This window comes from Lygodium microphyllum, chromosome 28 (assembly GCF_053477565.2).
Source record: "Lygodium microphyllum isolate KBCC chromosome 28, Lygodium_microphyllum_v1.1.10, whole genome shotgun sequence".
NCBI lineage: Eukaryota > Viridiplantae > Streptophyta > Polypodiopsida > Schizaeales > Lygodiaceae > Lygodium > Lygodium microphyllum.
In genome coordinates this window covers 86,915,322-86,987,410 of record NC_141162.1, presented here as the reverse complement: position 1 = coordinate 86,987,410, position 72,089 = coordinate 86,915,322, and the positions used below count along the sequence as shown (strand labels likewise).

General features: G+C 40.8%; 2 protein-coding genes across 2 annotated transcripts; both read right to left on the bottom strand.

Annotated features, from left to right (window-relative positions):
* Positions 1-31,187: 31,187 nt before the first annotated feature.
* On the bottom strand, positions 31,188-40,254 carry LOC148011713 (pentatricopeptide repeat-containing protein At2g03380, mitochondrial-like). The gene is made up of 3 exons (XM_087670406.1): positions 40,095-40,254; positions 39,799-39,984; positions 31,188-32,014 (listed from the first exon to the last, which is right to left on the bottom strand). Exons 1-3 carry the CDS (start codon positions 40,252-40,254, stop codon positions 31,188-31,190), a joined length of 1,173 nt encoding a protein of 390 aa, XP_087526532.1.
* An 850-nt stretch (positions 40,255-41,104) lies between these two features.
* Positions 41,105-46,741, bottom strand: LOC148011712 (pentatricopeptide repeat-containing protein At2g03380, mitochondrial-like). Its single transcript, XM_087670403.1, has 2 exons — positions 46,444-46,741; positions 41,105-41,931 (listed from the first exon to the last, which is right to left on the bottom strand). Exons 1-2 carry the CDS (start codon positions 46,739-46,741, stop codon positions 41,105-41,107), a joined length of 1,125 nt encoding a protein of 374 aa, XP_087526529.1.
* Between the last annotated feature and the right edge of the window lie 25,348 nt (positions 46,742-72,089).

The window sequence follows — 72,089 nt, the reverse complement described above, 5'->3', positions numbered from 1 at the left end:
GAATACTTTAAAAAAATTTCCCATAATTCTAATAATAATCTCTTCGCAAGAGGGGATTTTTATGAGGAACGCAGGAGGAATCAGAAATATTACATTCTCTCCCCCTTGGAGAAATCGAGATGTCCTCATCTCGAGATAACCTAGGGATATCGATGGTTGAGAGTGCTTTCATCTATCCACGTGGCATCCTCCTTGGGATAATCTTTCCACTAGATGAGGCATTCTCTCAAGGTTCTGGATCTCAGTTGTCTCTCCCTAACATCTAAGATCCTGTCAGGCCTTAGTTCAAGGACCCTTGACTAGGCATTACAACTTGTTGGTCATCAAGTACATGGTTAGGATTAGGTACATACTTTTTTAATAGGCTGATGTGGAATACATTATGAACCTTTAAGTTCTCAGGGAGTTGCAGTTTATAAGCATTAGGTCCTAGGCACTTAAGGATCTTGTATGGTCCACAATACCTTGGACTTAGCTTTTTGCAATTCCCTAAGGATAGAGAACTCTTCTTTGGATGTAGGTGATGGAAGACCATGTCTCCTTCCTCGAAGATTCTATCTTGATGCTTCAAATCCGCGTATGCCTTCTATCTATCCTTGGCGGCTTGGATGTCCTGTCTTATTGACTTTATTTAGACATCCATCTATTCCAACATCTGCCTTGAAGCTTCAACCCTCAAGGTTGGATTTGAGAAGTTTAGGGGACTTCGACAGTCATGACCATATAATGCTTGAAAAGGGGTCATCTGAATGCTTTGTTGCTAAGAAGCATTATAGGCAAATTCAACCAAAGGCAAGTATTGAATCCACCTTTTTGGTTCACGACAGTAGTGTGCCCTAAGCATATCCTCGATGACTTGATTAACTCACTTTGTTTGGCCATCCGTTTGGGGATGGTAGGCGGTGCTAAAATAGAGTTGAGTCCCAATGGCTTCAAAGATAGCTCTCCAGAAGTGTGATGAGAAAAGAGAGTCACAATCACTAATGATTCTTCTGGGTAGCCCATGTAGCTTGAATATCTCCTCGATAAACAACCTTGCAATGTCTGAGGCTTTATAGTTTTTCTTTACTGGAATAAGGTGTGCAACCTTAGTAAGCATGTCAACCACAACCATGATGGAGTTGTATCCCCCCTGAACTTGGGGTAGGCCAACAACAAAGTCCATACTGATGAATTCCCATTTCATTTGGGGAATGCCAAGTGGTTGCAACTTACTTGGCATCTTGACATGTTTGGCTTTGATACGTTGACAAGACAAACACTCGGTGACATATTTGAGAATGTCACCTTTAAGCCTCTCCCAATGGTAGCTATTCCTAACTGCATTGAGAGTCTTAGCATAGCCAAGATGTCCTGAGAAAGGGGAATCATGAGCTTCCCACAATATCTTCTGCTTAAGCGACTGGCTTGCCAGTATACATACTCTCGTTCTATAGTAGACGAGTCCACTATTGATAGAGAATTCATGATACTTAGCTTGCAGCTTTTGGTCCTGATCCTTGATAGAGATCTCCCTTAGCATATTTTGATAGGCTAGATCATGGCATGCTTCCTCTCTAGCTAGCTTAAGTATTGGGTTGTTCGGCATGGATACCTTTGTGGCTAGAGATCTTGCTGTTGATGGGTTCTACAAGATTAGGGAATTAAGGAATGCCTTGCGACTAAGTGCATCAGCAACTACATTCCCCTTTCTCAGTCGGTACTTGATTTCAAAGTCATACTCCTCCAGTACTTCAATCCACCGACGTTGCCTCATGTTGAGCTCGTTCTGGGTAAAGATCCACTTGAGACTCTTATGATTAGTCACTAGAGTAAACTTGTTACCCAACAAGTACTGTCTCCAAAGCTTTAGAGCATGGATGACAACTAACAATTCCAGATCATGGGTAGCATAATTCTTCTTATGACTATTTAGTTTCCTTGAAGAGTAGGCTACAGGATGACCTTCTTGCATGAGGACACATCCTAAGGTAAGTGTGCTAACATTAGTTACTACCTCGAACTCCTTGCTGAGATCTGGAAGTTTTAGGATAGGTGCTGCTACCAAAATTTGCTTCAATCTATCAAAGCTAGATTGTTCAGTAGTTGACCATGCAATGGATGTTTGCTTCTTTAGTAAGTTTGTCAGAGGTGCTGCAATTAAAGCATAGTTTTTGTTGAAGACCCTATACCATCCTGTCAATCCAAGAAAACTACGTATTTCTTTGACAGTTGTTGGTATTGGCCATTCTAGCTCATCTCTGACCTTGGCTAGGTCCACTAAGATTTCTTCCGCTGATACGATAAATCCCAGATATTCAATCTGATGTTTGAAGAATGCACACTTCTTCACCTTAGCATAGAGATTATGTGCCCTCATTGTCTCAAGGACAATCCGAAGTTGGGACTCATGATCTTCCTTCTGTTTGGAATAGACTAAAGTCTTGTCGAAGAAGATGAGTATGAAGTCATCATGATATAGCCTAAAGATATCCTGCATTAACCTATTGAAGGTGGCAAGTGCATTTGTAAGCCCGAATGACATAACTAGGAACTCAAAGTGCCCATATCTTGTGTTGAAGACCGTCTTTGGGATATCTTCGTCCTTGATTCTTATCTGATAGTAACCAGACCTGAGGTCAATCTTGGAAAATATCTTCGCATCTTGGAGGCTATCAAGAAGCTCATCTATTCTAATAATAGGGTACTTGTTCTTGACAGTTGATTGATTTAAACCTCTATAATCAATACATAGTCGAAGCGATCCATCTTTCTTTTTCTGGAACAGTACTGGAGCTCCCCATGGTGAACTGCTAGGACGGATGTAGCCTTGATCTAGTAGTTGCCCCATGGAGTTTCTTCAGCTCAATTGCTTCTGGTATGGACATTCTATAAGGTCTCTTTGTAATTGGCACAGCTCCTGGTACTAGCTTGATCTCATGATCCACTTCTCTTTGAGGCGGGAGTTTTGTCAACTCCTCAGGAAATACATCCGCGTATTCCTTTAGCCATGAAGGTCCTTCACTAGACTCTTGCTTCTGATCTAACTTGTTAAGCTTAATCAAGTAGACATGTAGTCCTTTTCTGACTCCCTTTATAATTCGAGATGCTTTGGCCAGTTGAATTTTTGGCTTCCCAGCTTCCCCTTGAGTTGTGACCAATTCCCCTTTAGAGTTTTGGAAGGAAATTTGGCCCTTTCCACAATGAATGTGGACATCATTAGGTTTAAGCCAATCCATTTTGAGTAGACACTCATGGATACCTAAATTTATGACTCTGAATTTGATCGAAGTCGTCTTTCCTCCCAGAAAGAATTCCACCTTAGCAGTTTGCCTGGTAGAAGTAACCTCACGACCATTTGCCAATTCCACAAGAAAGATAGGTGCTTCTACTATGGCTATTCCTAATCTTTTTGCACAAACTAGTGAGATAAAGGAATGTGTACTGCCACAGTCAATCAAGGTCTTGAAACCTTTACCTTGGTAGTCTGACGGTGTATGAATCATCGAGAACTGGCGATTTGGGCCTTTCTTATGAAGAGCGGCATGGACTGTCGCCCTTTCAAACTCTGCTTCCATGGTCGGATCTTCTTCTTCTTTGCACATTTGCCTATTGGCAATGCAGATGGTTCTTCCTCTGCCTCAGGTAGAGGCTCCCTGACCATGGCCAATTCCTTGGAAATGTGCTTGGCGATGTCCTCCTCCAAGCTTGGGACGTTGCCTCTTGAAATGATCAGGCTCGTTGCACTGGAAACAATGGAGGTTTCGGCCATTGCTTTGAGTAGGGACAAAGTTGTTGACATTATTAGTCCTTGCTTTCTTTCTTTTTCCTTGATTTTGACCTTGAACTCTCTTTATTTGAGGCCTAAATGTTCCTATGTTCGGGTCATTATAAGACCAAGTTTTGTTACGTCTTGGTCTAGCCTGCACCTCCTGAATTATAGGCGCAGCTCGAATGAGAGCATCGTGAAGATCTGATGGACGCATAGATTCGAGAAGGGTATTTACTAGTGGATTTAAACCAGCACAAAATTTTGACACCTTTTGTGTCATGTCCATCTATGGCGCATACTTAAGAAGTGAGACAAATTTAGAGTAGTATGAGTCAAGAGTGAGTCCCAGCTGTTTTAGCTCGTAGAACTCATTCATTTTCTGCGTGCGATATGCAGGTGGTAAGTATCTTCCCTACATGGCTTTCTTCAGCTTCTCCCAGGTAACGGATCCTTCTGTGATCCCTTGATCTCTCCACCATTTCTTCCACCAAAGCCTGGCTTCACCGATGAGCTTTAGCTTGGCGAGCATAGCCTGGTTGGCGGGTGCAGTACCGGTTGCTTCAAAGTAATCCTCCATGGATTCAATCCAGATTTCAGCATTTGTTTGGACGGACTTGCCTCTCCCGTCAAATTCAGGCGGCTTAATCTGCTTGAGAAGAAACTTCTTCTCCTGGATTACAACGGTACTTGATGTAGGAGGCGAACTGGGATTCTGTACCTAGGGTTGTGCCTGGATAAAGGTTTCTTAACGTTATTACTCGTTAATCATTACGATTTATATTTCATCTCCATTTCTGCTATCAACCAAGTAATCTAACCACTTAACTTCTTACCAATTCTCATGCACAAACAGACATTGATAAAAAGAAGTCTTATTATATTTATATGGGCATAGCCCTTTCAGAATACAATATTTCTTGGGATGATAGGGCAACTATTTACATTTAGTTTGGGGAGAATAATGTTGTTTTACATTTATCTACGAGAACTAGATAATAGTATGGTTTCGAGTCATGGATCTTTAGGAATCAGTAAGTCATTGGAAGATCAGGGATCCTTTCCTTTGGAACCCATTTTTCTCATGGCGCCCCAACACCTTGATCCTATCGGCGGGGATTACACGAGTCACTTCCTCATATACATATGAGCTTAGCTCAACCCTCTGACCTCGAATATGTTCCATGCTTCATAATTCTGCAAGACAGCATTGAAAGTAAGGAAATGTTCGGAACATCAACATTTGCTTTACTTCATCTTATTAAGATTTCATAAAAAACAAATCCTTCATTGGTTGGCTCTGATACCAACTATAATGTGTCCACCTGTTATCATCAGGACACGTCTTAACAGTCCATCGGAAAGGATGTCTAGAAAGCTCCACCCGACACTCCCATGGAATGTTACAGGGTTTGCGATCTAGGGCTTTTTGTGTCTGCCACATAGCGGAAGTATTCCGGCCATTCCCACTTAGGACCGAACTGAATTAGGGTTTTTCCTATTAGTCATTTCCTAACTGCAATTAGAGTCGAACCCGAGCGAACTACTTTACATAGAAATGCCAGGTCCGAAGCGGATCCACGCTGCACTTGGTTCAAGGAGAATGGGAAACGAGAGGGATGGGAAGCTTAACCTTTCTGCCATAAGGCATAGTCCCATTCCGTTCCCCTAAAACAGCATAAATCGGGATCATTTATAACTTAGACTCTAGGTAAGTACTTTTTTTTCTATTCGTATCCTTTGAAACGACCTTCTCGCTGTCCATCATGATTGAGAAAAGTTCTCGGCCAATGGGGACCACCCATCCGTAGGACGGACCTATAGCCACATCCTCCATACTTTCCTCAGGTTATTTTAGTTATTTAATTACCTAACACATTTAGTTGTACATGTATCAACAATCAACTTCCTTAATTATCCCATTAGGCACTGGTTCCTTCACGTAATCATAGCACTTGACATAGAAAAGCAATGTCAAACAAGTTTCTTTTCAATAGGGTATCATATTTATCTTTGAGATACATAAAGTCCAGCCCGTAGGCTTATTCATAATCCGCCCAAAGGCTATCCAGCAATCCACAGGGATTACTAATCTAAGATTCCACCTGTACACTAGTATGTGGGCCTTGAGATCCAATCTCGAGTCACGTTGGCCTCTTGTGCAGGGTCCAGAAGGTGAGGGATTTACGGCCAGAGCCCCCTTTGGCACCCAATCCTCCTCCTGCTCCAAGTAGCGCTGAACGGAGGGACCTCTCGCGGCGTGTTCAATCCACCTTCCCGGTGCGGTTAACAACCCCTTGGTTAGGGTCAAGCAGGCAGTCGGGGGTAGCTGAAGCTGCCTCTCCCTTCAGGCCTTCAACCTGAAGCATTAGATATCTTTTCATCCTTTAATGCTTTGAGCAAACAAAGCAAAATAGCGCTCTTAAAACTGTTACAAGCACAATCATTTCCATTGGTCATTATTTGGCCAATTGCTAATGAGCGAATCCTTCTTTTCAAATGCATCCAGGACTCGATTCGAGATCAATTACGACTTGGGAAGATCCTCAAGGTTTTGTTTGTTAACCCTATATCCTTGGGTTAGGGTTGTACCCTATTAACCCAAATTAACCAAAACCTTAAGTGCTATTAGCAGTAAATATGTTATTTCAATTTATTTATTGTTATTTTACTTCCAAGCAAATATCTAATCCCTGTATCTTGGTCACTTTATCCAAGAAAGGTACTATATCAGGACAATTATTCATCCTCTTGCAAGATAAACTTGCGTAAGAATCTGCCAATCTCATTCTGAGGAATTGGCCATTCCGTTGTGATGAAATCACAAGATCATGCGACTCTGCAACTTTTTGCACAAGTGTTGCATCAAACTATGGGACTATTCTACCCCATCAACAGTGTCTTCTAATCACGATATCATGATTAGATATAACAATCCATTCCTGATTACATTAGGCGGACATTGTCGGTCCTAGGGTTTCGAGTTTCATCTTTTTAGCGAGAGATCCTTAGGGTAAAAACCCTAGATCTTTTCTCGCAAGTATGTCCTACTATCCCTACATTCCGTGAATGTGGGCAAGTATTTAAGGTATAGGAGTTTCAGCTTTGGCAATACGAGCGATTAGGTCACGTCCTCAATGTGTTAAATCCTAGTTAGTTCTTTGGAATATGTTACATTGAAGTAACCCTTCCTAATTAATGAGTCTCTCGCGATTTTTAGGTGTTTAGGTTTAAACCAATTTAATAGGTCCAATCTTGAAGATAATTATGCTAGCATTTCCGTAAACACATGATTCAATGCCTACGTATAAGTTGATTTACAGGTTAAGATCAAAGCATAGGTTAAGTTATAGCATAATTCCAATTGATCATCCTATTATATGCAAACAGGATTCATGCTACTAAGCTTTAGGATTTTACGTTTAAACATGTAGCCTTTTTCTACTTTCTTTTCCAAATGGATTTTTGTCGTATGCTGAACTTACACACCCTTTCATTGATTTAAGTTTTTAGGCCACTTGCCTAGAGTTAAATCTTCTTCATGCAGCCCTAGCAATTTTCTACAGTTGCTAGCAACTTTCTATAACGAATCATTTCGAAGAAAATATATTCAATAATGTGATATGTGGTTTATTCCTTCCGCGTTGAAGTGTACTATCATAATTCTGTTTTGTAAAGATGGGCATTAATTAATCTAATTAATGCATAAAACCCACTTGCTAGACATGCATAGAAATCTTATGCTTGCTTTATTTTGTTCGTTTTATTCAAAAATACGAATGACCGAATCCCTCAATTGTGATCTATTAGCCAAAGTATTTTTCAAAAAAGAACATGCATCCTTATTCCTCAAATGATCCATGCATTACGACGTCAATCAAATTGAAGAAGAACCTGGACTTGTGGTGAAATCGCCACATGGATGTTAGGAGATGATCCTCCTGCGGTTGCTCCTTGTGCTTTCTTAGAAGCCATCGCGAATGTGGCCTTTCCGCCTTGGACACAGATTTATGATGTTGGCCGATCTTCTTCGAACGCGAACTCCCTTTGTGACCGCTTGCATCGTCTTTCGGAGTCGGCTTTAAAAGGCTATATAGGATTCCTCCTTAAACTTCTAGGAAGAAAAAGATTTACTTTTTGAAGGCAAAGGGAATTTTTAAAAGATCCCGGGTTATCAAGAACCCACTTGAGAGGGCAATAGGGGAGGCCCACGGGAAGGGGTTTAGCACCCGAGCTTTTGGGGGATTGTGGGAAAATCCAAGAGGGGAAAAAAAAAGCTTAATGAGCCTTTTTAAAGGCCTCAGATAGGACTCCACAGGAAAGGAGGTACTAACTAAACTTTAGCAGATTGAAAAAGGGGGCAAAAGGGTATAAAAGACCTTAAAAAATGATATTTTCGTGGAGGGGGGAGAAACCCACAAGAATGGGGTTTAAATCTTGGGAGGGGATAGTTTAGGATGCACTTGGTGGACAAAATGGGGGAAAAGGGGAGTATGAGAACCACAATAGGGGCTTTGGATTTCGAGGGGGGGGGGGGGGGAGGGGGGCGGGGTTTTATCAAGCCCACATGAACAAGGGCTAGGAGGAAGCCCACAAGGAAGAAATGGGGGGGGGGGTATAATATGAAAGGGGGATTAGGAAGCCCCCTTGGAAGCTTCAAGAAGCTTCCAGAGAGCTTTTGCCCACGTGGAGAGGCCACGTGGTGGGAGAGGAATTGACTAAGGGCTTGCAGGCGACAGCTGGCGGTTCGATGGCGGCAGGGCGATCCCCAATGGTGGCGGTGTTGTTGCAGCAGCTCTGAATCTCCTCCACAAGCTCCTTGCCGCTCTCAAGGAACCTTTCCACTAGCTCCGGCAGCTGCGACTCTCTCCTCCCCTTCAACATCGGCGGAGCTGCAGAATCCTCACAACCTCTCTCTCGACGGCAGTGTCAGCAACCTCACGGCCCCTTCCCTCCTACTCTCCTCCCACAGCTTATATAGATGAGGGGAGGGGATCCTCCCTCCCCCACGCGGCATCATGCATGCCTTCGCCCCCTTCATGGCATCCAATAGGGATGCTTAATCATCCCGCCTTCCCTCCCTCTCCCCCAGCACGACAGTGGGCTGGGGGAAGGAGGGAATAATTTAAAAAAATTTCCCATAATTCTAATAATAATCTCTTCCCAAGAGGGGATTTTTATGAGGAACGCGGGAGGAATCAAAAATATTACAGCTCGAATGATGTCCCTAACAACAGTGAAAAAAATCCCTAACAATAAGTCTTCTAATAGAGTAATATTACCAATTAAGTAGTCTAAAGAAGTTTCCATGGAGATAAATCTAGTAAATGAAAAACACATTGGCACCCACAAAGTTGAATGAAGGAATTTCCATGGTGTAACTCTACTCAGTGAGATAAGACTTATTGTAATCAAATGTTTAAGAAAGACAACTCAATGTTCTCAAATTGGAAGAATAGTCCCCATATCGCCTTACTACATGTTTGCATGTCATTCATTTGGGTAACTTGATTAGATGACTATTGAAGCTAAGATAGAGTTGTTGGTATATTTCCTTGTATACTAGTGGTAGTAAAGAAACTTGTTGGTATTGGATTATCGAAAGAGGCCAATGACTTTATGGTTCAACAAACTTGGAGGATGGGTAGATATTCAAAAACCTAAGTTATCCATTCAATGCCAATGTATAGTAACAAAACAAAGATCTAGCTAGTGTTTTAATTCAAGCTTAAAATGATATACAAGATGTGAAGATGGAGCAACATGCCTCTAGGTTCTCTGTGTAATATAGTTATCAACATGTCAACCCTAACCTCATTGATGGTAGTGGTGGTTAAATCTCTACATTCAGGGCAATACCTATTGGATCAATCAACTTGAGTAGCTTGTAATCCTATGAAAATGACCATGACATAACTACTACCAAGTGATAAATGCATATGTGAATGAATTCTGGACATAATATAGAATTGGGGCATTGTTCGGGGAATTGTGATGCAAAAAAGTTGGTATTGTATGGAACAATTATGACATTGATTAGTAGAAAAACTTAACAACAAATATAAACAATGTTAAACTTTGAGTTGTTTTGTTTGTTGGCATGCTTAAAGCGACTTACTTCCCTTTGGATTTACAAAGGAAAATCCATGTAAAGTGACTTACTTCTCTAGGCAAGCACAATCTCTTCCTTTGTGATGCCTAGATCATTCCTCTTTAATATGAAAATATGAGCCCTCAGTTGTATTCATTTTCCACATTATGTTAATCTCATTTCTCTAAATTTTCAAATTGTTCCTTTATCATAAATTTGTATTATATGTAAATTTCAGTTCTCTAGATTTTTAGATTATTCTTTTGCATTGGATATTATATCAATGTAAAATTGGTTTTGTAGATATGGAGCTCATTCTCTACTATTCCATCTCATGTGACTCGTGTATCATTTAGGAAACAAGTTACATTTTCTAGCTCTATAGAGGTAGAATGTGCACTAGTGCAGTTATGGCACATGCCATGGATGGGATACATATAGAGTATGTAATGGGTGGTAATGCTTGAAAAAGTGATGTTCAAAATAGTTATCACATCCATTGATTGTATGCAGGATACTTGCATTGAAGTCATGCCTACTAAGAATTTAATGCATGAAGGGTAGGACCAAGACAGATGTACTTGCTAAGAATATATTGCATGATGGGAGGGTTCATGGTAGAAAATGGATGTCCAATTATCAACATGTTATAGCCATTGATGATGTATGGGGAAGTTGCAGTAAAGGCATACCTGCTAAGAATTAATTGCATGATTGCTAGGACCATGGAAGTATTGCATGATTGTTAAGATGAAATTATAAAGCATCCCTTGTCATCACATAGTTTGGATGCTCCGGATGTTACCGGTTGTGATTTGGGTATGCATGTTGAGCAACCTAGTAATGAGGGCATAACTACTATGCAAAACACTAGTAGAATGGATTGTTTGGTTACCTTGATACAAAAATATTTAATTGAAAATATGGAAATTACTAACCTATATTAATGTCCACTCTTTTACATGAAGAAAACAAGCAAGATCTCTTCAAGTAGAATCACTTTTGGGAGGATGAGCAATCCATACTTTAAGTAGTAAAAGTGCAATCTACAATACCACAAAAGCTTAGTGCAATGAAAACATCCCCCAAATGTAACCAATAATTAAATCCTCTCTAATAATAATCGATTCCAAATTACCCAAAAATTTATTAAAGGAGTCCAAAAACTCATCCATATCTTTAGATGAATTCGTACTCATTGAAATTTTGTAATACATGAATACCTCTTCCATACTATACATGTGTGTGTGTGTATGTGTATAGAGAGTTTGAGAGAGAGAGAAAGAGGAAGGTGGAGGCAGAGTTGAGTGGGAATTCGATGATACAAATCAAGTAGAAAGAAATGAAGTGAATCTAACCGAGGTTTTAAAATGTGTGACACATAAGCAACAAACATGTCCTAAGTAGCTATTTTTATTTTTCTAGCATTGTTACAAGTGTCAAAGAAATACATAGCTCAAATGATGTCCATAGCAACATCAAAAGACATAAATTGACACTTTAATTCTTTGAATCAATAACACAAATTTTGTAATGTCTCTTGTTGGACAAAACATCTACTTTAGCAATCACTTTTGTCAATCATCAACTATTTTTCCATTGAATCAATTGCATTAGTGGGCCTATTGAATTCCACTTGTGAATTTAAATAGTTCAACAAACACATCTATAGTTGTGATTGCAACCATTTTCATTGTAATGACAAAGTAATATAAAAAATATTGAAGTTTTCTAATACAATGTGTAGATATGTCATGGTTATTACTGTATTATTGAAAGGGAACACACATTTGTGACATGATTCTCTGTGCCACCTTAGGGTGCTTTTAGCTAATAAGAAATTTAAAGGAGCCCCCTACCTAGTCCACTAACACTACAAGGATATAGGAGAATAGCGACAGGTAGTTGTGAGACGCATATTAGCAGCATCACCATGGGACACAAATGGCAATGAAAATAGCGATGATACTTAGAGAAAGAAAAAGTGGCCAAAACCCGAGCACTATGTTTTGCCACAAAAAGTGAAACAGAGAGTACAAGAGAGCATGTCTTTGGGAGGGAGAGGGTGAGGAAGAGAGAAATAGAGAGAAGGAGAGCTTGTAAGCGTTGTTTTCACCATTCGTGAAGAAGATGTAACGTGTCCAGCTGTTCCCTTTCAAGACACATCTTAGCAGTCCATGGGAAAGAGAGTCTAGAACGCTCTGCCCGGCACTCCCATGAAATGTTACGGGGTTTCCAATCTAGGACTTCCCACGTCTTCCACGTAGCGGAAGTATGCTGGCCGTTCCCACTTAAGACCGACCTGAATCAGGGTTTATCCTAATGGTCACTTTCCTAGACGATAGCTAGCATCGAACCCCAGGCGAACTACTTTACGCAGAAACGCCAGAGACGAAGCGGATTCATGCTGCACTTGGTTCAAGGAGAATGAGAAATGAGAGGGATGCAAGGCTTAACCTCTCTACCCATAAGGCATAGTCCCATTCCATTCCCCTAAAACAACATAAATCAGGATTCCAGTAACCTAAACCCTAGGTCAGCGCCCTTGCTGTTCATTTCCTTCGAGAAGAGCTCCTTATTGCTGTCCATTTTGATTGAGAAAAGTTCCCAACCAATCGGGACCACCCATCCATAGGACGGACCCATGGCCACATCCATCGCACTTTCCTCAGGGTTGCTTTAGTTGTCTAATTACCTAGCGCATTTAGTTGGATATACATCAAGCAGCTTCCTTAATTAGACAGTTAGACACTGGTTCCTTCACCTAATCTTAGCACTTGATATAGAAAAACAATGTCAAACAAGTTCCTCTTCAACAGGTTATCTTATTTATCATTGGAATACATCCATAAAGTCTAGCCCATAGGCTAATCCATAATCCGCCCGAAGGCTATCCAACAATCCACAGTGATTACTAATCCAAGATTCCGCGCATAGACTAGTATGCAGGCCTCGAGATCCAATCCCGAGTCATGTTGGCCTCTTATGCAGGGCCTAGGGGAAGGCAAGGGATCTACGGCAAGATCACCCCCTGCTTGCACCCAAGCGTCCTCCTGCTCCAAGTAGCACCCAACGGAGAGACCTCATGCGGCGGTTCGGTCCACATTCCCGGTGCGGCTAACAACCCCCTTGGTTAGGGTCAGGTAGACAGTCGGGGTTAATTGATGCTGCATCTCCCTTCAGGCCTTCAACTTGATGTTGAGATATCGAGCTCCACTCGTGATATGCCAGGGTGACCGTTGTGCATTTATATCACCGACTTGTCAGTTGCAGATGCGGTTGGTACACCATCCATGAATAATAGCTACATGATAGCTATCCTTATCGACTCTAGTTCATGGCTCAGTTAGTATGCCACCTTAGTTAGTTGAGTTTGGTTTGAGACCCATATATAGGGTTCTTCTATTTCTTTGTATGAGAGTTCTTTTTGGCTTACACAACTAAGAAGAGGAAAACTGTTTTCAGCCTCCACCCTTGTGTGTATTCCCCCATTGTGCAAGCAAGAAAGCTACAAGTGAGACTCCTTCCTTCTCTCCCACAATCTGGACATGGTATCAGAGCCTTGTTCGTGGTAAGGAGCTCAAGAAAGCAAGCCAAGCTCGCGGTGTTCTGGTAAGAGGAGCAGTGTTGCTTTCATTTTCTGTTTTGGGAGTAGATCTCTGCAGGTAGCACAGCTGGAAATTGCAAGAGTGCATTGTCTCAGGTTGAGACGCCTTTCGCGGTGAAGCAAGAGGGCAGTATATGCTGCGGGCAAGGGCTTTGGCCCTTGGCGACCCTGTTTTTTGATTTGAGGCCATTTCGGGGCGTGTTTTGGAGGCGGAAGTTTTCTGCACGCACTTAGGAAAAGGCCCAGTTTTATGCTGTGCAGCCACTGTTCTACAGGTCGGTGAAGAGTTACTGTAGAAATTGCATCAAATACCTGTGCGCAGAGACATTGGGAGTTACAGAATCATCCTTGTTGCCTGTTGATGCAAAATCGTCACTAGGAAGTGACTGTGTGGTTAAATACCACTTTCATCAGTTTTGCAGATTTGCCCTTGTGAGGTTGAAGCTGTGTTCTCTGCTGTGACATAATTTTTTGCAGTATTCTGTAATGGCGTCTGATTCTCTTTCACAGATTGTAACTGAAAAGCTTGACAAGAACAACTTCCAAGCATGAAAGTTTAGAATGACGAATTTCCTTATGGGAAAAGGATATTGGGAATTGGTTGCAGGAAATGAAGAAGAACCAGTTCTTCCTGATGTTCCCAATCAATAGCAAATGCAGGCATTCAAAGCATGGCATGAGAGAGCCAGGAAAGTTATGTACTGGCTGTCTATCAGTATTTCAGACTCTATGATTGTGCATATTCAGGATGCAAGTACGCCAAAGGAGGCATGGGATACTTTGTCAAAAATGTATAGCACAAATACACAAGCCAGGAAAATGCAGCTCAAGCAAGAGTTGCATAATGTGCAAAGAGAAAATATGAGCATCAATGACTACCATATGAAGGTGAAGAAGATTGCAGATGCACTTGCTTCCATTGGGTCGCCAGTGGAAGATGATGATTTAGTTTGTGTGACCTTGAATGGTCTAGGAAAGGATTATGCACAGTTCCGAACATCAATTTCCATCCGTGAAAGATTTCCTGATTTTGAGGAGTTGATTGCTATTCTAATTTCTGAGGAGCAGAGAAATGATGGTGTATCTTCTTCAGGAGAAACTTCAAAAGAAGCTGTCTTCTACTCAAATGCTGAAAGAGGTAGAGGCAGAGGTAGAGGAGGCCGATTTGGAGGCCGTGGTAGAAATCAGAATATGGAGCAAACTCAAGAAAACCAGTCTTATGGAGGAGGACGTGGTAACTCTAGAGGAAGGGGGAGCCAAAGAGGTCGTGGTGGATGGCAAAGAGGCCAAAATGCAAACAACAATGTTGAATGCTACTATTGTGGTAAAATGGGTCATATGGCTAAAGACTGCTATAAAAAGCAGAATGACATCATGAATGGAAAATTGCAACAAGGGAATTATGCATCTTCTAGTAGACAGGGTGATGACAGAAATGAGCATTTGTTTATGGTGCAGCACATGAACAATTCTGTGACAAGTGCAGAAGAAAGCAACGATGTATGGTATGTTGACTCAGGTGCATCAAACCACATGACAGGTCATGCAGAATGGATGGAGGATGCAAGGAAAATGGAAAAACCAGGATTTGTGGAGACTGGTGATGATACTGCACATCCTATTGTGGAGATTGGAAAAATTCCCTTGTCTATGTAGGATGGGAAAAAGAAATACATGTCCGATATATTTCATGTCCCGAATATCACCAAGAATCTGGTTTCTGTTGGTCAAATGGTTGAGCAGGGCTTGCAGGTCAGATTTAATCCTCATGGATGCTTTGTTGAGGATATGAAAAATAAAGGTCCCTTGATAGCAAAAGGAAAGAAGAAGGGAAGAATGTTTACGTTGGATGCAGACATGTCTGAATTGAGTGCAGCAATGTTTGCGCATGGGACCGGTGTAGTTGCAGATATTGATATCTGGCATAAACACATTGGTCATGTTAATGTACATCGACTTAAATCAATGCAGGCCCAAAATATTGTTGCAGGATTTCCTAGATTCAAGGTTGCAGAAATGCATAAGGTATGTGAAGCCTGTCAGTTTGGAAAACAAGCAAGGAAACCATTTCCTAGACATGTTCAAGAGAGTAAGAAGCCATTGGAATTAATCCACTCTGATGTGTAGACTACTAAAGCTGCATCTCTTGGAGGCTCTCATTATTTTGTCACTTTTATTGATGACTATAGCAGAAAAGTTTGGGTGTATTTTATGAAAAAGAAAAGTGAAGTTTTTGGGCATTTCAAAACTCTTAAAGCTATGGTTGAAAAAGAAACAGGCCTGCAAATAAAATGCCTAAGGTCAGATGGAGGGGGAGAGTACCTCTCAAATGAGTTTGCAAGGTTCTTGCAGGAGCATGGCATAAAGCAGCAATATTCATGCAATCATACCCCACAGCAAAACGGAATTGCAGAAAGAAAAAACAGGCATATTGGAGAGGTATCTCGTGCCATGCTCAATGAAAAAGACCTGCCAGATTTTTATTGGGCTGAAGCAGTTGCTACAGGAGTCTACATAATGAACAGGACTCCCACTGCAGCAATACATGGAATGACTCCAGAAGAGAGGTATACTGGTAGGAAACCAGATATTTCTCATTTGAAAATTTTTGGTTGCATTGCCTATGTACATGTGCCAGATGAGTTGAGATCCAAGTTGGATCCAAAAGCTGAGAAGTGCATCTTTATTGGTTACTCTTTGCAGCAAAAAGGGTATAGATGCTATAACCCTTCTACTCGTAAGTTTACAGTGAGCAGAGATGTTTTTGATGAGATGAGTAGCTGGTATAAACTAGTAAGTGTGATTGATGATATAGATGCACAAAATGGTAATGCTGCATAGAATTCACAGCAGCAGTCACAAAATATTAGTGGACCTGGAGCGTCCTCTAGCAGTGGTTCACATTCTTCGCCATGGACAGGCAGATTGAGATCAGGAGAATCTTCTCAAAGCAATGCAGATAGTGGTATGCAAGTATCACGAAAAGGAAAAGAGAAGGTTGATCAGCCCATGTTTGATGTGAATGCAGGTCACTCTTATGTGGATGGTGAATCCAGTGGCTCAGAACAGAGCATTGATGATGAGTTGGGTATTCCTTCTATTGTTACACCTGGAGTAAGGAAGACCAGGGATGTTTTGAGAGCACTTGGGAGTGAATCTACTTTGCGCAGGTCTATGAGAGCTAGGTATCCTGTGGATAGGCTGAAATATGATGGATTTACATCCATTCACTATGCATATATGGTTAAAGTGATACAGGAACCAGAACCCACTTCGTTTGAGCAAGCCATGGGAAAAGAAAAATGGGAGAAAGCCATGGATGAAGAAATGGATGCCTTGGAAGTAAATGCTACATGGGAATTGGTACCTTTGCCTAAAGGTAAGAATGCAATTGGCTGTAAGTGGGTTTATAAGGTGAAGCACAATGCAGATGGTTCTGTGAACAGATACAAGGAAAGATTAGTAGTCAAGGGGTATGCACAAACATATGGCATTGACTATGAAGAAACATTCAGTCCGGTTGCAAGGATGGCAACCATAAGAGCAGTCATTGCTATGGTTGCATCAAAGGGATGGTCTTTACATTAGATGGATGTAAAGAATGCCTTCTTGCATGGTGATTTGCAAGAAGAGGTCTATATGGAGCAGCCACCAGGTTATGTGCATGCTGTTCATCGTGAGTTTGTTTGTAGGTTGAAGAAAGCCTTGTATGGGTTGAAGCAAGCACCTAGAGCATGGTCTAACAAGATAGGACAGTATCTTGTCACTATTGGCTTTTAGATTTCCAAGGTAGATTTATCACTTTATGTGAGAAAAACAGAGAAAGGTATTATGCTGCTTGTCATTTATGTTGATGATTTGATTATGACAGGTGACAGTGATGAAGATATCCTTCATGTGAAAATGCTATTGAAGCAAAAGTTTGAGATGAAGGATTTGGGAGAGCTGCGTTATTTCTTGGGCATTGAGGTGATTAGATCACCAAGTGGGATACAGCTCTTGCAGAGGCAGTATGGATTGGACATGCTGTCCAAATATGGGATGACAGGCTGGAAGCCTATTTCAGTTCCTTTGGAGCAGAATGTGAAGCTGAGCGCAGATGCAGGTGAGCTTCTGGAAGACCCTACTATGTACAGACGCATAGTAGGAAGCTTGATTTATATGACTATTACCAGGCTAGATTTGAGCTATGCTGTTGGATTGGTAAGTCAGTTTATGTAGGCTCCAAGGAAACCGCATTTGGATGCGGCTAGATGCATAGTCAGGTATGTGAAGTCCACATTGCAGTATGGACTATTTTATGAGACTGGGGTTCAGATACAGTTGCATGGATACACTGATGTTGATTGGGCTGGTAGCATTTTTGATAGACGATCTACCAGTGGATATGTATTTTCTTTTGGGAGTGTTGTAGTCACTTGGAGCAGCAAGAAACAACCTACTGTTGCCTTGTCTAGCACAGAGGCTGAGTACAGGGGTGCAGCAATGGCTGCATGTGAGGTAGCTTGGTTGCATAAGCTACTTTATGATATGCATCAGCCTACAGATGGGCCAGTTGTCATTTATTGTGACAACATGAGTAGTATACACTTGGCAAATAACCCAGTCTATCATGCTAGAACAAAGCACATTGAGGTGCATTATCACTATGTGCGGGAGAGGGTTTAGTAGGTCTTATTGATCTAGTTTATGTCAGCACAGAGGATCAGGTAGCTGACATATTTACAAAGGCATTGGGCGTAGAGAAGCTGCGCAAGTTCAGAGACCTGCTTGGTGTGCAGGAATTGGGATTGAGCTCGAGGGGGAGTGTTGAGATATCGAGCTCCACTCGTGACATGCCAGGGTGACCGTTGTGCATTTATGTCACCGACTTGTCAGTTGCAGATGTGGTTGGTACACCGCCCATGAATAATAGCTACATGATAGCTATCCTTATCTACTCTAGTTCGTGGCTCAGTTAGTATGCCACCTTAGTTAGTTGAGTTTGGTTTGAGACCCATATATAGGGTTCTTCTATTTCTATGTACTAGAGTTCTTTTGGCTTACACAACTAAGAAGAGGAAAACTGTTTTCAGCCTCCACCCTTGTGTGTATTCCCCCATTGTGCAAGCAAGAAAGCTACAAGTGAGACTCCTTCCTTCTCTCCCACAATCTTGACACTTGAAGCATTAATTAACTTTTCATCTTTTAGTTCTTTGAGCAAACAATGCAAACAGTGCTCCTAAACTGTTACAAGTACAATCAATCCTGTGGTTGTTTATTTGGCCAATTGCTAAGGTGTAAATCCTTATCTCTGAATGCATCCAACATTTGATCCGGGATCAACTGTAACTTGGAAAGATCCCCAAGGGTCTATTTGTTCACCCTTTTGTCCTTGGTTTAGGGTCATACCTCATCAACCCAACTCAACCAACACCTTAGTTTTCATAAATTAACAGTAAGTCTTGGCGACCATGTAGCTCTAACTTGATTGATCCTTTGCTTCCAAGAAAATACTTAACATCCCTTAACTTGGCAATTTTCCCCAAGAAAGGTGATGTAACAGGATGACTACTCATCCACTTGCAAGTTAAACTTGTGCAAGAACCTGCCAACCTCATTTCAAGGATTGGCAAAACTCCCTTGTGATCAAACCACAAGGCCATGCGACGTTGCAAGTTGTTGCACAAGTGTCGCATCTATTCCATGGGATCATTTCACCCATTGAAAGGTGTTTCCTAGTCAAGGAATTATGTTTAGACAAGAAGCAGGGTTTAGGGCCGTGTCTTCTTACCCAACCTAATCCTAATTGCACTAGGCCGGTCCTAGGGATTCCAAACTCGACCCTAGATCATTGTTTGCATGGGTGTCCAATGGACCCAAACATTCCATGAATGTGGGTAGGACCTTTGGGTTTGAGGGTTTTGACTTGGCAACAAGTGTGAAACTAGGCTGAATCCTTAATGTGCTAAACCCTAGTTAGCACTTGGGGTATTTATTGTATTGACTGAACCATGCCTATACGAATCCCTTGCGGGTTAGGTGATTTAGATAATTCGATCTACTTGTCTTGCGACAAGAAAGAGCCTTTCCTAGAGATGATAAACTTGGTCTAAAGGAGAAAAATAGTTGCAAAATGTCACAATACACGTAAGCATGAGATTCATTGCTTCTACGTAACACTAGATTCGCAATAACCTTATCTTTTCTTGCTAAAAGTCAAAATGCATGATAATTTGTAGAATAACTTTCATAGGACCTACTAGGACTTACCTCAAAGAATCATGCCTACAAACTTTTTGTCTAGGCATTTGAGTTTCATGCTTTGATAAGCTGTGCAATCCTTTCTAAATGCCACTCGATGAATTGAAATTTATGCACGACGGTTGTGCAACATGCAACCCTTTCCTAACTACAATGTAGTTAATGAAGTTCATGCAAAGTGAATATTGTAGGACTAGTGTTGGCTTATTCCATTTTGCAAGCACGTGCCACATGCAAGTCCATAGAATCATTTTTGTGCTCTGCTATTTCTTTTTGGATAACATTCTACAGGTGTTAACGACTTTTCCTCATGAATCATTACAATGAAGATATTGCCTAAAATGCGACATACGCTTATTTCTTCCATGTCCAGTAAAAAATGCACATAACAATTTCATTCATTTTCCCTAAGTAATAGGTGTTTAGACTCATTACTTTGGAAATGCACCAAAATAGCAACATGCAGCTAATCTCCTAAAACGGAAAACTTTGGAAATGCAAACGATCCAATTTCATGATATGCACCAATCCTTATCTATCTTTCAAAGAGATAATTTATCGAATGTACTTTTATCACTATTACATGAAGTAACGATAATTGAGAAATTCATTATCCTATGCTAGGTGAATTAGAAACATGCATAAGTGCTTTAATGTATTTCTTTATGTGGAAAATAAATTCGTGAAACCTGGGTTTGTGGATCCGCGGTGATGTCCACGTGAATGTTAGGGGAAGAACCTCCCGCAGGCGTGCCTACTGACTTCTTGGGAGCCATCGTTGAGGACTTGAACTCCCCGGATTACCCTTGCTTCTATGTGTTTCCCAAATAGCCTCAAGATTTTCCTTCTCCCTTGTACCCAGGAGATTCCTTTATCCAAAAAGCGGATCTTTAAAAACCTGGGAGCTTGTGGGATTTGGGCCTTATGGGAAGGATTGTGGGAAGGAGCTTTATGAGCCGATTTTTGAAACCGGGGTGGCCATGCAAAAATAGTGCTTAAGGAAGCCCTCTTATGAAAGCTTCCAAGGAAGCTTCTATGCTTCAGAGCTTACGTGGAAGAGGGAGGGTTAAATGGCAGATTAACGTTGGGGGGGGGAGAGGGGGGAGAAAACTTATGACGGTTACGTTAGTGGAAATGGTGGCAGCCTGACGGACTGGGCAGGGCAGCGGCTACAGCGATAGCGTGGCGGTGGGTTTGTGGCGGGAGTGGAGTCTTCCCAGCATGGCAGCGTTCGTCAACCGACAGCCTATCGTCTGCTGCTCCCCTTTTCAATCCAAGGCTAAGGGGGGGTTTTTATAGCTTAAGGGGGGGGAGGGGAGAGGGAAGCCACCACGTAGCTAGTGCATGGCTCTCCCCCCATACACCTACTTCACCATATCACCTCCTTCTCCCATTCCCTTCCCTCCAGCCATGCATTGGCTGGGGAAATTACTAAAAATTTTTGCATTATTTTCATTATTATCCATTTTGCCCCCTTCAAAAATGGTGTTTTCCCGCGGTTATGCAATCTTGAACCCCCCGGGCTCAATATCACAATGCGGAGGCCTCATCTTTGCACATGCAGTTATGGATTAAGCTACCGATAATTACAATGTTGGAGATAACCTTGCACAGGTTTTATGCGGCGTGTGGGGAGTAAGGTTTATTAATATTTTCGAGGCGTGCAAGAATATTACATTCTCTCCCCTTTCGAGGAATCGAGATTTCCTCATTTCGAGAAGAACTGGGGGTATTGTTGGTTGAGAGTGCTTTCATCCATCCAAGTGGCATCCTCCTCAGGATAATCTTTCCACTGGACGAGGCATTCTCTCAAGGTTCTAGATCTCAATTGTCTCTCCCTAACATCTAAGATCCTTTCAGGCCGTAGCTCAAGGACTCCTTGGCTAGGCATTACAACTTGTTGATCATCAAGTACATGGCTAGGATTAGGTACATACTTCTTCAGTAGGTTGATGTGGAATACATTATGAACCTTTAGGTTCTCAGGGAGTTGCAGTCTATAAGCATTGGGTCCTAGGCACTTGAGGATCTTTTATGGTCCACAATACCTTGGACTTAGCTTCTTGCAATCTCCTAAGGATAGGGAACTCTTCTTTGGGCATATGCAAATTAAGACCATGTCTCCTTCCTCGAATTAGGTTCTATCTTGACCTTTAAAATCCGTGTATGCCTTCTGTCTATCCTTGGCGGATTGGATGTCCTGTCTTATTGACTTCATTTGGTCATCCATATCTTCCAGTATTTTCCTTGAAGCTTCAACCCTCAAGGTTGGATCCGAGAAGTTTAAAGGACTTCGACAGTCATGCCCATACAATGCTTGAAAAGGGGTCATCTGAATACTTTTTTGGTAAGAAGCATTGTAGACAAACTCAACCATTGGCAATTATTGAATCCACCTTTTTGGTTCACGGCAGCAATGTGCCCTTAGCATATCCTCGATGACTTGGTTGACTCGCTCCATTTGACCATCGGTTTGGGGATGGTAAGATGTACTAAAGTAGAGTTGAGTCCCAATGGCTTCAAAGATAGCTCTCCAAAAGTGTGATGTGAAGAGAGAATCACGATCACTAATGATTCTTCTGGGCAACCCATGTAGCTTGAATATCTCCTTGATGAACAACCTTGCAATGTCTGAGGCTCTATAGTTTGTCTTAACAGGAATAAGGTGTGCAACCTTAGTAAGCATATCAACCACAGCCATAATGGAGTTGTATCCTCCCTGAACTTGGGGTAGGCCAACAACAAAGTCCATACTGATGAATTCCCATTTCATTTGGGGAATGTCATGTGGTTGCAAATTTCCTAGCATTTTGACATGTTCAGCCTTAATACATTGACAAGAAAAACACTCAGTGACATATTTGAGAATGTCACCTTTAGGTGTCTCCCAATAGTAGCTCATTTTGACTGCATTGAGGGTCTTGGCATAGCCAGGTGAGAAAGGGGAATCATGAGCTTCCCAAATTATCTTTTGCTTGAGTGACTGATTTTTCGGTATACATTACCTCATTCTATAGTAGAAAATTCCACTATTGATAGAGAATTCTTGATACTTAGCCTATAGCTTCGGGTCTTGATCCTTGATAGGGATCTCCCTTAGCATCTTCTGATAGGTTGGATCATTGCATGCTTCTTCTCTAGCTAGCTCAAGTATTGGGTTGTTTGGCATGGACACCTTTGTCCCTAGAGATCTAGCTGTTGATGGATTTTGCAAGATTAGAGAATTAAGGAATGCCTTGCGGACTGAGTGCATCGACAACTACATTCTCCTTCCGAGGCCAGTATTTGATTTCAAAATCATACTTCTCCAACACTTCAATCCACCGACGTTGCCTCATGTTGAGTTTATTCTCGGTAAAGATCCACTTGAGACTTTAATGATCCATCACTAGGGTAAACTTGTTACCTAGCAAGTAGTGTCTCCAAATCTTGAGAGCATGGATGACAGCTAATAGCTCTAGATCATGGGTGGCATAATTCTTCTCGTGGCTCTTCAGTTTCCTTGAAGAGTATGCTACAAGATGACCTTCTTGCATAAGCACACATCCTAAGGCAAGCGTGCTAGCATCAGTTACTACTTCGAACTCTTTACTAAGGTCTGAGAGTTTCAGGATAGGTGCTGATACCAAACTTTGCTTTAGCCTATCAAAGCTATATTGTTTGGTAGTTGACCATACAATCGATGTTTGCTTCATTAGTAGATCCATTAGAGGTGCTGCAATCAAAGCATAGTCTTTGATAAAGATCCTATACCATCCTATCAATCGAGGAAAACTGCATATTTCTTTGACAGTTGTTGGTATTGGCCATTCTAGAACATCTCTGAATTTGACCGGATCCACTGAGATTCTTTCCGCTGACACGATGAATCCTAGATATTCAATCTGACATTTGAAGAATGTGCACTTCTTCATCTTGGCATAAAGCTTCTATGCCCTCATTGTCTCAAGGACAATCCGAAGCTGGGGTTCATGATCTTCTTCCTGTTTGGAATAGACTAAAGTATCGTCAAAGAAGACGAGTACAAAGTCATCAAGATATGGCCTAAAGATATCCTGTGTTAACCTGTTGAAGGTGGCAGGTGCATTCGTAAGCCCAAATGACATGACTAGGAACTCAAAGTGTCCATATCTTGTGTTGAAGGCCGTCTTTGGGATATCCTCTTCCTTGATCCTTATTTGATAGTATCAAGACCTGAGATCAATCTTGGAGAAGATCCTCGCACCTTGAAGATGTTCAAGAAGTTCATCTATTCTTGGAATAGGGTACTTGTTCTTAACAGTTGATTGATTCAACCCTCTGTAATTAATAGATAGTCAAAGCATTCCATCCTTCTTCTTCTGGAACAGCACTACAGCTCCCCATGGCAAACTGCTAGGATGGATGTAGCCCTGATCTAACAGTTGCTTGAGTTGCTCCTTCAGCTCAATTGTTTCCGGGATGGACATTCTATAAGGCCTCTTTGCAATTGGTGCAGCTCCCAGCACTAGTTTAATTTCATGATCAACTTCCCTTTCAGGTGGAAGTTCTGTCAGCTCCTTAGGACATACGTCTGCGTACTCCTTTAGCCATGAAGATTCTTCACTAGAATCCTCACTCTGATCTAGCTTATTAAGCTTAATCAAGTAGACAGGTAGTCCCTTTTTAACTCCCTTTATAATCCGAGATGCTTTGGCTAATTGAATTTTTGTCTTTGCAGCCTCTGCTTGAGTTGTGACCAATTCCCCTTCAGAGTTTCGAAAGGAAACTTGGCCCTTTCCACAATGAATGTGGGCGTCATTAGGTTTAAGCCAATCCATTTCGAGCAAACACTCATGGATACCTAGGTTCATGACTCTGAATCTGACCGAAGTCGACTTTCCTCCCAGAAAGTGTCTGAGGACTTTTTGAGGGATGGTTTGCCCTTGCAAGTCCTGTCGATACCTGTGAGCACCACACTTTGGGCATGTCTCCATACTCTCGTATTCATCTCGAAACAATATGCAGTCATTGATACATGCATGGATGTTATTGTAGTCCATGCCAAGCTTCCGTAAAACATGTCGCGCATCATCACGAGACTCAGGCATGGTGTTTGCAGGTGGCAATATATGATATTTCAATAACCTGAAAAAATCATAAAACACCTTGAAAAATCTATCCATGTTTGCAATAATACTGTTTAAAAAAAAAAACAATGAAGTCTGTGTGCAAGGTACCTGAATAACTCAGTCACACTTGTATCGCTCCAACCGTATTTTGCTTGCACACTTAAGAGTGCAAGCAATGTCTTCAACCGAGATACTCGGCACCCATCATATAATGGTATGGATGCTTCCTCTCTGAGCGGGTCAGATGTCTCAACATCCATGGGAATCAATGCATCGATCATTGCCTCCATCTCAGGCTCCAAGATTGTAGGCAAGTCGGGAAGGTTGTCTGTCTCCTCTGGCATTGACGGTATAGATGGGCCTTGCGAGTGGTCGATTGGCTCCTGCAATCCATCCATTGCACGTCCACGAACTCTTCTAATTGGCCGCAAAGGGTGCACTCCCCCTTGGGTCGAGACATCACCCCCCTGGATACAAAATTTACCAACAAGACCCAATCTTATTGTGTATGGTTTTCAATTAGCTTGAGAGTACAATGCATGAAAAATGCTAACTTCAAATTACCATTTGCTGAAAGTCTGCAATCGCCTGATCAATGATCTCAGATTGAAACTCGTCAAATCGTCGTACGTGTTCTATAGACAATCGGCGTTTTCGTCTAATTGCCAACTTGCATTGAGAGCAAGGACATGGGACACGCTGATTAAGATACGACTCGCGGTCTTGAACAATAGGACCTTCTTCGTTTGCCATCTTATCTACATTACAGCAAACAAGGCTTAAATGGATAGCTTTATGGAGATGTACGTCAAGTTGCAAGTTGACCATAAACCTTGCATTGTATATAGTAGTCGAGAGATTTTCCGATGTTATATCTCGGCCTTGTATCATGCTCAACGATTTGTTTGTCCCGGTAGATAATTTTTTGTTATATCTCGGCTTTGAGTATAAGTAATCCATTTTAAAATTAATGCGCGCCATCTATGAAATTTTATAACTATAGTAATAAAATTTATTTCAATCAATTCTACTCATAGTCATAAGACCTGAGAGAAATTATTCTATACTCAATTTAAGGGTTTCTTTTTCTATAACAATAATTTTGGGTTCATTTTGATGAAGTACGTGGCCGTATGCAAAGCACATTGCATACCATTATCAATACGTATATTATCTTAAATTTTCTTCCCTTCCCTCTCCCTCTCTTTCTCTCCCTCTCCCTCTCTTCCTCTGTTTCTCTCACCCTCACCCTCACCCTCTCCCTCTCCCTCTCGTTCTCTTTCTCTCCCTCTCTCATTTCCTCCCTCCCCCTCCCTCTCCCTCTCCCTCCCTCTTTCTCCCTCTCCCTCTCCCTCTCCCTCTCCCTCCCTCATTTCCTTCCCCTCCCCCTCCCTCTCCCTCTTCCTCTTCCTCTCCCTCTCTTTCTCTTTTTTTCCCTCTCCCTCTCTATCTCTCTTTCTCTCTCATTTCCTAAACAAGCAAAAAATAAAGTGATTTAAACATCCTCCAAGCAAAAGGGAGAGGGAGAGATACAATGCACTCTCCCTCTCTTTCTCTTTCTATCCCTCTCTCATTTCCTTTCCCTTCCTCTCCCTCTCACTCTCTTTCTCTCTCATTTCCTCTCCTAAACAAGTAAAAAATAAAGTGATTCAAACATTAAACAAGCAAAAGGGAGAGGGAGGGAGAGAGAGAATGCACTCTTCCTCCTTCTCCCTCTCTTTCTCTTTCTCTCCCTCTCCTATTTCCTCCCCCTCCCTCTCCCTCTCCCTATATTTCTCTTTCTCTTTCTTTCCCTCTCCCTCTCCCTCTCCCTCTCCCTCTCTCTTACTCTCTCATTTCCTCTCCTAAACAAGCAAAGAAGAAAGTAATTTAAACATTAAACAAGCAAAAGGGAGAGAGAGAGAATGCACTCTCCCTCTCTTTCTCTCCCTCTCTCTCCCTCTCCCTCTCCTTCTCTTTCATTTCCTCTCCTAAACAAACAAAAGAGAACGATTTAAACCTTCAACAAGTAAAAGAAAGAGAGAGGGAGACTCACCAATGAGATATGGCGAGCGTGGGCGGCTTCTCTTTGCAACGAGGGCTCCTCCTCTCCTTCACGAACAACGACGGTCGCGGCGGCGGCAGCGGCGGCAGCGGCGGAAAGTCTCTTCCTCCTCTTCTCCCACAAAGCCTTGGCTCTCTCCCTCGCTCTCTCCCTCGCTCTCGCTCTCAAAAGGCGAAGAAAACAAAATGAAAACGGCGCTCTAGTTTCGGCCGCGCTTTTTTTCCCTGCGGCGTCGCAATTGGCGTCGCTATATGCGTCGCTATATGCGTCGCTATTTGCGTCGCAAATTGCGACGCATATAGCGACGCCTATAGCGACACCGACATCCGCCGTTGCTAATCGGCGTCGCTATTGCCCCATTCCCTTGTAGTGTTGAAAAAGCACAAATGTTTGTAATAATAGTGTCAAAAAAAAAATGAAGCCTATGTGCAAGGTACCTAAATAACTCGGTCACACTCGTATCGCTCCACCCGTATTTTGCTCGCACACTTAAGAGTGCAAGCAGTGTCTTCAACGGAGATACTCGGCACCCATCATATAATGGTATGGATGCTTCCTCTCTAAGATCAGATGTCTTGACATCCATGGGAATCAATGCGTCGATCACTGCCTCCATCTCAGGCTCCAAGATTGTAGGTTGTCTGTCTCCTCTGGCATTGACGGTATAGATTGGCCTTGCGAGTGGTGGATTGGCTCCTGCACTCCATCCACCTCATGCCTACGAACTCTTCTAATTGGCCGCAAAGGGTGCACTCCCCCTTGGGACGAGACATCACCTCCCTGGATAGAAAATTTGCCAACAAGACCCAATCTTATTGTATATGGTTTTCAATTAGCTTGCGAGTACAATGCATGATTGATATTAACTTCAAATTACTGTTTGCTGAAAATACGCAATTGCCTGATCAATGATCTCAGATTGAAACTCGCCAAATCGTCATACATGTTCTATAGACAATCGGTGTTTTCGTCAAATTGCCAACGTGCATTGAGAGCAAGGACATGGGACACGCTGATTAAGATACGCCTCGCGATCTTGAACAATAAGACCTTCTTCGTTTTCCATCTTATCTACATTACAACAAATGAGGCTCAAATGGATAGCTTTATGGAGATGTATGTCAAGTTAAAAGTTGACCATAAGCTCTTGCTTGAGAGGTTTTAGCCTCTGCAAGAGATTGAGAAGCAAATTTTGTAAAACATTGAGGTTGATATTGATGCATCCATGGTGTTGAAATCTAAACTTCAAGATATAAGAAATGCTTTACTGATTGATATAAAGAATGCATTGGACATAGTAGTTGAGAGATTTATTGATGTTATATCTCGGCCATATACCATGCTCAAGGATTTGTTTGTCCCAGTAGATAATTATTCATTATTGTAAAAAAAAAAGGCATTGGTTCATAAGGTTCATGAGTCAAAGACTAAATGTTTGGACTTGACTAAAAGATTGGATAATGCCTTAGATGCTAAAAGGAAAAGTGATGAATATGCTACTTCATCATTGTAACAAAAAGATTGGTAACAAGGATGCTATGATTAATGAAGTTCTTCATGACGTGAATATAGAGTTGAAGGGGATGGAACACGATTCTTCTTTGGGATTTAGTGGTGATCAGTCAATTATTGAGGTGTCTTCTTGTGCAACCATTATGCACTAGAGGGCTTTGAGTATAAGTAATCCATTTATGAGCATCATTGAGGATCTCTTAGTCTAATAATAAATCAGTCTCAACAAAAAGCATCTTAGTAATGTGGTTTTTTGTCTTAGGTCCATGTATAAAAATTAATGCCATCTATGAAATTTATCAACTATAGTAATAAAATTTGTTTCAATCAATTCTACTCATAGTCATAACATTTGAAGAAAATATCCTACGCTCAATTTAAGGGATTCTTCTTCTATAGCAATACTTTTGGGTTCGTTTTGATGAAGTACCATAATGACCATTAGCTAGGGTATCATTTTCTTTTAGTCCTTTCGTTGACTAGTTGGCATGATTACTAATTTGTTATGCCTATAAATTTAATACAAAAACAATGAATTATGCATATCACAATTAGATCCCCTACTTGGACATTATGAAGGATATGACAAATTTAAAGCCATCTTAAAGAGTCACCAGTGTACGTTGTCGAAGGGTTTTCGAAAGCCAAGTCGCGACCACTGAGGACTTTGAATAATTTCAGGATAGAAGGATAGATCGTCAATAGTGGCGGCCTCCACAAAGAATCATATTTATATTTCTTCAGAATAGTTACAGCAGCAATAAAAGACGAGTACAGAAGATCCTCAGAGGTATATACAAGAGGTTTAGAAAACAGTTTTAGTACAAATCATAATAATGTCCAATACTATAAGGAATTTGAAGTCACAAATCTGTTCTTGGCATAGGAGAAAAACCAGCAAAATCACTCCTTAATACGAAACATCAATACTCGGTAAGTCTCCCCTCGGGTAACAATAATTTAGTACATAAGAATGGAAATCTTCAGTCATGAATGGACTGGAACCTTATTCTGTCATCCAACCACGATGAGATATCATTCAATATGATGGTCACATTGTCATCAGACTTCCCTTGCAGAAGAAAGTGCATCATCCCTTTATAAACTCGTATGATCTCTTTGTTTTTTGCACTGTCATACAGAGCCTGGTTTCTGCCACCATATTCCACCTTATTTACCGATTGTAGAGCACTTTCCCCTGTTCTCAAAGCTTCCGATGTTTGGAGCTGTGGTTCAGCTGAGACAACTATGTTGACAGTCTCCTGGATGACATACATTGCAGGTTTGGAAGGATCATGGAAGTAGAGCATGTGCTTTCCTCTTCTATGATTGTTTCAGATCGTCAAGTTGAATCTAGCAAACAAGTTGATGAAGGTAGACACACCATCATGCAAACCATTTTGGCAATTATTGTCTGTCGATGTTGGAATATAGACTCGATAGACTGGAGCGATGAGTGCAGATCGGGTGTGATGTCAACTCCAACAACGGAGAGTTCTTTGTTGGACGAAAAGAGGCGGAGGTGCTTTATCCTTTTAAGTATCATCGACTTTCATGAGATATATTGTATAGAGCTCCTGTGGAAGGTTGATCTCGTACTCGCTTCTTCTCATGCTCTTCTTAACCACAGCAGTGTCCATGCCTCCGAGCTCTTCCGTTCCAATAGTACTGTCCACGCCTTCAAGCTCTTCTGCCAGCTCTGTAACAGCCCGATAACACCATCTGCAGTCGCCTTATCAGTTATCACCATGCAGTCCTCCGGTCCGAATGAGGTGGGCTCGTCCAGTGGAAAGCACCTCCATGCTTTGCTTTTCTGTCAAGCTTGTTTTTTATTCCGTATGCTCTCAGATTTTTCAGATGGCAGTTTTTCATCATCACGAAGTAAATCTTCATCCTCAGGATCCATAGGCATCTTCATCTTTGGAGGGTTATAGACACTAATATCAAGCAGATCCAAAGGTATGCCCAGATCAGGATCCACGATAAGCCCTTTCAGCTTCATGTATAATTCTGTTTGGAACGGATCCTATCTGGTCACCACTACCATACACAGTATTCCAAGGTGCTCGTCCACCGTTCCCACAGTTTTGACGTTTTTCTCTTTGTGCGCCCTGCAATTCTACTATGTTCACCCACAACACCAGACTGAGATCTTAGGCTGTTAGAATGCCAATGTGAAGTCATGGAAACACCACTGTTTATTAAGGAAGTTTCTGTATATAGTCCAGATTGGGGTAATTCTATAATGCTTTGATCTGCTGTGCCATGATAGCTTGCAAAGATTGGAACTGGCCAATAACCTGAGTCTGTCTCTTCCTTACAAGGGTCCCCTCTTCCTCCCGCTTTTTTTCGCTTCTTCAATACCTATTCGGGCACACTTTTGCAGGAGCAGAGACCTCCTCATTTGTCGCACACGTCCAGGCTATTAAAGCCCCTCTTGAGCTATTCTGATGATCATCTGGTGTTGCTCCCCCTCTATTCCGCGCAGAGTATCGTCATCCTTACTTCCCCCCAAAGCACTTTTCAAAATACACAAAAGCTTCTCTTTTTCCCCTCAAAGCATGGCTCCTTTTCCCTTTACCAGAAAAAGCCCCTATCCACAGTGTAAGCTGCTGAAGTTGCCTGAGGTATCCCCCACAGACAACACAAAAGAGGCTAGCATGCCTGAGAAAAAATCTCACATACCAGCACAAATGACATGGCACACCATTTAGGTGGTGTAGACAGCAGTTGTGAGTCAATTCCAAGAACCTGCTGCTTTGTTCCATACAAACTCTTGCACACAAGGTATGCACATTTATGTTTGAACAAATGGTCACCTGGCTCCTTCCATAATTTTTCAACCTTCTCACCTAAATATAGTCTGCATCCTCTTCCCTATCAGCATCCGAGTATATATTAGACATACAGACATAAGCCACTGGATCCTTCTTATTCAATTGCAATGCATGTTCGAAGGCCTGCCTTCCGAGTTCCACATTGCCCCACTTCTGACAAGCACACAAAACAGTAAGCCACAACACAAGGTTAGCTGAATATGGCATCTTCTTTATAACTGCTACTGCCTCGCCTAATAGGCCTGCACGAACAAGGAGATCAACCATGCAAGTGAGGTGCTCCACCGTTGGAATGAGGCCATAGTCTTTGCTCATGCTTTCAAAGTAGATTTGTGCCTTACCCAGTTGACCTGTGTGACTGCATGCTTTAAGCACACTACTGAATGTTATCAAGTTTGGTTTTATGCCTTGTGCCCTCATTTTGTCGAATATATAAAATACATCTTCAGCCTTTCCAAGTTGTGCATATCCTGTGATTAGGGCACTCCAGCAGGTTACATCTTGCTCTGGAAGTGCATCAAACACATCTTGTGCTTTTGTCGGCAAGCCTAATTTCATATACATATCAATCAACGCAGAACCTACATAAATATCCTTTTTCAGAAATCCTTCCCTAACAACATCAGAATGTAATCCTTGGCCCCTGTCTACAGATCCTGAAATTCCACAAGCTTTCATGATGCATGTAAAGGTGAGTGCGTTTGGGGAAACACTGTCAAGTTGCATCTGCTCAAAGCTATTTATTGCTGCCTCAGCACATTCATGTTGTATATATCCTGCAATTAGGACATTCCATGTGCCTAGATCTCGATAAGGAAGCATATCAAACACTGCTTGTGCCTCTGCCAGCCAGCCACATTTAGCATACATATCAACTAATGCAATGCCCACATCCACATTTGTCTTCAATAGCCCTATCCTATCAATCTCAGCATGTATTTCTTGGCCCTTGTTTATAGCTCCAGCCATGCCACAAGCTTTTAAGGTGCAGACAAGTGTGATACTATCCAAAGAGATATCCTCCTCATGCATTTGTTTGAATAATTGTAATGTCTTGTCTCCTTGATCCTGTTCAACATAGACTGAAAGCAACCCTTCATACTCGCTACTATACTCATATGCAAAGAATAAATGTAATCACAACAACTAAGTGTGCATAAAGTATTAAATCGCACACACAACTTTCGGGTGGTTTTCACATCTCGAATGCGCAGCAATACGACATCCACCCCCTCTAATCCTGCGCATCCTCTAGATGGGCCAACTACCCATGATCATTATCATCAAGATCCACAAACAAATCAATCTCTTCGTTATGCATTTCTGGTAGATCAACAAGATTATCAGCCATATCATCTGTCTCTTCCATTGGAGTTTCTTGTCGTTGCTCTTCTCTTGAAAATTCTTCCAATGCATAATCCTCATCATCTCTTTTCTTGAAAATCTTGATTCTTTTTCCAGTAATAGGCACTCTAAGCACTGTCCCATCCAATTCAGTCAGCTCATATGTTGCATTATCAAAAACATGTCTAACTATGTATGGCCCAAACCATCTTTTCACCATCTTCCGAAGTGCAGTATGCTGATTTTCAAGGCTGCTATCAAAGACCAATACCCAATCTCCTTCTTCTATTGCTCTAGGCCGCAAGCGATGCTTGCTATCAAACCTGTCCTTGTTCCTTAGTCTAGCAACTTTCAACCTGTCAATAGCTAGCTGAATATCCTCAGGTCTCCTTTCCAACTGTCGAATCCAAAGAGCTAAGAGCTCTTCTCTCGTCAAATCCTCCTGCCAAGGTAAAACTGACCAAGTCAAAGCACAAGTCTCAATCGGCATAACAGGTTTCTGACCATACATCAACTCTGCAGGCATATATCTTGTGGTAACACTATGAGTCGTACGATCAGCCCATAAAGCAAATGGTAGAAGTCTTGGCCATTCTCCAATCCGTCCTCTGCATGCTTTGGCTAATGCTTTCACTATCAGCGGATGCCCTCTTTCACTCTTTCCATTTCCCTCTGGATTGTATGCTGTGGTTAGAGCCAATTTGATTCCTAGCTGAGAGAAAAACTCCCTAGCTTCATCTGCATCTAATTCACCACGATCCGCAGTGATCTTACCCACACAACCATACCTGCAGAAAATTTCCTCCAATAAAAACTTACACACTGCACTAGTGGTCTTTGTTCTCAAAGATCTGCCCTCAACATGATTGGTAAGATCCTCTCTAGCCAAAACAATGTATCTCATCTGCCATAAACCCATAGGCATGGTAACCAAATCAACTACCCACTTATAATGAATGCATAGTGGATAGGTCGGATGAAGCTCATCTCTATGACGCACTACTGAATACATCTGGCAGTCTCTGCAAGTCTCAACAAAGTGAGAAACATCTCTGTACATGCCTTTCCACCAATATTTCTCCTTGATTTTCTCATAAGTAGCCCATACTCCTCTATGACCAGCCCAAGGACTCTCATGAAACTCCCTCATCACCTGTAACTGTGTCTCTCTATCGCAGACAACCCGCAAAGGTAATCCGCCTCTTTTCTTTGGATGCTTCCAAAGAAATCCGTCCTTGAGAAAATAACCATAGGCTTTCCTTTTGATCTTCTTGAACTCTTCATCTGTCCATTCATCTCTTTTGCTTAGTGTACTAAGGTACTTGCCAATCTGCAACCAATCTCCAACATAGAGATCTTCTATGAAAGCCATAATATCATAGACATGACAAACATGATCAACCATAGTGGCTGAAATTTCTGCATCATCCTCTTCTGCAAGTAGAGTCTCCTCATCATCATATCTAGCTCTAGACAACATATCTGCCACTGGATTATCCTTCCCTGCTATGTGTTTAAATTCCGGATTTAATGACTTGATGTATGCAATCCATCTCAACATGGCTATATCCGGAGTAGAGCAACTCGTGATCATACCAATCAATGGCAAGCAATGTGTCTCTACCACAACTGAAGCTCCTATAAAGTACTCCTTGTCACATTTGAGAGCCGTGACAATCCCCAATAATTCCCTCTTGATTTGCGGATATCTCCTCTGTCTCTCGTTTAGGACTTTCGCCCCAGACCGAATAGCATACCTATTTCCATCTGCATCATCTTGACCCACAGCCCAACCTATGCCAATTGGACTAGTGTCAACTGTCAATATAAGAGGCCTATCACAATTATAATCCGCTTTTCTGAGAGTAGGAGCATTCTGCAATAACTTCTTCAATTTTCGCATGGCTCTAGTGTGGCTCTCATCCCAATAGAATTTTTGCCCCTTTCGAAGCAGCTGATATAAACAATCTGCTATGTGTGCGAAATGAGGTATCCAAATCATATAAAACACACAAGCACCAATGAATCTGCGTACCTCTGAAGTAGTAGAACAATACTCTGCAATCTTGCCTATAGCATTCACCTTATCAGGTGAGGGTTTCCTGCCATAATATCCACACATATGCCCAACAATGACAACCTCATTCACTCCAAAAACAGATTTTTGCCCTGAAAGTGTCAAGTTCACTTCTTCTAACCTGGCCAAAATCTTCTCACATGCTGAAATATGATCAGCCACAAAGTATTTGCATCCCTGCTCATTTAGGCTCTCATTCTTCTCTTCTTCTGCACACCCCTTAATGGGCACATCATCCAAGAAAGGCATAGTAAGCTAAGGTATGTAATCACGAAGGACCTTATGCATGGCATTCATCATATTCGCAACAGAATTAGTGGCACCTTGAGGCAAGGTACACATCCTGACAAGCCCAATAGGAGTTCTCATGGTGGTTATGTCCCTGCTTTCCAAAGCCAGCTGAAACTGATCATAACCTGAATACAAATCACCCAAAGAATAGATGGCACGTCCAGCAAATGCTTCTGCAAACTCATCCACCACTGGACCTATACCAACATTCCTGATAGTAACTCTGTTCACTGGCTGCATATCCTGAATAAATCGAAGAGTACCATTCTTCTTCGGAACTGTAAACCACCTGTTTGAGTATGGTGCAGATGAAGGCTCAAGGATTCCCATCCTGATTTTCTCATTCAATAAATCAATCAGCTTTGGCAAGTGTGCTTTAGGCACTGGAATAGGTCGAAGATTCCATGGAATATGAGGAATAGTAAAAATGACCATAGGAGCAACAATATCAGGATTCACACATCCAATCTCATGTGGGACAAAAGCAAATCCCCTTCCATGACGCTCAAGCATATCCTGAAAGCATTGCTTCTCTATGGGTAACAAGAAATCACCATTTCCAATTTTCAATTCAGCAAGTGTCTTTGCTGAAAATTTATGACCAATATGCTCCGGATTCCTCAAAATTTGTTGTTTAGCAGCCCTCTCTATTTGCTGATCACTGTCAGATGGAAGCGGTACAGCAACCGGCTTCACCTTCTTATCCACAGTTTTGTATTTCGTGTCAACCCTGGCTTCATTATGCTCTTCTGCATTACATAAACCTTGCTGTAAATCAGCAATTCTGCACTCCAATGGCTGAATATTCTCAGCCCTCTGCTCTATGGACTGCATAGAAACATCCCCAAACTCTGAATGCTGAAATATTTCAGCAGTAAACTCTGTTGGCTGAAAATTTTCAGCCCTCTGTCTCTCTGAAAGCTGATCATAACCAACTGGAAACTCTGTTTGCTGAATTTCTTTAGCACTCAACACTCTTTGCTGAGTTACCTCAGCCTCTAACTCAATCTGTGACACAAAATCTGCAATTTCATTAAACATGTCCAGGGATTGCACTAATACATTACCATGACAATTCAGCATATCAGTTTTCAGCATATCTCCCATCTCTGCCATCGTATCTGCACAAATCACACTGTCATACATACCATCTATGTGCTCATTATCCTCCAAAATTCCTGCATTTTTCAAATTTTTCTCCTTCCTGCATATATACTGCCTGGCAGCTGTAGGCAACCTAGAAGTCTTCTAATAGCTTGTTGAACTGTTTGTTGAAATCCCAACATAACCGGAGGAGAAAACACTGCTGCCAGGAGGCGAGAACTCCAATCTCCTCTCCTCTGTACCACCGTCGTCTCGCGAAACGGCGGTACCTAATGAAAACCCGAATCCCTCACAGTGAGCAAGGGTGCATCTCTGAGAGTATCCCTGTTTCTAACATGGTTCACACATAGAGTCATAAACTGAACTGCTCTCATACCATCTTTACTGCGAATCCGTGCATAAGCAGATCCATCATCCATGACCTTTGTTTCCATGCGCATCTCTGTAATGAATGGCTGTCCAAGAATTATGGGATACGAGCATGAATCTTGCACAAAGAAATGAAAATCCTCCTCTACATCACCAATAGAAACCCTGACACTAGGGCAAGCAGCATATAAATCACCTGCAGTATTATTGGCGGCTCTCATACGCCACCCATGCTCTACATCCATAGGCCATCTGTTACTCTCATAAAGTCCACGAACTATGAGATTAATCTCTGAACCATGATCAACCAATGCAACATAAGGCACCTGTTTTTCACCAACCTTTACCATCGTCTCTGTAGTTGCCCTAGCCCAATGGCTCCGCGAAAAGTGACTACGCGGTATCAAAACAGGCTCATCAATTTCAGCATAATGCATAGGCTGAACCCTCTTCTCTACCTGTGAAAAAACAGAAGCATTATCAACCATGACCTCATCCTCATCCTCATCCAACTCTCCAATCAAAACTCCCTGTGTATCAGTGGTAGCCAATGCATGTCTTTTCCTCTTCAGGACCTCCTGAAACTGATCCTGAAACTCTCTTTTTGAGATGCCCAAAATCTCAGAAATAGTGAAAGTCACCTCACTGCCAAGTATCTTATCATTAAAGATTTTCTTCATATCTGTAGATGTCTCAATATCGGACATCAATCTAAATCCTGGCTGCTTTCTCTCTCTAGGCTCTTGCCTCTTTTCTCTCTTTTGAGCATCCTCCATCTGTCGATCTGGCCCTGGTCTTGAAGACGGTCCTGTAGTAGGTGGAGTAACAAACTCACCCCCTCTAGTCTTCTTAACTGCACTTGGATTTTCTTCATCCCTCTTACGCTTCTCCTCAACAAATACATCTGCACCATGAGATTTAGCCAAATAAGCATAAATAGAATACCTGTCAACAGGCGAGTCCCAACCTGTCTCTGATCTGATGCTAGAGCCTGCACTAGTCAAAACAGTTTGCTGAATTTTCCCCTTGTTTGCAGTCTCCATAGCATAAGTCCATAGTGCGGACTGAGTCTCTGAACCCTTCTCAATCTGTACTCCATATGCAGAAGCATCACCTCTAGCTGTCACATAAGAAGTCCGCGCAGCCATGTCCTCCACTAACTTCTTCATTCCACCTTTACCAAAGTTGGTAGCAAGTGGAGCTCCTGTCTCAGTCAACCAAATCTTACCATCTTGCCCCCAATATACCAAATTCTGCCTCCTTGCATCTTGGAAAGAGTCACAATCCCTGCAATGCTGATGCTCTGTACTATCACACCAAATACATCTCCGATCTCTCCTAGGAGCACTAGGAGCACTCCTAGGTGTAGTAGGAGCACTAGAAGAAGTAGTAGGCACAGTTGAAGCAAACTGCTCCTTCAACTTTCCTACTAACTCTGCTTTGACTGACTCAAGTGTCAAATCTGTGATGCCTTTGATTATGTCATCAATAGAGGTAGGCACCGATGGAGCGGATGGTTTTGGAGCAGAAGGTGTAGGCATCGGTCGTGGAACAGGAGGAATAGGTGGAGTAGAAACAGTAGGCACTGGCATAGGCCAAGAAACTGGCTGAGGAGGAGAAGAAATAACAGGGATAGAAGTAGGCATAGGAGCAGATGATGGTGTAGGTGTCATGGAACCATTCTGTAGGCGAGTCTTCCATATCCTCCTCTTGGTCAATGTCGAGACTGCATCCTGAGCATCCTGCCAATCAGTTTTAAGACCCATAGGCTTTGTGGGATCTTCAAGAAGCTCACCCAATTCTTCTTGAAGAGCAAGATCTGCAGCTTGCAAGAAAAGCTCAACTTTTTCAACATCCAATGCTCTTTGTTCAATAGCATCAAGCTGACTATACCTCTTCGAATCAACTCCGAAGCAGCAAGACCTTTGTTTGGCATGTAGACCCACTCTCGGAATGACCGCCGAGTAGCCATACCAAAGTCCTGAAGGAAGTATTCTTCTTTTAGAGCCTTCTTAAAATCTTGCCAATGTGTGTTTTGAATAAAAAGATCAGTCACTTTTGTTCTCAAAGCAGGTGTGACAAGACGAAGGAAGTACTTACTCATAAGTCGAGCAGGAACTCCAAAAAACCCCATCTTGATCTCATATGTCTTCAAATATGCTGAAACATTACGCCCGTCAAATAGCTTCTTCTCACTCTCAACTGCTTCAATAGCCTTAGTCGCGCTGTTTGCATTCTCCTGCTCCGAATAGAGTTTCCTTTGCTGAGACAACTGCTGTTGATGCAATTGTTGTTGCTGCTGCATATACATTTGTGTTTGTTGATTTTGGAGCTGCATATACATGGACATATTCTGCAAAATCTGTTTTAGATCCTCCGTCGAAGTACTTGACGTAGCAGTCATTGATGGAGCTGAAGTAGAGGCAACTGGAGTTGTAGAGGAAGCTGAAATAGAGGCTGAAGTATCTCCCATCCTGAAATTTCTGCGACGCTTTCACGTCGGGTTCACCAAAGATGTCGAAGGGTTTTCGAAAGCCAAGTCGCGACCACTGAGGACTTTGAATAATTTCAGGATAGAAGGATAGATCGTCAATAGTGGCGGCCTCCACAAAGAATCATATTTATATTTCTTCAGAATAGTTACAGCAGCAATAAAAGACGAGTACAGAAGATCCTCAGAGGTATATACAAGAGGTTTAGAAAACAGTTTTAGTACAGATCATAATAATGTCCAATACTATAAGGAATTTGAAGTCACAAATCTGTTCTTGGCATAGGAGAAAAACCAGCAAAATCACTCCTTAATACGAAACATCAATACTCGGTAAGTCTCCCCTCGGGTAACAATAATTTAGTACATAAGAATGAAAATCTTCAGTCATGAATGGACTGGAACCTTATTCTGTCATCCAACCACGATGAGATATCATTCAATATGATGGTCACATTGTCATCAGACTTCCCTTGCAGAAGAAAGTGCATCATCCCTTCATAAACTCGTATGATCTTCTCTTTGTTTTTTTGCACTGTCATACAGAGCCTGGTTTCTGCCACCATATTCCACCTTATTTACCGATTGTAGAGCACTTTCCCCTGTTCTCAAAGCTTCGGATGTTTGGAGCTGTGGTTCAGCTCAGACAACTATGTTGACAGTCTCCTGGATGACATACATTGCAGGTTTGGAAGGATCATGGAAGCAGAGCATGTGCTTTCCTCTTCTATGATTGTTTCAGATCGTCAAGTTGAATCTAGCAAACAAGTTGATGAAGGTAGACACACCATCATGCAAACCATTTTGGCAATTATTGTCTGTCGATGTTGGAATATAGACTCGATAGACTGGAGCGATGAGTGCAGATCGGGTGTGATGTCAACTCCAACAACGGAGAGTTCTTTGTTGGACGAAAAGAGGCGGAGGTGCTTTATCCTTTTAAGTATCACCGACTTTCATGAGATATATTGTATAGAGCTCTTGTGGAAGGTTGATCTCGTACTCGCTTCTTCTCATGCTCTTCTTAACCACAGCAGTGTCCATGCCTTCGAGCTCTTCCATTCCAATAGTACTGTCCACGCCTTCAAGCTCTTCTGCCAGCTCTGTAACAGCCCGATAACACCATCTGCAGTCGCCTTATCAGTTATCACCATGCAGTCCTTCGGTCTGAATGAGGTGGGCTTGTCCAGTGGAAAGCACCTCCATGCTTTGCTTTTCTGTCAAGCCTGTTTTTTATTCCGTATGCTCTCAGATTTTTCAGATGGCAGTTTTTCATCATCACGAAGTAAATCTTCATCCTCAGGATCCATAGGCATCTTCATCTTTGGAGGGTTATAGACACTAATATCAAGCAGATCCAAAGGTATGCCCAGATCAGGATCCACGATAAGCCCTTTCAGCTTCATGTATAATTCTGTTTGGAACGGATCCTATCTGGTCACCACTACCATACACAGTATTCCAAGGTGCTCGTCCACTGTTCCCACAGTTTTGACGTTTTTCTCTTTGTGCGCCCTGCAATTCTACTATGTTCGCCCACAACACCAGACTAAGATCTTAGGCTGTTAGAATGCCAATGTGAAGTCATGGAAACACCACTGTTTATTAAGGAAGTTTCTGTATATAGTCCAGATTGGGGTAATTCTATAATGCTTTGATCTGCTGTGCCATGATAGCTTGCAAAGATTGGAACTGGCCAATAACCTGAGTCTGCCTCTTCCTTACAAGGGTCCCCTCTTCCTCCCGCTTTTTTTCGCTTCTTCAATACCTATTCGGGCACACTTTTGCAGGAGCAGAGACCTCCTCATTTGTCGCACACGTCCAGGCTATTAAAGCCCCTCTTGAGCTATTCTGATGATCATCTGGTGTTGCTCCCCCTCTATTCCGCGCAGAGTATCGTCATCCTTACTTCCCCCCAAAGCACTTTTCAAAATACACAAAAGCTTCTCTTTTTCCCCTCAAAGCATGGCTCCTTTTCCCTTTACCAGAAAAAGCCCCTATCCACAGTGTAAGCTGCTGAAGTTGCCTGAGGTATCCCCCACAGACAACACAAAAGAGGCTAGCATGCCTGAGAAAAAATCTCACATACCAACACAAATGACATGGCACACCATTTAGGTGGTGTAGACAGCAGTTGTGAGTCAATTCCAAGAACCTGCTGCTTTGTTCCATACAAACTCTTGCACACAAGGTATGCACATTTATGTTTGAACAAATGGTCACCTGGCTCCTTCCATAATTTTTCAACCTTCTCACCTAAGTATAGTCTGCATCCTCTTCCCTATCAGCATCCGAGTATATATTAGACATACAGACATAAGCCACTGGATCCTTCTTATTCAATTGCAATGCATGTTCGAAGGCCTGCCTTCCGAGTTCCACATTGCCCCACTTCTGACAAGCACCCAAAACAGTAAGCCACAACACAAGGTTAGCTGAATATGGCATCTTCTTTATAACTGCTACTGCCTCGCCTAATAGGCCTGCACGAACAAGGAGATCAACCATGCAAGTGAGGTGCTCCACCGTTGGAATGAGGCCATAGTCTTTGCTCATGCTTTCAAAGTAGATTTGTGCCTTACCCAGTTGACCTGTGTGACTGCATGCTTTAAGCACACTACTGAATGTTATCAAGTTTGGTTTTATGCCTTGTGCCCTCATTTTGTCGAATATATAAAATACATCTTCAGCCTTTCCAAGTTGTGCATATCCTGTGATTAGGGCACTCCAATAGGTTACATCTTGCTCTGGAAGTGCATCAAACACATCTTGTGCTTTTGTCGGCAAGCCTAATTTCATATACATATCAATCAACACAGAACCTACATAAATATCCTTTTTCAGAAATCCTTCCCTAACAACATCAGAATGTAATCCTTGGCCCCTGTCTACAGATCCTGAAATTCCACAAGCTTTCATGATGCATGTAAAGGTGAGTGCGTTTGGGGAAACACTGTCAAGTTGCATCTGCTCAAAGCTGTTTATTGCTGCTTCAGCACATTCATGTTGTATATATCCTGCAATTAGGACATTCCATGTGCCTAGATCTCGATAAGGAAGCATATCAAACACTGCTTGTGCCTCTGCCAGCCAGCCACATTTAGCATACATATCAACTAATGCAATGCCCACATCCACATTTGTCTTCAATAGCCCTATCCTATCAATCTCAGCATGTATTTCTTGGCCCTTGTTTATAGCTCCAGCCATGCCACAAGCTTTTAAGGTGCAGACAAGTGTGATACTATCCAAAGAGATATCCTCCTCATGCATTTGTTTAAATAATTGTAATGTCTTGTCTCCTTGATCCTGTTCAACATAGACTGAAAGCAACCCTTCATACTCGCTACTATACTCATACGCAGAGAATAAATGTAATCACAACAACTAAGTGTGCATAAAGTATTAAATCGCACACACAACTTTCGGGTGGTTTTCACATCTCGAATGCATAGCAATACGACAACGTGGCCCATGGCAAAGCACATTGCATACCATTATCGATAAGTCTATTATCGTGCATCTTAAATCTCCTAATTAGACTTTATAAAGTGTATGACTAATTTTTAGCCCTCTTAAGAAGTCGATGTAATGGTACTCGTAAAAAAAAGCAAAGTGCATACCATTACCATAATCATGGATATGTTATCGTTCCAATATATACACACATAGGTGGATACATCTTGAGTAGACAAAAGCTATCCATTTGAGTAGACATACATCTCCATAAAGCTATCCATTTGAGTATACATCTCTTTCTCTTTCTCTCCCTCTCTCTCCCTTTCCCTCTCTTTCTCTCTCATTTCCTCTCCCTCTCACAATATATCCTAACACTCTCCAAAAGCAAAAGGGAGAGGGAGAGAGAAAATGCACTCTCCCTCCCTCCCCCTCTCACTCTCCCTCTCCCTCTCTTTCTCTTTCTCTCCCTCTCTCATTTCCTCCCCCTCCCTCTCCCTCTCCCTCTCCCTCTTTTTCTCTTTCTCCCTCTCTCTCTCTCTTTCTCTTTCTCCCTCTCTCTCTATCTTTCTCTCCCTCCCTCTCCCTTTCCCTCTCTTTCTCTCGCATTTCCTCTCCCTCTCTTAATATATCCTAACACTCTCCAAAAGCAAAAGGGAGAGGGAGAGGGAGAATGCACTCTCCCTCCTTCTCCCTCTCCCTCTCCCTCTCTTTCTCTTTCTCTCCCTCTCTCTCTCCCTCTCCCTCTCCCTCTCTTTCTCTCTTTCTCTCTCATTTCCTCTCCTAAACAAGCAAAAGAGAAAGTGATTTAAACCTTAAACAAGAAAAAGGGAGAGGGAGAGAGAGAATGCACTCTCCCTCCCTCTCCCTCTCTCTCCCTCTCCCTCTCTTTCTCTCTTATTTCCTCTCCTAAGCAAGCAGAAGAGAAAGTGATTGTCCATGGGTGCCATACTGCCCATGCATTACATGTGGGCCAAACTAATTATTAGGGCCTTGCCCAAAATTCCCATGCTTCCCATGTAATACATACGAACCAAACTGAACATTGGGGCCTTGCTGCCCAAAACTGCCATGTGCATTCTGCCTATTGCCATGTGCACCTATGTTAGGGCCTTGTTGCCCAATATTTGCATTTTTCCCTTGCATATAGCTTCCACTACAGGGGAGGTATTGTCCCAAGGAAGGGCTGGAAGGGTTCGTCACGAGTGAGTGGAGGATGAACTCATCATGTTGCATAGAGGGATCGCCCAGCTCATAGGTGCTATGGGGAAAACCATGGGTGCTACCAAAACCTTGCTAGCCACATCCCATCTCCAAGGGGGAAAGGAGGTTGGTCTCACAGGGAGGACCATGCTCCTTGGGCTGAGGTGAGGAGGGTGAGAGGGTGGAGATGAGGGTGCCCATGCGCTGTACAGGCAAGTCCATCTTAGCCATCATCTTGCTATGATGCTAATCTTGGCGGTTTTCCACCTCCCTATGGCAGTGTTTTAGCTCTCAATGTTGCTCATCATGATGGGTCTCATGTTGACATAGTGTGTCGTTAAGCATAGCAAAAAGGTCCATCTTGGGGGCCCCTTCTTCAAGCATGTCTTCATGATCCTCTTGGGCGCAGAGCTAGGACCATTCATAGAGGCATGGGAGTGCCTTATTTCACATTGAAAGTCCTCTTGGGCCTTTGCTTTTCCCTTGTGGCCTGTCATCCTAAGTGCAGTCTACTAGACCCCCTGTTACAGAAATGGAAATATCTTGAGCTAGGAAGATCCGATCACCAAAATTTCTAATTCAAATTAAAGCTCTTGATCCCCTCTACGAGGCTATGTAAAAATATCCTTGACAATAAATGATCAAGGCTTTTCTATAATTGACTTTTGTGGGCTGACTGTGTAGGATTGCTGCCTATCCCAAAGTACTTCTAAGCACAAAATTGGGCGTATCTCCCAAACCTTAGGGTGGAATGGGAAGATTTTTGGCTCTGATCGAAGGGGACAATGACCTCTTTGAATTGAGCTATGGGATGTGTCCTTAGTCACAAAAAAAGAATTTGTTTTAATTTACTTTTGTTAGCAATTCCCTGAGTCTGCATCTCTGCAATACTTTGCAACTTCCATGCATCACTGTGAGTGGGAACCATGGCCAATATGAACGAAATCCTTGCTTATTAGGGCTAATAAATTTCCAGAAAGAGCATAACCTTACCAGAAATGGCATCTCAAGACCAATCATAAGCATCATTACCAAGATTGCCAATCAAGGCATAGGCATACCACCATGAGTACCATTGTCAAGTTCACTTATTGTTAACTCAGATTTGGTCATATCCTCTGGAGTCAACACTACAAAGGCTTGTTGGAATCCTTTTGAATAAAAACAACTAAGATCCTTGGGTGCTCCTAGTATTGATGTCAGGTCTCAATGACACAACGTGACATAAATATTCAGAAGAGGGTCAATCCCTTCCTGTCCATGACCAAAGCTACTACAAGTTGCAAACTAATGTAGCCATGTTTCCAATGATTGCTGAATTCACCCTAGGCATCATCTCTCCTTAAGCAATCTTCATGTTGTCATAGGAATAGTCCACACTGTATGATGTATATGTCTTGCATGTCATGATAAGAATCCCCTCATACATGGGGTGGTATCCACTACATACAACACCCTTGATATGGCTATCAAAATCAATAGCCCTCCAAATCAGGATTTTAGTACATAATTTCAATGCCTCGGCTTTATAAATTAAAAATCCCACTCCCTTTTAAGGTTGTCAATCGAAAGCTTCAATTCTGTATTTTGTTTCGCAAGTTGTATGGGGCAATCTCACAATGTGTACAACCAAGAAATATAATCATTGTCACATTAAAATAAGTCCCATGAAAGCTAGTAGCAAGTACTTTATCTACACAAATAATCTCATCAGTCAGAGATCTGAAATGCTAGCAATAGTGTTTGGAATTGCAATCCCATCACATAGGCTAATTGCACCTTTCAACGCTTGAAATTTTTGAGCTTAGTTACGTGCCACATCATTGATGATGAAGGTTTGCATACCTAAAACATGGTTTGGGGGTACACATTGCTAGTCCACAACCCAAGCCCATGAAGAAGAGTGGCATTGTTTTTCTCAGATTGCAGTTATCGAGATCACAACATACCCCTTTGAACTAGATAGCACAACTCCTTGCGCTCCTCATGAATTTTGAGCAGCTTCTTTTCAATGCCTCCTACTATACATGTAGATATATTGACCCTGAAGAAGAGGACAGGCTTGATAATCCCCTTTCTAATTGATGATCAAGATTACACAGAAGCAGTAGCACCATGTGCTGGATTGGGGTAGTCAATAGAAGATTTACATATCTATAGATCCTGCCTGTGCTCAGTGGCAAAGGAGATCTCTATTCACCTCTAACAATCTCAATCATCCATGGTGACAATTGCCCTACGTGCTGATGCCTTACACAAAAAGAAAAATTCCACATGCAAAAAAAAATTAATCCTCTTGATTGAGAGGAATGTACCTGGCTAGACAAGCTGCAACTAGACTTGCTAACAAAAGTGGTGGATAATATTACCCATAAGATCTGAATATTTGGGCCAAATACTTTCAAAGCACCTCAAGTTTGTAATAAAGTCCCATATACCAAGCACTATAATGCTTATAAACAAAGCAATCGATGAACTTGAAGTAGAGTTGTAGTCTTGATAGACCAATTGCTAGTGATGTTGGGCCAACTATATGGATTTGGGGACTTGAACTTCCTGAGACAAGAAAGGCAGATTCTCTGGAACATTCACATGGTGTCGATTGACTTGTTCACGAGGTAGATCAGTAATCTCCTTTGTGCGTCACAAAAAGATGACAATCACATAGACTTTGATGCATCCTTGGATTCATAGAAACTAGAAGATTTCCCTTGACATTCTGATCTATCAAGTCTTAGAGACCAGGTACTCAATCAGCTTCTAGGAAGTCTACACCTCTTGAATCCATCTTCCAATCCAATCACCTGGAACATTTGGCTTTACTATTCTTAACCAATCTCAACCAAGCTAGCATGTTCAGGGCACTTGCTATTCCTGGAGCTGGCATCACCTCTCTTGGTCAGCAAAGATCAACCTTTGTTGGTCAGGAGGAATACCCTCCTTATCTTGAATTTTAGCCTTGACATTGTCTATAGTATCCAAGCTTTCAACTTCGAGGGTGATGGTCTTTCCCGTCATTGTCTTCACAAAGATCTGCATACCACCGTGAAGATGTAAAACAAGATGGAGAGTACTTTCTTTCTGGATATTGTAGTCTGCCACGATGCAACCATCCTCAAGTTTTTTGCTAGCAAATATCAGTCTCTCTTGGTCTAGCGGGATGCCCTCCTTATCTTGAATCTTGGTCTTCACATTATCAATGGTGTCAGATCTCTCAACTTCTAGAGTGATCATCTTGTTGTTTAGGGTTTTGACAAAGATTTGCATGCCACCATGAAGTCGTAAGACAAGGTGCAAGGTGCTTTCCTTTTGAATGTTATAGTCAGCAAGGGTACGTCCATCCTCAAGCTACCCACCAGCAAAGCTTGGTCAGTAAAGATGCAATGATCAAGCTATTGCGAGATGATTTTAAGTGTAGTAGGAACCCCTGTAGGAACACTTTCCACCCTAATTTATGCCTTCATCTATCACAACAGGAACACCTATTGAGAACATGAACTCCAAGAGAAAGCAACAGTTCTTTAGGGACATCAGCCAGTGGCCATGGAGTAAATGGGTGGCAGAAATTTGAGATACACAAAAAGGATCAAGAGTTTGGCCGAGTACATTTGACACAGCTAAAGAAGCACTCCAAGCCTATGATGTTGCTACTCGAAATATTCCTTAACTCTTGTTATGGGTGATGCAAAAACAAAGAAGATTTCTCTCTTCTTCTGTTGGATTGAGAATCCATGGGAGCTCCTCAATAATGAAGAAGAAAACTCTCCTTTGAAAAGTAACCGTGGTCAAAATTCTCTCCAAGTCTTGTGGCTCCTATGAGATTTCCAACCTTAAATACCCCATCAATGTAATTGGGTATTCGCATGTGCTAACCCCGTGTAAGACCCTCTAATCCCCATTCTTTACATAGAATTGGATGTGAGAAAAGAGAAAGAACAAAGGACCAAATACCTATGCTCTGATACCAACTATAATGAAGGAGACCTAACTAATCTAATTAAAAGAGAGAGAAAGAAGGACATAAGGAAGAAGACTGCAAAAGAGAGAGAAGAAGAGAGTAGAGGAGAGAGAAAGACTAGGAGAAGAGAGAGAAAGATAGGAAAAGAGAGAGAAAGAGGGGAGAGAGAGAGAGGAATCCATGGGAGCTGAAGGTGAAGGTGAGGAGATAGATTTGTATTTATCAAATGGTACCCTAATCAGGTCCTTGTACACCCTAAATACCCCATTAGTGTAACGAGGTATTCACATGTGCTAACCCCGTGTAAGACCCTCTAATCCCCATTCTTTGCATACACACTTCAAATGCTTTGGCTGAATGACTAGTGGAGGAGGGGAGTCAATATCCTCTATGTCAATGGGTTCTAAATCTTCTAAAGGTGGAGGGGGAGAAGACTGGATCAGATGGAGGAGGAGGTAAAATACCCTTCTTAAGGCCTGAATATGTGAGAAAAACATATAAATATGACCCAAAGGTTACATTGGTAACATTCCCTCTAGTCACCATGAAAAATGCTGGTCCACCATCTTCGTAAGAAGGTAAGTGCTCCAATCAATTGTAACCCCTCTCAAAACCATCCTGGAAGCTGTGAAGAGCTCCTTGGACAAGTAGTGAGATGGTGTCTTGGCAGGCATAAACCTGCCCTAGAGAATTGACAGACTAGCTTTTAGAGAGGATCAGTGATCATTGAGAAATACACTCTTGAAGTGTTAATCACCTTCTTGACATTGAGGATCTCTTTAGTTTGCTTCTATAACAACTTGAGGATCTCTTCATTTGAGAATAATTGTCTAGTTGTGACAAAGGGTTTCCCTTTTATAGGAAAGGGACTAACCCTGTAGGTGTCAGGACCATGGAAGGACCACGAACCAAGCTTGACTTCTTACTATATGATGCGAGAAACTCATCACAAAGACCTGGATCATCTGGAATCAGAGGGAGAGGAGTAGCCATAAAATATGCAAGGCCAGCTTTTGCAATAGGCTCAAAAGTTAGTAGGGAAGGACAATCCCTACTGATCAATGGGATGTACTGAACAAGAAGAAGCGTACGGGGTGCCATTTAGATAGTGAACACACAATATAACTCACAAGCAAAAGAGATGCCTGCAAAACCAACAGAAAAGATCAGAGATAAGATATCAACCAAGATTTTGAAATGAAACTCGACTGACTATCCCTAAGCAAGGCACATCCTAGAAAAAAATTAACATGACCTCTACACATATGTGACCAAAAGCTTGGTGATATGCAACAAACATGAACCTATCATGCAGATAAAATGAAAAATAAATTCATATCATACCCTTAATCGTATAAATAAACCAAATCAATAACTACGCATGACATAACCAGAATATCGTTGACCATTAGTAATAAAAAAGACAATTCTGTATGTTTATTGAAAAAGGAAAAAAAGAAAATGCAGTGAGGGGAATGATTTTAGTGAAGGGCTCATTTTAATAAATTATTAAAAATGGGTGAAATTTTATTAGGTTGTAAACCTTAGAAAAGAAAACGATGGTTCATTTTTAAATTTTTATTTACAATTTATTAAGGTGAAATGATGCTTTTAACAAATCCCAGACTTCGATACCCTTACTGAGTCTCTAAATCCAGATTCATGAATTAAGAATTTAATGTGTCTAAAGCACTCTTCTTTTTCAGTGCATGATTTTTTTGTGACGGCTGGTTTATTTGATTTAAAATTAAGGTGCCTCTGAAGAAGCGCACATAGCACGTGCAAAGTGAACGTCTGATTGAGTTGTATTTAATTCTCGATTTGATTAAAAAGAATGTGTGTTGAGCACGGATGTGCGTGCCATGGTGGTGATTAGGGTTTATTTTAGGAATTAATAGGTGAATTTTGGGATAGCGAAAAAATAAACGAGAAGGGAAAAAAATTTACTTGAGAGAGAGTGTGTGTGTATAAGGATACTGAATGCACACTTATCAATCCCACAATGTAAATAAGTCTCAAAAGAGAAAAGCCAACAACTAAAAAAGATTTGAACATGGTAAGCTCATAAAAAACCAAACCAACACCTCATGAAAAAAATAATCAAGAAGCATGTGTTGTTTGATTAGATGTTTGGCAAGACAATACTTGTACCAAAAAGATTAGGGTGGGTGTATTTAATTTTGTTGGGATTAGTGTTTGGGTTGTGTGTTGACTTTTGTTTTATTTTTGTTTTGTTGTTTTTAATGAAGAAATCCCAAAAAAGGTTTCAAATTTTAAGTATGATGTTTCAACCATCCAACATGAGTGAAAACTAAACCAACAAATTTCAGCAAGGCGTCTAGATTTTTCCAATATTTTTTCGTTTATGTTTGGCATTTAACATGTTTTTTTCAAGAATTTTGCCCAAAAATAAAAATTTGACCATTTTGTAAAGCATGTTTATCTTTTTTTTTTAATGTGGATGAATTTTATTTATTTTTTAATATTCTTTTGATTTCTATTTATTTTTTAAAACACTTTTTTACCAATTTCTAATGGATTTTAAATGGATTTTGGAGTTTTTGAATTTTTGCAATTAATATTTTGAATTTCAGCTTTGGAAAATAATCAAAAAATTGTTTGGTTGGTAAAACGAATTTTTTACTATTTTTTGTAAAATTTTATGAATTTTTATTAAATTTGTTTGATTTTTATGTGTTTTTGAGGGTTTTTGATAGTTTTTTCATGAAAAATGGGAAACCCAACTGCATGTGAATAGCAACTACGCACACCCACAAAAAAGTCCAATGCATGTCCTCGTGCGTGAACATCCGCATAGACCACCGGACACACGGACCATGTATGAAAAACCACGCGCAACGGTGTGTGAATATCTATTACGAACCCGCAAACGCATCCCCATGCACAAATCCATGTGTACGTGCGCTCATGGTTGGGTGGTAGATGTGGGTGTTGTAAGAGAGAGGCGCACATGGGAAAGGGGGGCTTAATGGGGAGGGGTTTAGTTAGGGGGGGGATTAGGTTTTGCGAGGGGGGGTTTAGGTTAGGGGGTGAGGTTAGTGGGGTGGGGGGGTTAAGGGGAATAGGGTGGGCAGGCAGGGGGGTGGTGGGAGGGGTGGCTAGGCACGGGGGAATGGGAGGGATGGGCGGCGGGTAGGGGAAGGAGGGTAGGGGAAGGGGGGAAAGGCGGGTGGGGGGATAGTGCAGGTGGTGGCAGCGAGGGCCCAGGGTGGCGGGTGCAACAAAGGCAACTCTATAATGGACGTGCATTAAGGGAGTATACCTCTAACATATTTGGTTTAATGGAAATGTTTTAATCCTTTCAAGACATGAAAAACCTCTATCACTTTGATTTTACTTTGCAAGGATTGTACCCATTTTTAGTTTTGCACTGTTGAATGCTAAAATGATTGTATTTTTAGTTATTTGATATTGGATCTAAGGTGATTTATGTTTTATTGTGTGGTTGAATGATAGGTTTTTGGATGGTTTTGAAGTATTTTGAAGAGTTTTGGGTTAGTTTGAGTGGTTTTGAGAACCTAATGATGGTTTTTACTTGAGTTGTGATGTGCTAATTTGTTCTCTGGTGGTGTGTCTATTTGGTTCTGATAGGTTTGTTTTGACGAAGGCATGCCTCACCCACGGCCTTGTCCCAATATAATAATCAATACATGGAGGTTCTCCATGAGGATTGGATGTCCCTTGTAATCATAAGAAATAAAAATATTTGTTTATTTTTTTGACCTCGATTCGTTCTCTAATGAAGTGGACAAGGGCATTGATGATGGGGAGCTACATGGATGATTGGCAGCAACAAGTAGGATCTAGGGATCTTGGAGCGGTTAATCTTAGCTCATTGTGTAACCATTCGAGGAACCAAAAATGCCAATTGTTGTGAAAGTGGACATTACTTAGCATAATTTAAGCCACAATTAAACTATTGGTAAGCAAAATTAGGGCTAAGGAGTCTAGGTGGGGCTCTTCAATATGTGACTTTATGATTGAGTTGATCAATGCTTGATTGTAATAGTCCTTGGGGAGTTCACTATATATATATCCTCTACATCATGTGAATTCAAGAAATATTTATAAATATCCTTATCTATGAATTTTTCTTGAATAAAATACAACCCTTTTCTATTCAATTTGTAAATGACCCCTTTATATTACACCCCTCTTATGTAAAAAATGTATAAAATTAATATTTTAGAAATACCTTATTTTGAATTCACATGATGCACACATATATTTATGAGTGACCTCCCTGAATGATAGTCCATAACATTTAGAATGACGGTGATCGTGACCTCAATGAAAGCATTGCATATTCTAGTGGTATGGCCTATAAATTTTGAGTGATTCTACTATCTTGATTAGTTTTTTATACTACTTTTAAATGTCAACTATTAAATCCTTGGTTTTCTTTACTTTTATGTTGTCCCTATTGGATTTTTTTGGTGGTGAAGGTTCTCCATAAAAATGGCCGCATTCAAAACATTATTGATGTTGGGAAAATCAAGTTTAAAGTTCCTAGCAAAGATTTCAAAAATCCTTTCATCATAGATAGCCTTGAATGATTTTGTCACTTCTATGATGGCTACAAGTTTCTCTATGGTAGGAATCTATTTGTACATGTGTTGGATATTGGAGATATAGTCTCTCATGCTTTCATTCTCTAACTACTCAATCTTTATGGGCCAAACAATGATTTTTTCCCCATACTCATCTTTAGCTCTACAATTGCAATAGAGTATGAGATAGTGCAACTATGGTTTAGGGTAATGCACTATAAAATGTGCACTATACTATGGTGTATTCTAAGATGCAACATGAGTGTAGGGATATGTAGAGGTTATTTTGTAAGTCTATGAGATTGTTGAGCTAGATGCACAATAGTCAGGACTTTGAACAAACTTCTTATGTTTCAAAAACTATAGCTCACTTCAGCACAAAAATCTCTCACCTTATATCTCAACGCTCCGCTCTAGCTCTCCATGCATCCTTCTCTTATACCAAAGAAAGAAAGAACATAAAACTAGCTTTGAGATGTAAAGAAATCACCTATCTTACCTTCTCCCATTGTACTCTGAAAGCTTGAAGGCTTGCAAATAGTTCCATGACCCAAATAACATAACTCAATAGTATTTCTCCTTTGTGTCCCCCACCAAGCACACCAATGATTCAAGAAGCCAATAGATAAAAAGAAGAAGAGCAAGAGGATGATGTAGAGCTCAATAACACTCTTATACACACTCTCTCAATCACTCTCAACAATTGAGGCAAGATGCTAGAATAGAAGAAGGGAATAGAAAGCTTCAATAATTACAGTGACAAAGCTTTCACATCATAGATGCATAAGAAGAATTTGTCATCAAACTTGTTGCAATAGAGACATGTCAAAATGGTAATTATAACTGAAACCTCCTACCTTTATATAGGCCAAGATTAAGGTTAGTGTTAGGTCACTTCTCTAGGGTGGATTCCTACTTTAGGATTAGGATTTTCACTCCTTTGGGCATCCTATGTACTTTGTAGGCTCTAGGATAGTTAGACCTTGAAGCATGATTTGTCCTTAGGCTAAATAGACTTAGCACATACTACTCTAGTCACAATCCATGTGTGTGATCCACACAATAGCCGGTGTGATGCTAGTGTGACAAACACAACTATAGGTGATGATACAATGTGCATGGGAAACTCTCACAATGTAATATATCCACAATAATAATAATATATCTATGAAGTATAGAAAATAATAAAAGTACCCAAATAAAATCAATAAAGAGCTTCAACAATAGCAATAACCACACACTCTATTAGAATGCTTCAACATTTTTTATTTTACTTTTCTAATATTATATTATTATTAAAATAGCTTGATGTCCATTGAAATATAGCTTTTATAAGGTATAAATTTCAACAATTCAATATGGGTGTATTTTTTGTATAATCGTTAGAATGAAAATGGATTTCAAGCACAACTGTAGATGTGTTTCTCAAACTATTCAAATTCATAAGTGCAATTCAATAGGCTCATTGATGCAACCAATTTAAAGGGAAAAAAGTGGGTGATTGACAAAAGTGGTCTTGCTAAAGTGAGCTCTTTTTCCAACAAGAATTTGCATTCATTATTCTAGATCCAAGAACATATTAGGCATTCATTATCATTTCATCAGGAAAATGGTACTTACAGAATAGATTGATCTACTTCACATGAAGACCTATGTGGAAACCAAGTTGATGTACATATGTAGTAATGAGAGCATCCATGCTCGGGTGCCTATTTTAATCCATAAAGGGATTTTTTGAACCTGCATACATTATTCAAGTAATCACGGTGTACATAACTCTCGTGTTGTTCCATCTACACCTCTTCAATCAAATCTCCATTCGTAAATGCATTCTTAACATCCATCTACCAAAGCTTCCATCTCTTAGATGTTGCTAAAGCATGACAATTCTCATGGTTTCCATCTTTGCAAATATGTTGGAAGTCTCCTTATAATTTAAACCATACTATTGTGCATAACCCTTAGCAATCAACCACATTTTGTATATTTCCAATGATTCATCTGCCTTGCATTTCATTTTGTAATCCCACTTACATCTATGGATGTTTTGCCTTCATGCAAACTAACCAAATCCCATGTGTCATTTTCAACCAATGGTGCATATTTCTGATCCATGGAAGCACATGAATTGTTATCTCCAACTAGCTCACTGAACTTCATAGGCTCTTTGTGACCTATTCCATTTAGTCATGTAAGAAAAATATCTAGCTAAATACTCATTGTAAGTCAGCCTATCAACAATCTTCCTAACCATTTCTGACATTCTTAGGTATGGTTCACTATGCCATTGCCTCTCATAATGTGGTGCATATCTTCTTTGTCCTACTCCAGTGTCATAACAAATGGTATGCCCAATTCACAAGACTATCACTACCACATGCCTCATATCCATATGTAAGTGGGCCACTTTCATCCATCAAACATCTTCTCTTTGCCTTTGTCTAATCTCCCCCTCACTGACATATCCATATCACTGGATGCATAATCATGACTTCACAGTCATCCTCTCCAATGTCTTTAACTGTAGTAGAAGACACATTAATTGTATTCCAATTATTGTAGTACTAGTGTGGAAGGGTAGTTTTTAGCATGAGTATGACTAGCTAGTCCATGAGAAACCACTACATTTTGACAACCACACTATGGTGCCAACTCATCAAATACTACAACCCTAATGATCATGTCTCATGAGTAGACAAATTGTAGCACTTATAGAATTTCGTATCTTATACATAGCCAATAAAAACACTCTTAATAGCCTTCGGATCTAGCTTCTTCTTCTTCTCATCAAATACATGTACATAAGCAATGCAAGTGAATGCTTTAAGGTGGTTGATAGTTGGTTTGCAGCTATACAATTTCTCATATGGTGTAAGATCATGAATCCCATGTGTAGGTATTCTGTTCAAGGCATAACTATAGTGTGATATTCCAATTTTTTTTTCAATATTCTTGACTTTTTGAAAATTATATTTCAAGAATTATAGACCATTAAATAGAGGAAGTCTCGAGAAAAATAGTCCAAAGTTTGTAACTTGTCACTTTTCCAAGTTGATAGGGATTGTAGCCATCCTTCACGGAAGTCACCATACGAACGCAAGTCATTAGCCATAAGTCATAATAGACCAAACCCATTGAAAATTTAGCAGAGAAAGATAAGTCTAAAGGATTTAAGCTTTAAAGGTGAAAAGCTCTATGAAGAAAAAGAACAAGAATTAGAAGAGGAAGATGATGATGAATAGGCCACCGCCCCTCCTCCCTCTTTTTAAAAGAAAAAAAATGGTGCACCTGATTGCACAAGAAAAATCCTGAATCCTCCTCATGTATCATAGTAGATAACTCTAGTAATTTCCCCCTCTCAGTTTGACAAGAGGCTTAGTTTGAAGGACGATCATTGCCAATCAGTCATGGCATCTCTGACAGCCTCTCTCAACCTCAAAGATCAAATTGTTAGCATCAAATTACATCTTAAAATCTTCTAGATTTACTGATTTTCAAAGATATCCCCACAAAGAGCTCCTCTTCTTGGCCACAACCCTTCTTCTTCAATTTATCTATAAATATGAGGCATGCGGAGCCATTGGAAGGCATTTTGAACAAGAGAGGAGAGGCTCTTCTCAAGAGTATAGAGCAAGAGGGAGTGGGACGACAGAAGCACAAGGATGGAAATTGTCATCATACGAAGACAAGGAGGATACCCCGCAAGCTCTTGGAATCGAATCCTCCATCCGTTCTACCCCACTTTCCTATGGAATCAAGACTCTTCTTGATTTTCCTAAATTCCTAGTGATCTCCATTCCCCATCAATCAAATTCCCATCAATCCAATTCTCACAACCCCAAGCTCTCTTGCCAGAAATCCCCTCTATGATCTTACGATTAAAGACCATGCCTCCAAAGAAAAAAGTTATGAAGGCCGTAGAGACAGGAGCTACCAATAACATTGCGAACACAATCACTACAAATGGAATGACGAGTACTAGGATTACAAAGGAAGTTGCAAAAACCATCAACTAAGTAATCGTATGGATCAGTAGATACTATATTTTTATAACAAAGGTAGCTAGCAAGCCATCATCCCATGAATGGACAACAAAAAGTTGCATTCGTAAAATATGATTTTATTTATTTCTTACATATAATCTTTTAAACACTACAAGATAAAGGCCTCATACCGATGTTCAAAGCGACAAAAATGTTCATAAAAAAATTACCCCCGTCATTGCAAAAAATGTAGGTATTAGCAACACCATAGAACTGTCGTTATAATCGTTGCTATATACGTCGCTATCCACATTGCGGCGCAAATAGCTTGCGACGCTGATAGCGACACAAATAGCAATGCCCATAGCGATGATGTGTGACACTAACTATGATGCTAATAGTGATGTGTGCAGTAAATTTGCGGCGCTAATAACAACGGTTACATGATTTTTTTTTTTGGTGGTAGGGCAGTAAGATGCCCTATCAAAAATAGCACTATGTGCTTTATTTTGGCCATACAAAAGAGTTACGGTAAAGTATACAATGCTCATCAAAATGAAGATAAAGTGTACTTGAATCCATAAGATGATACATAAAATAAATACAAGATCGCATAATGAAAGCGACGGTAGAATCATAACAAGATAAAAAGGATGATAATGACATAGTGCATAGAAAATGCCTACATAAATCACATGACCAAAAAAGAAGAGGATGTGTACTCCACGGATCCAAGGGCAATGAGCTATATATCCTTGCCATTCGAGAGCTCATCCCACCACAAAGGAGCATCGAACAGACTCTACAAAAATAGAAACAACTACACATTAGTCCGCCATACAATAATGCATTTTAATTAAAATTAGTAACTACGGACAAGAAAGATGAGTGACTTACTAGGCCGCCATGTCTATACAATCGATCAATCAATGTAGTGAGACTGTGTCTCTAGGACAGTGGGATAACGATTTGTAATGGAGTGCTGCAAACAAAACAAAAGACAACTGTTAGAAACATGATTATCAGTACAAGGGATATTGCAAAAAAATAAACAAGAAGAATAAAAGAAAAACTTACAAAGTCCTCCAAATAAGTCTTGTGGCCACTCCCAAGATGATGGACCACTTCTACCTCCAGTTATGCCCTTGCCGCCTCGCGCTGCTATCTCCAACATCTTGGAGAATTTGTAGCCTTCTCCCTGAGTCGGCACTAGGCATCTGCGTATAGCCACTCGGGCTTTTAGGTCCCACTCTTAAGTGCCTTGCATGCAGAATGTCTGTGTGACATGTATGCATGCATGCACTCCATCATCCAAACTATGGAAAACCTATCTAGTGCGGCTGGTACGAAAAACTCCTTGTGCACGGATGCTACTATGTAGTCCTTTCTCCCCTCCAATATATTCTTTCAATGATCGAAGACATTGTGCCGAAAAACTTATTGGCACAACTCTTCAATAAAACAATAATCTCTATTGAATCTAACTTGTAGATTCTACTCTACAAATTTTCCACCAGATAGTAGATTCTTAGTGATAGATGGTACATTTAACACATCATATAGAATCTTTTTCTTGTCATCATGCATGACTAATGGTACCACACCTATATGTTTGATATCATGATATGTATCATCACTAGTGCATACACAGCCATGAGAGCATGCAATTGTCTAATCATACTGCTCACCATGTGTTATATGATTGGATGTACGTGAGTCTATATACAATTTTTCATTAGCCTTTCCTTGCTTAGACATATCCTTAGAAATATATTGCACAACAAGTAGCCTATCTATTTGATCAACATGAGTGTTACTAGAAGATACATAGTTGCCATGTTGTCTAGCTTTTCCTTTCATGTGAGCTTGCTTTTTGTGACAATCCTTTCCATATCCAGCACATCAGTGACATATTTGTTTATATTCAACTGATCATGAGACTTCCAAGAATGACCTTTGTCTATAGGTGATCTCCCCTTGCCTCTAAATTGCCAAGATCCTCTCTAGCCTTGTGCATTTGAACTCTATTATGCATTCTATTGATGATGTCGATAGGCATTTTGAGTGTCACCACAACCTCAAAAAGATCCATGAGCTCTGGCACCTCTAGCTCTTTGACTAGAGTAAAAGATCGTATCTCTACGCCATGAGATACTTGAACCTATAATCAAGCCAAATATGATTTCCTTGTGTAGTAGTAGTGCAAGTAATTCATTCGAATCAGGGGGTTCTACTCTCACAAAAATCAATGTGTCAAAGGCTTTGTACTCCTTATCCAAGTTGTTTAATGTGATTGGAATCATATCATCCACTTCAAATTTTGAGCTAGTAGTAGCAAGCTAATCTGAAATGGTTTTAATCTGGGTCATATAGGCCTAGATGCTCTTGCCATTTCTAAACATATTTTTGAACTAGTGCTTTAGCTATATCTTTTATGCATGATTAATATTACCATAGTTCTTCTCATAGGAATTTCCCAAGCATCCTTCAAGGATTGACAATCTAGTAATCTACATAGCCATTGCATCCAAGATGCATAAAGAGAACTAGTATAGCACTTTGCTCACTCTTTTTGATATTATCTGTGAGCCCTCTACTGATCCACGAGTCAAATTTCTTTCAAGTAGTTTGAATTTAGCTTTAGCCCCAGTATATATATCCCAATATCCTCTACCCATTCAAAAATTTTCACATCCTAAACTTCCATAGAGAAAAGTTCTTATTGTCAAACTTCTTCTCCACAATCCGAGTAATATTATCCATACTTGTTGCATTAGCCATATCTTCAGCTCTATAAGTATTCACTATAGTACTCAACCTGACTTTTCATTGATTAACATTATTGCATAGCATTCAAGAAACTCATGTACATTATAGGTACCCTGCAATCAGTTCAGTCTAGCTCAATCTAGACATGTAGCAAACATCCGTTCATCAATGGAAACCCAAAAATTTTCAGCCAAGTAGCATAGACATGCCACTATTTAGACCAAACAATTTTAGTGCAAGAGTTAATGATAGTAAAATATCTGCAATAAAACTCATGATATTTCAACTTAGAAACATGCCAAGAATCTCCAAATAGTTGTCAAAACATCTATGTAGTAGCATTTCAAGCAGGTGCAATTAACTCCATACAGCTCATGTAGATATCTTTTTATGATAAATGATAGAAAATAGTCTAAAGAAACCAATAGTAAAAACTCTACAATAATCAAGGTATTCTCTGCACATAATAGCCTCAAAACTTTTTTGACATGTACCATAACCTCTAGGACTCAATACAAGGACACTTGAGCATCAATGGTTGTCCATACAATTAGTAGAAGTGATCAAAGAGACTTCTCACAACTTGTAAGTAGCCAAATCTCTATTATAACCACCTCTAAAACAATCTAAGGATTCCATTCTTGTAGTATTCCATAGACAAGCTTACATTCATGTAGTCTCATCAAACCATAAGTAGGTACCAAACAAGCTTCAATGAGCTCCAAGGTGTCAAGTACAAGCTATCCCATATTCAAGACACTACCTTGCATGTCAAATACCTTCATTTTTGAGATTTTGCTCCTCAAAATCATGCCCCAAATGTATGAGAATGGTGCTATGTTAGTTTCCAACTATCTCATTGATGTTGAATTTGCGAATGTCAAGCTTTAATGAGCTAAAACCTTTTGATCAAGTACAGACATAAAAACTAGCATAGATTTTTAGATTCACGCTAGTTCTTGTAGGTTCTTTGGCTAATACCTATGGCTCTTCAATGAGGACTTAACAAGTGCTATGTAGGCTCCATAATATAGGCTATATACCCATCACCCACCACAAGGACTAAAGATGCTTGCCTCATTTAACTTGGCACTATTCCCTTTGACATCCAAAAATTGTCATAGATGTTTGGAGATCAAGCTGTTATATTGATATAATTGCTGAGCGTGATGATCTTAACCATTGGATTCAATGAAAGTCAATGAACCCTCTTTACAAGCCTCAATATGCTCTATTAGATATAGACTACAAAAACACACTAATACATACCATTCAAGTGCAAGTTATGGCTCCAATGTTGTAAGACAATCTTCTTTACTAGTAGCAAGTCTGAGTCGCCCTCCAACTTCCAACTCCTTCAAGACTAAGCTCTTGTGCACTTGAAAGCCAAGCTCTTCAGCTCTCATACCATGTTTGAAGGGAAGCAAAAAGCAAAAAAAGGTATGGAGAGGTGCCAGTTGAGAGTGGTGTACTCTCTCTTTGTTTCCTTGTTCAATCACACTATATTGTAATACACACTAACTGAGTAACAATAGTATAAATAGATAGGTCTAGCAATTGACCATAGTTCACTAACTATGATTAACCTACCCAACTTATTCAAGACACATACATGTCTAGTCCAGTTAGGCTACAAGTGTCTAGTGTCGATCATAAGTAATGCTAAGCTTGAATCTCAACATGACACTTGTACCAATGCTAAAAAACTAAAAATAGCTACTTAAGATATGTTTCTTGCATATGTAGCACACATTTTAAAACCTTTGTGAGATTCACTTTATTTCATTCTACTCAATTTTGTGTCATTAAACTCCCACTCAACTCTTCCTTCACACCTCTCTCTCTCTCTCTCTCTCTCTCTCTCTCTCTCTCTCTCTCGCTTGAGATAAGATCTCTTAATTTATCTCTCTCTATCTCTTTGTCTGTGTGCATTGTCGCAGTGTGTAGGGTTGAAGGTCACCATAGGGGTTTGGCAAGAGAAGAATGTATGGGGATTCAAGAGCTTAGACTTCGAAGATGGTAGAGATAAGAGAATGGTTGAAGGTTTCAAGCCAAGTTCTTGAAAATAAGAGACAGCATTGTGAAGGTAGATTTAGGGAGAGGAGTAGATAGAAGAGAAGGGGTTTGACGAAATTGAAGACGTAGAAGAATACTAAAAAAAAGAAATAGAAAATGTAGAAGAATACTAGCAGAGATGAAGCTTGTCAATTTCTTTAAGCATTATGAGAAGATATAACTCTAATAGACAAAAAGTGTGTAAAAAATACCTTTCTCTATGCTGCTCAGATCGTCAATCTGATGCTTCCATTGGCTCTGAAAGGAGGGTTAAATTATTAGGACACTTGGCAAGAATTCTACCAGATCACCCCTTCTTCATCTCCCACTTTGGAGTGTTGTTCACTGCCTAAAAATAGCGATCGCGCAATTTCACTAATCTCTCTTTTTACATAAAATCCTCTCAAATTGGCTAAAAGCTATATGCTTTCTTTTACATGTCATACTAATCTAGAAGTTATCTATAGTTTTATGGTTTTTTTTACAAGATATAATATCTAGAATGTAAAAAATTGGCTAAAAACTTGTCAAAAAAAAATCTAATATTTTGAACCATGGACACTAACACTAATGCCTAAAGTGGCATTGGCACTCTAAATCTAAAAGGAAGCCACACTCTAGATTTTTTTACATGGTGTGTGCATAGCAGTATGACATCCACCCCCTCCTAACATGCACATCCTCTGTCATGTGCCAAAGTCTTATGGATTTGCAGTGTTAGAAGAGGTATCTTCTGCCACGTAAATGTCTTCTTCTTCTTCCTCTATGTCTTCATGCTCTTGAATTATATTCAAGTCTTCTAACTCATATGTTGAACTTTCTCTTCGTTCGAAGAGCTTGATTCTTTTTCCAGCTATACAGGTATCTTTCTGCTAGTCCCATCCAATTCAGCCAATGAATATGTGGCATTGTCATGAATGACCTTTACCATATACGGGCCAAAGCAACGCTTTACCATCTTCCTAGAAGCACTATATTGATTGCCTAGGCTGCTATCATAGACAAGCACCCAGTCATTTTCTTGAATTGCTCTTGGCCTAAGTCGATGTGGCTTATCAAATCTTCTTTATTTCTTTAGTCTTGTTGTCTTTAGCTTCTCAATAGCTGCTTGAACATCTTCAGGCCTTCTTTCTAGCTGCCATATGTGCAAAGGCAGCAACCCTTCTCTACTGATGCCTTTCTCCCAAGGTAGAAGAGTCCATGTGAGAATAGATTCTTCAATTGGTGTAACTGGTTATTTTCCATGCATAAGCTCAGTTGGCATATAGCAAGTCACTGAACTGTGAGTAGCCTGGTCAGCCCATAATGTAAAAGGTAGCATTTTAGGCCATTCTTTGATCTTTCCTCTACAAGACTTTGCTAGAGCTTTGAGAATAGGTTGATGACCTCTCTCACTCTTTCCATTTCCTTTAGGATTATAGGCTGATGTCAAAGCCAACTTGATACCCAATTGAGCAAAGAAGTTGCGTGCCTCATCATCATTCAAATCTCCTTTATCTGTAGTTACTTTACCCACACAACCATATCTGCAAAACGCATCTTCAAGCAAAATATGACAAATAGCTTGAGTGGTCTTGGTTGTTAAGGATTTTCCTTCAACTTGATTGGTTAGATCCTCTCTTGCAAGCACTAAATACCACATATTCCATATTCCTGTAGGGATGGTTACAAGATCAATAACCCATCTATAATGTATAGACAAGGGATAAGTCGGTTGTAACCCATCTCAATGCTTGACCATAGAATACATTTGACACACATAACAGGTTTCAACAAAATGTGCTATGTCTTGATACATGTTTTGCCACCAATATTTTTCTTTGACTTTACTAAAGGTTTCCTATATGTCTCTATGGCCAGCCCACAGGCTTTCATGAAATTCCTTCATTACCTGTTGTTGCAATCTTTTGTTACCTAAAACTCAGAGAGGTGCTTCTTTCTTCTTCTTTGCGTGCTTCCATAGATGTCCTTCTTTAAGAAAAAAAGCCATAAGCTTTCCTCTTTTGTTACCTAAAACTCAGAGAGGTGCTTCTTTCTTCTTCTTTGCGTGGTTCCATAGATGACCTTCTTTAAGAAAAAATCCATAAGCTTTCCTCTTGATATGATTGAACTCCTTATCACTCCAAGTCTCCTTCTTCTTCATTGTGCTCAAATATTGGCTGATCTTCACTCAATCTTCTTCATAATCTTCTTCAAGGAAATGAACTAGAACTTGAGCAATGCAATGAGCATGCTGCCTTCTAGTTGACCTCACCCTGTTGTTTTTAGCTTTGGACTAATATATGCAGTAATAACTGAAAATGTATTTTCAACAGCCATGGAATGAAATTCAACAAGTATATATTCTTCGGCTTCATCTTCTTCCATCAGCTCTTTTTCATTGTCATATCTTGCACGTGATAGCATGTCAGCAACTCGAATCGCCTTTCCTACAATATCCTTTAATTCGGGGTTGAGAGACTTAATATATGCAATCCATCTTCACATAGCAATGTCGGGTGTAGAGAAATTGGAAATCATGCCCAAGAGTGGAAGATAATCAAATTCTACCACTACGGAAGCACCTATAAAGTATTCATGATCACACTTCAATGGTGTTACAACTCTCCACAATTCCCTTTTTACTTGTGCATACCTTCTTTGATGTTCATTGAGAAATTTTTCTCCGAAATGAATTGCATACCTGTTATCTTCGAGATCCTCTTGGCCAACATCCCATCCTATCCCAATGGGACTTGTATCCATAGTAAGGATGATGGGTTGACCATTTGAATAATCAGCCCTTTTGAGAGTGAGGAACTAAAATTAACAACTTCTTTAATTTGCGCATAATGAGAGTTTGCTCTTTATTCCAAAAGAATATTTGTAATTTTCTTAATAATTGATAAAGATTTCCAGCTACATGAGAAAAATGTGGTATCCATATGAGATAGAATACACATGTGCCAAGAAATTTTCTCACCTTTGAGATATTTGTGCATTTTTCTTGCATTCTGTTGATGGCATCTATCTTGATTGGTGAAGGTTTACGCCCGTATGGACCACATAGATGTTTGACCACTAGGACTTCTTCTACTTTAAAAATCGACTTAGCTCTAGAAAGGGTAAGATCTACCTCTTCTGCCCTTGTCAAAATCCTGTCACAATCATGAATATGGTTAATTGCAAATGTCCTGTGGCCATCTTTGCCTAGCTCCTCTTTCTTTTCATTGACTTCACATTCTTTTATAGGTACATCATCAATAAATGAAAGAGTAAGTTGTGGAATAAAGTCCCTTAAGACTTTGTGCATGGCATTCATCATATGAGCTACAGATTTTGTTGCACCTTGTGGTAGATTGCACATGTGGGCCAAACCAAGAGGTGTCTTCATAGTGATAATGTCTTGGCTTTCTAATGAAAGCTGAAATTGGTCATATCCTGAATATAGGTTGCCCATAGAATAAATTGCTCTACTTGAAAAAGCTTTAGCAAACTCGTCAACAATTGGACCCGAACCAACATTTCGGATTGTGACACGATTAACAGGCTGTAGATCTTGAATGAATCATAAATTTGAGTAAGGTGCTAAAGAAGGTTCTTAAATCTTCAGTCTAATCTTCTCATTTAAAAGTTCCAATAATTTGGGCAAATGTGCCCTTGGAATGGGAATGGGCTTGAGGTTCCAAGGCACATGTGGGACTGTGAAAATGACCATAGGAGCCACAATATTTGGATCCAACACAGCCTATTTCACTTGGTTGAAATGCAAAAGTTTTTCCATGTTTCATTATCATTTGCACACCAATTTTTGTAGAGTATCTCCTGAAGAATCCCCCATCTTGGATTTCTCTTACACCGACCTTCATGTCGGGTTCACCAATGTCGCAACGCGTAGGGTTGAAGGTCACCACATGGGTTTGGCAAGAGAAGAATGTATGGGGTTTCAAGAGCTTTTACTTGAGAGATGGAAGAGATAAGACAAGGGTTGAAGGTTTCAAGCCAAGTTCTTGAAGATAAGAGACAATAAGGTGAATGTATATTTAGGAAGATGAGTAGACGGAAGAGAAGGGGTTCAAATAGATTGAAGATGTAGAAGAATACTCCCAAAAAGAATTAGAAAAGATAGAAGAGTACTAACAGAGATGAAGCGTTTCAGTTTCTTTCAGCATTATGAGAAAATATGACTCTAATAGACAAAAATGTATACAAAATAATACATTTCTCTATCTTGCTCAAATCACCAACCTGATGCCTCCATTAGCTAGGGGAGTTAAATACCATAACACCTAGCCAAAATTTAGCCAGATCACTCCTTCTTCATCTCCCACTTTTTTGGAGTGTTGTTCACTGCCTGAAAACAACGATCACGTGTCGTGTGATTTTGTCAATCTCTCTTTCTATATAAAATCCTCTCAAATTGGCTGAAAGCTACATGCTTTCTTTTACATGTCATCCTAATATAGAAGTTGTCTATATTTTTTATGGATTTTTACAAGAGATAATATCTAGAATATCAAAAATTGACTAAAAACTTGCCCAAAAAAATCTAATATTTTGAGCCATGGACACTAACACTAATGCCTAAAGTGGCATTGGCTCTCGAAATCTAAAAGGAAGCCACATTAGATTTTTTTAACACAGTGTGCACGTAGCAGCACGATAACGTGGCCTATTTAGTGATATTTTCTACCTTTGTAGCTTTGTTAATGGAGATCAATATAAAGGTGTTCTTCATGGCTAGCAATAGGTCATATTATAAGGTATTTTTTATGGCTAGCAAAAGAACCATACTACAAGGTGTGTTGTGAATCATATTATTCTAGCATCATGATAACCCCCATGCTAGTCAAGATACCAACAATACTATTTGAGATGCAAAAGATGATGTTGCAAATGCCATTGATGCTATTGATGATGTCACTATTGCTATTATTGTAATCATTGATGCCAACACTAGTAGAAAGACATTGTTACTATTGATGATACCATCAATGCTATTCCTATATTCATTTATGATGTTCTTGATGATGATCAAGATGCTAATTTTGTTGTCACCGATGTTGTTATTGTAGGACACTACAAGGATTTGAGCTTATAGCGACGGCGGGTAGCAGTGTCGCTATTGCGATGCAAATATCGACGCAAATAGCGACGGTCCACAGGGAAAAAAAACGGACCGAAATCGAGCGCGACTTTATTTCGCGTTTTCGTGTTTTGTGTTTTGAGAGCAAGAGCGAGGGAGAGAGCGAACATCGTGAGAGAAGGAGAGGAAGAAGACTTGCCGCCGCTGCCGCCATTGTTCGCAAAGGAGAGGAGGAGCCTTCATCGCAAAGAGGAGCCGCCCCACACTCGCCATATCTCATCGGTGAGTCTCCCTCTCTCATTCTTTTACTTATTTAAGGTTTAAATCACTTTCTCTTTTGCTTGTTTAGGAGAGAAATGAGAGAGAAAGAGAGGGAGAGGGAGAGAGAGGAAGAGAAAGAGAAAGAGATGCAGAAGGAGAGGAAGGGGGAGGAAATGAGAGAGGGAGAGAAAGAGAAAGAGAGGGAGAGGGAGAGGAAGAGGGAGGGAGAGTGCATTCTCTCTCTCCCTCTCCCTTTTGCTTGTTTAAGGTTTAAATCACTTTCTCTTTTGCTTGTTTAGTAGAGTAAATAGGAAAGAAAGAGAGGGAGAGGGAGAGAGAGGGAGAGGGAGGGAGAGTGCATTCTCTCTCTCCCTCTCCCTTTTGCTTGTTTAAGGTTTAAACCACTTTCTCTTTTGCTTGTTTAGGAGAGGAAATGAGAGAGAAAGAGAGAAAGAGAGGGAGAGGGAGAGGGAGAGAGAGGGAGAGAAAGAGAAAGAGAAAGAGAGGGAGAGGGAGAGGGAGAAGGAGGGAGAGTGCATTCTCTCTCTCCCTCTCCCTTTTGCTTTTGGAGAGTGTTAGGATATATTGTGAGAGGGAGAGGAAATGCGAGAGAAAGAGAGGGAAAGGGAGAGGGAGGGAGAGAAAGAGAGAGAGAGAGGGAGAAAGAGAAAGAGAAAGAGAAAGAGAGGGAGAGGGAGAGGGAAAGGGAGAGGGAGGGGGAGGAAATGAGAGAGGGAGAGAAAGAGAAAGAGAAAGAGAGGGAGAGGGAGAGGGAGGGAGAGTGCATTTTCTCTCTCCCTCTCCCTTTTGCTTTTGGAGAGTGTTAGGATATATTGTGAGTGGGAGAGGAAATGAGAGAGAAAGAGAGGGAGAGGGAGAGAGAGAGAGAGAAAGAGAAAGAGATGTATACTCAAATGGATAGCTTTATGGAGATGTATGTCTACTCAAATGGATAGCTTTTGTCTACTCAAGATGTAGTCCACCTGTGTGTGTATATATTGGAATGATAACATATCCATGATTATGATAATGGTATGCACTTTTCTTTTTTTATGGGTACCATTACATCGACTCCTTAAGAGGGCTAAAAATTAGTCATACACTTTATAAAGTCTAATTAGGATATTTAAGATGCACGATAATAGACTTATCGATAATGGTATGCAATGTGCTTTGCCATGGGCCACATACATTGGTGACTCTTTAAGATGGCTTAAAATTGGTCATATCCTTCATAATGTCCAAGTAGGATATCTAATTGTGATATGCATAATTCATTGTTTTTGTATTAACTTTATAGGCATTAAAAATTAGTAATCATGCCAACTAGTCAACGGAAGGACTAAAAGAAAATGATACCCTAGCTAATGGTCATTATGGTACTTCATCAAAATGAACCCAAAATTATTGCTATAGAAGAAGAATCCCTTAAATTGAGTGTAGGATATTTTCTTCAAATGTTATGACTATGAGTAGAATTGATTGAAAAAAATTTTATTACTATAGTTGATAAATTTCATAGATGGCATTAATTTTTATACATGGACCTAGGACAAAAAAACCACATTACTAAGATGCTTTTTGTTGAGACTGATTTATAATTAGACTAAGAGATCCTCAATGATGCTCATAAATGGATTACTTATACTCAAAACCCTCTAGTGCATAATGGTTGCACAAGAAGACACCTCAATAATTGACTGATCACCACTAAATCCCAAAGAAGAATCGTGTTCCATCCCCTTCAACTCTATATTCACCTCGTGAAGAACTTCATTAATCATAGCATCCTTGTCACAAATCTTTTTGTTACAATGATGAAGTAACATATTCATCACTTTTCCTTTTAGCATCTAAGGCATTATCCAATCTTTTAGTCAAGTCCAAACATTTAGTCTTCGACTCATGAACCTTATGAACCAATGTTTTTTTTTTTACAATAATGAATAATTATCTACCGGGACAAACAAATCCTTGAGCATGGTATATGGCCGAGATATAACATCAATAAATCTCTCAACTACTATGTCCAATGCATTCTTTACATCAATTGGTAAAGCATTTCTTATATCTTGAAGTTTAGATTTCAACACCATGGATGCATCAATATCAACCTCAATGTTTTACAAAATTTGCTTCTCAATCTCTTGCAGAGGCTAAAACCTCTCGAGCAAGAGCTTATGGTCAACTTGTAACTTGACATACATCTCCATAAAGCTATCCATTTGAGCCTCGTTTGTTGTAATGTAGATAAGATGGAAAACGAAGAAGGTCTTATTGTTCAAGATCGCGAGGCGTATCTTAATCAGCATGTCCCATATCCTTGCTCTCAATGCAAGTTGGCAATTAGACGAAAACGCCGATTGTCTATAGAACATGTATGACGATTTGGCGAGTTTCAGTCTGAGATCATTGATCAGGCGATTGCGGATTTTCAGCAAAACGGTAATTTGAAGTTAATATCAATCATGCATTGTACTCGCAAGCTAATTGAAAACCATATACAATAAGATTGGGTCTTATTGGCAACTTTTCTATCCAGGGAGGTGATGTCTCGTCCCAAGGGGGAGTGCACCCTTTGCGGCCAATTAGAAGAGTTCCTGAGCGTGCGATGGATGGAATGCAGGAGCCAATCCACCACTCGCAAGGCCAATCTATACTATCAATGCCAGAGGAGACAGACAACCTTCCAGACCTACCTACAATCTTGGAGCCTGAGATGGAGGCAATGATCGATGCATTGATTCCCATGGATGTCGAGACATCTGATCTGCTTAGAGAGGAAGCATCCATACCATTATATGATGGGTGCCGAGTATCTGGTTGAAGACACTGCTTGCACTCTTAAGTGTGCAAGAAAAATACGGGTGGAGCGATACGAGTGTGACCGAGTTATTCAGGTACCTTGCACATAGGCTTTTTTTTTTTTGACACTATTATTACAAACATTTGTGCTTTTTCAAGGTGGTTTATGATTTTTTTCAGGTTATTGAAATGTCATATATTACCACCTGCAAATACCATGCGTGAGTCTCGTGATGATGCACGATATGTTTTACGGAAGCTTAGCATGGAATACAATAACATCCATGCATGTATCAACGATTGCATACTGTTTCGAGAAGAATACGAGACTATGGAGACATGTCCAAAGTGTGGTGCTCATAGGTATCGACAAGACTTGCAAGGGAAAACCATCCCTCAAAAAGTTCTCAGACACTTTCTGCTCGTCCCTCGCATAAACCACATGTTTCTACATCCAGCATGGCGAGCTTGACAACGTGGCATGTGCAGAATAGGTCCACGGATGGAGTTCAACGAATATCAGCGGATTCACGCACATGGAGCCACATTGACTCTACCTTCCCAGGCTTTGCGTGAGAGCCAAGGAATCTTCGGCTCGGTCTCGCAATGAATGGCGTGAATCCATTCGGTCTGCGCTCAACTTCTTACAGTGTTTGACCTATAGTCCTTGTCAACTACAATATCCCTCCATGGCTTTCTATGAAGAAAGGACATCTCATCCTTAGCTTGCTCGTCCCAGGCTGCTACAAAGTAAAAAATATGGACGTGTATCTTCGTTCATTAGTCGATGAGCTTAAGATTTTGTGGGAGGAGGGGGTCACTGTGCAAGATATGAGCAGGCGTGATGGTCGGCGATCAGCCAATATTCAAGCCATTCTCATGTGGACAATGCATGACTTTCCAGGATTGGGAGAGTGCTCAGTTGAGCAGGCCTCCGTTCTCATTGGCAATATCTATATTTTATCTCATTCAATCAAGTATTCACTAGGTCGTGGTGTCGGAACAGGTCTGGTTACCTCAGGTTATCATGCATGTCCATTGTGTGGGCCACAGTTAGACTCCCAAAGGTCACGAACCATGAAGAAGATGGTATATCAAGGACACACCGATTTCTTGCCGGAGGATCATGAACTCAGGGAAGGTTTCCTTGGACGACCTCCAACACGTATGAATGCCGCAAGCTGGTACGAGCTGAAAATGGTCCATGCGGAATCACATCCAAATGGAATGCGACGGTTCTATGTTTTCTATGAGTTGCCATATTGGATCCACTTACAAGTCAACCACTTGTTGGATCCCATGCATATTTTCAAGAATGTGGGCAGCTTGCTATGGGACCACATCACAGGAAAGAGAGACACTATAGGGGCATGAATGGATTTGAAGGAGGTAGGTAAGATGGAGGCGCTTTGGCCGCAGTCGAGTGCTGATGGTCGCGTGCAGCTTCCTCGCGCTCCTTGGGTTTTTTCCACTAAAGAAGAGCGTATTGTGAAGCAAGTAATCAAGTCTATCGGCACTCCGACGGGTATGATGTGTTCTCTCAGGTCCGCATTTTCTAAAGATGACCAATTGTCGGGGCCAAAATCCCATGATTGGCATAAGATATGTCAGGTTTGTGCTACGAATGGATTGTAATTAGTGTGGGCATTTTGCAATTTGGAAAGTGGCCATTATTCATAATGCTTTCTCATTTGTGGCAGTTTGTCCTACCGATCGCGATCGCAGGATGCCTTACTCTAGAATTCGCGAGGCCATTTACAAGTTTTCGACTTTGGTGCAATGGATCTCAAAGAAAGAGATTAAGAGGTCCTCTATTGAATCTGCGAGGCGGGGAGTAGTGGAGACGGTCTGTCTCTTTGAGAAATACCTGCCCACTAGCATGCTCATAATACAAATCCACCTTCTTGTGCATCTTGTGGACGAAGTGGAGATTGCTGGACTTGTCCATATGCGATGGATTTTCTTATTGGAGCGCTTCATGAAATCCCTGAAAGGCTTTGTGCGACAATGAGCTCGGCCAGAAGGTAGTATGGCGGAAGGTTGGTTGGTGTCAGAGGCGTTAGTACATATTTCACAATGGCTACCAACGGTGGAACCAGACAATGAAATGCTGTGGATGCTGAAGGACGATGATAGACTGACTGGAGATGTGGTGGTTGGAAATGGGGTAGAAAGAAGAATGGATGCCTCAATGGAAGAGAAGGTGAATCGCTTTTGTATGTTGCACCATGCCTCCATGGAGACGTGGCTCACCAAGTACCAGATTGCAAGGCAAGATCGAGAGGAAGCGCGAGCTGAATTCCGACTTAGTACGCATCATCGACCGATTTGATATCCCGAAGGCATGGAGGAGATGCCGTGGTTTATGTCAATGTGATGGTTGCATGGAGCCTTGACCGCAGCATCCAGCGAAGGGACAGAGGTCTCAATGGAGGAGTGGGAATTCTCGAGGGGATGTAGTCCAAAGGTGATGAGGGGTTTAGAATCTGTCGTATCTAAATTTTATATGCGACATCAAATTTGAGTGTTTCAATGTACAATACAAAATATATAGTGTAGTGTGGTCGCGCGGACGGCATTTTCGCGTGGAGCGTATTGACAAAATGTGCTCCACAATGGATTGTGGTGTCATGGCAAGGTTCGAGCAAGAGAGCCGGCGACGAGCAATGGATCCAAACACGGTTGTGGATGAGATGGAGTATTTTGGGAACTTGCAAAGTATTATTACGGTGGATTACCGTAGCTTCTCCATGATACTATTCGATGTGCAAAGGTTCAAAGTGGTACTTGGAGGAGATGGAGCAACAATTCGATGAGGTCCATCGGGATTTCTCTAAATAGATTCTCAAAAAAAATGGACGGATTTGCGTGACACCTTTGTGTTGCCGGCCCATTGTGAACAGGTGCATGCAGTCATTTGCTTGCTAATTGTATTACGACATGGTTTATGTCACAATGGTTAATCACTCTCTTGTACGTGTTTGTGAACATGTTGTTGAAGGATTTGCCAAAGCAAAGCAAAGTCGTGTCTACAGAAGACCTTGACTAATTCCAAGATAGAAGATCAATCAAGCAAGTTCAGGTTATACTGGACAATTTCTCTGTTCTTTAGACT

What these genes read in the sequence shown, in the direction of transcription:
- LOC148011713 (XM_087670406.1), bottom strand. Translation starts at nt 40,254, where the DNA reads ATGAAGCTGAAAGGGCTTATCGTGGATCCTGATCTGGGCATACCTTTG. An exon ending in GCCATCTGAAAAATCTGAGA is followed by an intron (nt 39,985 to 40,094) that starts GCATACGGAATA and finishes ATAACTGATAAG; the next exon opens with GCGACTGCAGATGGTGTTAT. An exon ending in AATATATCTCATGAAAGTCG is followed by an intron (nt 32,015 to 39,798) that starts GTGATACTTAAA and finishes GCTGGCTGGCAG; the next exon opens with AGGCACAAGCAGTGTTTGAT.
- LOC148011712 (XM_087670403.1), bottom strand. Translation starts at nt 46,741, where the DNA reads ATGATCACTCTAGAAGTTGAGAGATCTGACACCATTGATAATGTGAAG. An exon ending in TAAAATTCAAGATAAGGAGG is followed by an intron (nt 41,932 to 46,443) that starts GTATTCCTCCTG and finishes GCTGGCTGGCAG; the next exon opens with AGGCACAAGCAGTGTTTGAT.